At 42.0% G+C, this 72,089-nt stretch overlaps 1 protein-coding gene across 1 annotated transcript; it reads left to right on the plus strand.

The window, feature by feature from the left end:
* Positions 1-16,155: 16,155 nt before the first annotated feature.
* gdpd4a (glycerophosphodiester phosphodiesterase domain containing 4a) lies at positions 16,156-60,211 on the plus strand (the record flags this gene model as incomplete). Its single annotated transcript, XM_084064576.1, has 16 exons — positions 16,156-16,214; positions 17,016-17,121; positions 18,636-18,739; positions 19,605-19,698; positions 20,568-20,627; positions 25,893-25,991; positions 27,649-27,742; positions 32,125-32,270; positions 35,322-35,404; positions 38,068-38,218; positions 41,361-41,579; positions 42,560-42,717; positions 45,856-46,003; positions 48,687-48,769; positions 52,877-52,959; positions 57,186-60,211. Coding segments are annotated over 16 exons (1,794 nt in total), but the record flags the coding sequence as incomplete, so codon positions are not given.
* Positions 60,212-72,089: the final 11,878 nt, after the last annotated feature.

A 72,089-nucleotide genomic window follows, 5' to 3' on the forward strand; every position in this document is an offset into this window, starting at 1 on the left:
TTTTTTTTTCTTCTCCATTTTCCTCTAATCTAGCTATAAAATGTTATAAATCCTTTAAAATGCATCGTGTTTATGAGTGCATGATTTCAAAAGTGGGTTCAAAATCAAAAAATATTTTTCTAAAAAAATTTTTTTTTTTTTTTTCAAAATTTTTTTTTTCTCAAAATTATCTCACGGGCCAGATATTATTTCTGGGGGGCCAATTTCGGCCCGCGGGCCGCCTGTTGCCGACCCCTGTGTTATAGGGTTCGTTTGGTTTGGCCTCGTTTTCATAGACCTCGCTGCTTGTTTCTCTCGCGAAACCTGGCACACAACGACGCATGCGCAGTTTGATCAAGAGTCCACCCTACCACCAACCACCTACCACCAACCACCAACCACCACCGTGAGTTTACTAGAATTATAATAGGATATTATCAATAGAATCTTAGTGTTTTGCCACACACACACACACACACACACACACACACACACACACACACACACACACACACACACACACACACACACACACACACACACACACACACACACACTCAAGGGGCGGGACCAGAGCTGACCACGTGATGTCAAGACAGGGGAGGATGTCTTTCCTAGGTGTTTCGCCCAGGCGGACAGGGTTTTGATTTTGAGGTTAGGTTTAGGCATTATTTCTGTGAGGTTAGGTTTAGGCATAGTATGAGTGAAGTTAAATGTTAGGGTTTGTTGACTTTGACCGTTGGCTTTTAGACGCCAGTGAATCATCTCTTAGCAACCGTGGCTGGCATCATTTCAGAAAAAGAAGTAACTACTTATTACTTATTAAGCCCTAGTTAAAAAAAATAGGGCTTAACTGGTTAACTGCATCTTGACAAATTCTGAGCTTGTACTTGTAGATCTGATTTTTTTTCCTTTCTTCTATTTAATAAATTCAAAAAGAAACATGTTCTTTTTTTAATGTTCACCTATAATGACATGCCCAACATAGAGATGACAGGTTGAAAGTGGCTAATGAATGTATGGTTGCAGACATACAGTAGCATGTATATCGTCTCTGTTGGGTTCGCGCCCACGTTTCGAGCTTGTAGATCTGCTACTTTTGATGCTTTTTTTTGTGACGCTGTATCAAGGAGGGCATTCATTTACGAAAAAACACCAAAAGTTAGAATTTGGTGATAAGAGGTTTCTGCCCGACAGCAACGATGTCACATGTAAATGGCTGGCGTAGATTTAGATGTGCCAATCTAAAGTAAAAAAAACAAGTATGACCAAAGTCATAATAAAGCCGCATGTGGCAGGCTTTTTTGGCCCCAATCTTTTCATAGACCTGATTACTTGTTTTTTGGATTGCTTGTTTCTCTCGCCAAACCTTGCAACATTTAGCGTCGCAAATTAACGCTCTAATGTTTTTTATATAAGTGGTGGCAACATTTTGTGACACCACACGGGTCTTCCCAACAATAGCTAAGATTGAAGTCAGTGTGAACATGGGCAAATAATAACTTAATAGCCAAACTAGGTCTAATGAAGCACGCTAGCATTTAGGCTAACCCTCCTGGCTGAAGCTGTCTCCCTTTCTCTCTCTCTCTGCTGTGTAACTCCGTGCGTGCGTTGCCTTGTTGTGATTTGTGTTCGTCCATGCTGGCCCCTAATATGGTCTGCTTCCGGGTGGTTCAACCTAACTTAACAATGAGGATCGTTCTGATTGGATCCCTTCCCAACTAGTCCCTCAAAAAGAGTAATTCTGATTGGATCTCTTCTCCATTCGTCCCGCCCTAACATTTTCGTCTCGTCTAATTAGTTGACTAACGTGTCCATTACATTTCCGTCTCCCCATTGGCTTAAAAGGGGGGCTTAAAAGGGGGGAAGTGTGATGGACAGCCAATGACACTTAGGTGTCGACACTTTTCACTCAGGTGTCGACACTTTTCACTCGGGTGTCGGACTAAGACTAGTGCTGTTTATAGAGCCGCGCTGCTAGCGCATGCGGCTAAAAACACACAGGTGTAGAACATGTCTAGTGTAGTGCTGCAGTGCACAGTGGTTCTCAACCTTTTTATTTTATTTCAAAGACCCCCATTTTGATATGCATTCGCATAATGCAGGCCTCAGACCCCAAGAACCCCAATCTACACTGTCAAATCCTCAATATTATTTTAACTCTGAAAGTGAACCAAATGATTATAAATGTGTGTACACTTTTGGAGTTTTCAGACCCTTAAGTTCGGTTCACAACTATCAATCATCAAGCTGGGGACTCCCTAGAAGCCCCTTAAGGACCCCTGGGGGTCCCCGGGCCCCACATTAAGAACCTCGCTGGTGTAACATTTCAAACCAGAAACATAATATAAACCAACTTCCTCATTTCTGTTGAATGGCGTCATTTGATATCGCTGGTTTTGGCGGATCTGTCTTTTCCCCTGACTGTGGGGCAAAAGCTGTAACTGTAGATGAGTGACACATTAAAAGAGATTGTTCAACTAAGGTTCAACTTAAGGGGATAAAATGGGTCACCAGGCTATTTCTGACGGGCCTTAAACAAGAGTGAGATATGAGAGAGTAGCTGTATTTCTTAGTGGGCAAACTGTTTGCGGTGAAGTGTATGTATATGTGTGTGTTGTATGTGTAATTCAGTGTAGGAGTGCAAAAGCTATAATCGATGATAAAAAATAATCAATGAAATCATTGATTCATCAATCCCTATTTTGGGCATGCAGTAGTCTAGATGGAAAGTGGGGTCCACGCACATAGGGTGGATTGTGTTTTTCTTAATCTTTGAAGTGTGCACATTTTAAGATTTTGCCAGGTAACAGGCTTAAAAAAAAAAAAACTTTATTACACATATCCAACACATACAGAGACACAAAAAAGTCCCATACAATTTGGACCCAATGAATTCATTAAAGTGGTTATTATTAAGATTCAAGCACATCTTGACTCTATTACAGGACAAAAACAGCAACCATTCCACAATAGGACCAAACACACACACACACACACACACACACACACACACACACACACACACACACACACACACACACACAGTTGGAAAGTCACTTTAAACACTCATTTACAAACGGTAAATTAGCTAAAATATACCACCTGAATAAAAGAGGAAAAAAGACGGCTTGTAGTTTGGCTAAGGAACGGACTAAAGGCGGAAGGAGCACTTTGTTATATAGAGACCGCAGAGAAGCTGGCCTCGATAGGTAACCAATGTTGATGTAACTGTCGAAGCTACGTCACGTCCGCCATGTTAGCCAATCACAGATCGGAACAGGCCTCGATAGGTAACAAATGTTGGTGTAACTGTCGAATAACAACACTCACTCAGACAACAGAACTCACTCAGACAACAGACCGCACGGGGTCACGCATGCTCGAAACATGCCTGATGGGGTTAAATTTGAACCCTATGAATAAGGCACGAGCCAAAGAAAGATGAAAAGATGGTTTGGTACTAAGACCCCCCAATACCCGTCCAGCCAACACCCAAAGAAATGAGAGTCAGACACCTGGTACGTCCAAAATGATTAGTCTGTATTGCCCGAGTGTGCACACAGGAGACAGTACAAGTTACAGACAAGAATATCAAACACACTGACACACTGACATAAGACAACAAGCACTTCCACGCACAAACACACACTAATGCTTCAATAACAGGCAATAGTATTTATACACAGTTGGACTTCAATGACATCAGACATAGGTGCATCCTTATGATTGGCTTTAAGACCCTCAGACGTAGGATGGGAGTCGTAGGATGGACAGGCGTCTGGCTGTCTCAATAATAAGTTGTTGTTCATCTTAGGGTGTCCTTGTGTACAATTCTCGGTTCCATAAACAAGTTGTTCCTTCGATATCATAGGACATGTGCATGGTTTTATCTGTGACAGGATGACAGCTGACAAAAGGGAATTAGTGACGATGTCGGGTCAAACAGAGATATCGGTCATCGTACAGAGATACAGGTCATTAGGACATTAAACACAAAACGTTGACCAAGACATGTTTTTACTGATTGGGAACATATGGAGCCAGCACCAGATAGCAAATATGGAGCCAGCTACATGGCCTTGGTAGAGAAAGTATAGTAGAGTTACAAAAGGCATGTTTAAAAGACTGAAGTACAGGCCCAAAAAGACATCACTATATTAATTTGACTGGTTAGATCGATATTTCTAGATCATATCAATCTGGTCCACAAAATATATCTATCAGTCCCCAGTTCTTTGGGGACTAGATTGGTAGATTACATTGAAAGAAAATTTAATTAATTAATTAATTCATATAAGGAGACATGTTCAGATACATGTAGACATAAATTGCCTTTTAAATTGTATTAAAGGACTATAAGGGCAAAATCTTCAAAAGGACTATGTAATTTATTCAGATATTAATTCAAAAGGACTGTATGTAATGGTTATTTATTCAATTAGGAAGCAAAACATGGTTATATTTCATGACATTTTAAGACACCACACCAAAAAAGTTTTCCCCTTGCAACTTGCAAATAACTTTATTATAATTCAAAAAAAAAAATCTCAGCTAATGTACTGTCCCAACAAACCTTTTCAAAACATGTTTAGATTAATCAATTTTCAGCACCGTTAATGACATTGGCAGCTTAGAGATAGAGTGAGAGACAACTGGCCAGTCTGACAATTTCAAATTGAAATCTGACAAGACACCTACGTGTCCGATCCGATTCTGTGCATGTCCAGGAATAGAAAAGTTACCCTCCTCGTTTTGAAGCTGCGGTCCAGTGCTTTATTTAACAAGTTGACCTGTTGGTCCAAGTATTTGAGACTGGAACAATACACTCCTGATACCTGTATTTATTACATCACTTTACACTTTATTTAGGGAAAAACTCACGTGGAATGGTCTTAAAACTCAAGAAATACTTTCCGATTGCATCATGTAGGCATGGGGGCATCAAACATCTATCCAAGACATTAGTTGAAATCTGTAAGATAGATGGAAATCAAATTTACTGTTTGGCATGAGACCTACAGTTGACTATAGTATGAAACAGAGTTTAAAACAGTTTGGAATAAAATTAAAGTTTTAGCCCTGTATGTCACAATTAGCAGGTATTGTGACCTTATTGTTGTCCAGGAATTGGATTAATGGAGTGGCTTACATTCTCGTTCTAAAATAAAACAAAGACAAACAAAGCACATTAAACATTTAAATCAAATCATATTTAAATCAAGTATTCATCAAACTCCCCTCTATTTGACACTCATATATCTGTAATATAGTGTGTGTCAGAGGATGAATTTGTTGATGAGAAAGAAAAAAAATGAAACTGAAAATCAAAAGAAAAAAATGAAAAAAAAAAAAAATTCAATTTTTTTTATTTTTATTTTTATTTTTTTAAGTTATAATTAAAATATTTAAAATTATAATATAACAATGAAAAATAAGGAATAAACATCTTTGTTCTGAAGAGTATATTAGAGTTAGGTAAAGTACACCAAAATAAATGGAAATTATTTTTTTTCCAAAAAGAGCAGATCTACCAGCTCAAAAAAATCTTAAGTTAAAATGATAAAATATTTTCAAAACTTTTTAAAAATAATTCAAAATGACTTTATAATAAACTTAATATTATAGTTAATTTTTTTTTCCAATATTGATATTAGAACATATTGAATCGTATTAGGGTTAATTTAACTGATATGGGTTGAATGAAGTTGAACTTAATGGAGGCTAGGTCGTTGCCAAGCAACGTGGCAGTTACTAACACTTCCTGCACTTTCTCACTCACCCACACACCATAAACAACAGGCGCTCAACAGGGAGAAGAGAGAGACAGAGAGAGAGTCACTCAGTGTTCAAAGTTTTTTTTTTTTTTTTTTTTTTTTTTTAACTCTAATTTTGGAAAGAGAAATATTTTATCCTGACTTGGTTCCGTATTACTTATTAGTTTAAATTATATTAAAAATATTTAAGAGAATTTGAAATATTGAGAATAGTTTAAAATGTATTATTAAGGCATTGAAACTTATTGTTAAAGTAGTCTTCTCTGTGAGCCATTATTAACTATAGCCTACTTTGTTATGAGAACAGCTCCGACCAAGAAAATGTAAACAGATAAGAAACGGGAGAAATGAGAGGAGGCTGTATTGGATAAGGGAGTGAGAGAACCTATGAGAATTTGATTATCCAATATACTTAGTAGTGGGTAAATTGACAACGAGTATTTTAGTGTATTCTGAGAATCTAACAAAATATTTGAAGATTATTATTATTATTATTATTATTATTATTATTATTAGTATTATTATTATTATTATTATTATTTTTGAACCGACAATGAAAAATAAAATGAAGTTCCTTTTTAAGTAAATGGATAAGAATTATTATTAAAAACTGAGCAAATTGTACCAGGATTCATATTAATGTGTAAATCTTTGTTGGAGTTCCAGAGGGGCACAGGAGGCGTAATGTTAAAATGCACACCTTACCTCTGTTGTGACCCCTCTGAAATCCACTGACCTCTGATCCCAATACGGTCTTGGGTCACCCAAAAAAATCTTTACATCAGTAATTTGGATCTGAATGGATCTCGGCTGCCTTCGGGGTACCGGTGATGCTATGAGGCATAAGAGCAGAGTAGACATGGAAAAGGTGTTATAACAAATACTATAGGGTGGAATTTTAACATGAGGTCAAAAATGATGGTTGATCAAAGAAACAAAAGGTGGGATTCCGTTTATGCCAGAAACAATTTCCCCGTCGCCATAAATAGAATCCCCTCAGCTACCAAAACAAAATAAATACTAAACTATCCGCTAACGAGAAAGAAAAACATGAAACAGGTTTAACTTAAGACCAGACCATCAGAAACTGAACTAATGAATGTAAAATAGAATTAATACGTTGGTGTGCTCTGGGTGTACAGTGTATTACCTGAATGGTTCCTGGTTGGCACCTGTTGTCGGTGGGCCCCGGTCCCCCATTTATGTGCTGTTTGTGTTGTATTTAGTGACTGAATTTATAAATGAAGTCAGTGACAGCATCTCAATAAAGGTTAGCACACATGAGACCGTGTGCGTTTTCAATCATTTTTTCTACAGCCATCTGGTGGGACTCATTTCGGATCATTATAGGTATGTGAGTGTCATCATTTATCTTTACACAGAGATAGTGGAACGGGAGACCGTTCTGAGCGTTAAGAATAACTCCTCGCGAAATGTTGTGCGCCATAACGAGCGGACAACATTGGGTAATTAGATCTCGGGCCTGTTTTGCGTTGAGGTGACGCGTTTTTATCTCGGCTTTAAGAGCGGCCTGCCATGCCTCCGGCTCAGATCGAATGTCAGGCAGATTGGCTGCCGTAAGTTTAATGTCCTCGGGATACCATTTCTGGTACCCATCAGACTGTGGATAGGCAATGAATGGAGGGGTTAGTGGGTGGAGCTCTACTGGATGTTGATCAGTGTGTGGCTGTGTGTGGTGGGTTTTAGAAACCGCCTTTTTAGTGTTAACCCGACGTCCAGGTAAAATGTTTGATGTCTTACTAGTGTCAGGTAGAGGAACGTCGGATGGGGTGGGGGAAAGTCCTGAAGCGTCACCGACAGCAGGTCCAAGCAGGTCCACATCCTTAGAACGTGGAGAAAGAGCACATTTTTTTTTTATGTCGAACAAAACCTTGTCATCATCCTCACTTTCATACATTGACTTATCAAATGAAGTTGGTAGGCCTGAGTGAACGGTACCCTGCCCTTGGTTATCACTGGTGGGACCATGCCTGGGAAGCCGTTCATGCTCTTGTGATGGGGAAAGGATATTTCCCATAATGCCAATTTTCTGGTGATGATGGAAAGTGAGACATAGAATATAGGAAAAAATGAGAACAAGACACATCATGAGAGATTAATACTTGGGAAAATATAAATGTAACAGGTATCAGATTATTTCAAGATGGCCATTCATTAATACATATGAATCTCTAATTTGAATGTGACAAAAAAAAAACTACAACATCGAGTTCTGATGTAACTGGTGTACCCAATGGGCATATATTTTGTTTGCAGTCCGCGGGGTCCAGTGAATCTGATCTCCCTGGGTCTCGAATTCGGCTGCGGGGAGGGTGAAAAGATGGTGATAGTGGCTATATATGAGAGTATTAAGTAACTCTAATATCCTCCTCTGACGTGTTGTCAGTGTGCGGCTGAAATTTACCATGGGGATGTATACCAATGCGTTTGGAAATGTGGTTTGAGCTGCTCTGTACATTTCATCTAGCTGTGAACCGTTCTGCAGGGAACTTTCATTCCGATGGTTGATACCTACAGATAAGATAACAACAGTGGCGTGGTGGTCTACCGGAGTCCTCGCTAAAAGTTGAGAGAAATGTGGATATTTTGCTCCTGGATAAGCTTGTATCTGTATGTTCGACCTGGGATGAGGTTTGGGCATTCTCGCAAGGTTGGAGTCGCCGATAATCAGTATGGGGCGATTACGTTCTATTTTCCAGGACATTTTGGGGTTTTTGGGGTGCTCCCTGGGTCTTTGAACAGGTGGCTCTGGGTTTATAGCCCGGCGTGTCCCTGTATTCTGGGGTTTGAACGGGAGCTCATCGTTTAGGTTGTTACATTTTACCCGCGTATGTCCTAATTCTCCACAACTGTAACACTGGACTGCCCTATAATCTCGACGCGGAGCCTGACATTTACTGGGTGTAGAAGGCCCAGCGGTGTGTCCGGTGTTTGGAGGGTGTGTAATGTTAGCCTGATTTGTGTTGGAAACCTGTCTAGGGGGTTCAAGTGGGCTAACCGGAGGACCCGGTATGGCCATAAGTTGCTGTTCTGGCTTTTCCATGTATGAAGTAAAGGTTGTTATTAGACTGCCCATGATGTGAAGTAAAAATAATAATAATAATAAAATATACTGTATTCGCAAATCAGCAGGCTGTGGTTTATCCTAGGAGATAAGGAATAGATATTATACCAACTGTTCCGTGCTGAGGTAATGCTGTTTTAGGGGCTGATTGGATGAGATGCTGCAGCTCGTTTAGTGATACAGAGGTTGCCTGGAGAAAAGGAACACAGGAGAAGTGAAAGGAACACAGGAGACTTTAAAGGTGGCTAGTTTCTAGAAAAATGGGAATGAAATCAAAATATTAAAGTTTAAAAATGAAAAATAATTGAATGGTGTATCTGGATTATATATTATAATAATTCCCCTCTGATTGGCACATACTGAATGTATCTGTGTGTGTCAAGGTATAACTGATCTACAAAATTAAAGTAACTGTTCTAAGGGAAAAATAATACAAATGTCCGATAAGTACGGGGAATGAGCCTCGTGATAAGGTTAATGCATTGTAAACTATCCCTCCTTTTTGATTTGACACAATGCAACAGAGTGTCAATCAATCACCCAAAGTAGTAAAGTAAAGTGTAGCAGGGAGAATAATCTCGGCAGGGGAAAAAAAATAGGCCACAGTAGCTGCAGTTTACTCCAAGGTCAATTTGATAAGACCAGGGTGTTGGGTTTAGTTAGGGAGGGAGAGAGAGTTTATATGCACAGAACGGTTGTAATGGCACAATGTAACTCATAATTCAAGACAAACAAACTAAAACAAAATGTACAAGACAAACAAACAAAAAAATGTACTGACTGGGTAAGTAAAACACAAACTTCAAACGGACTCGCCGAGAACACCCAGCTGCTCAGTCATAATGATTTATACATGTACCGAAAACCAAATGACGTGTTAACGTGGCAGAGGTACACACCATAAATCCATATGCACATATACATAATCATGCAGGGCGAAACATAGCACAATTATATATATATATATATATATATATATGAACAACTGGGAATATTCACAACGACCGATGCAGAAGTTTCTGAATTACAAGGAAGGCAACCTGGCGATGCCGTATGGGTTGGAAATTGTGTTCCAGTATGCAGCTGCCTATTAATGTTTTGTACTCGCGGACCGCTATCCGATGGGTGGTACTAACATAGAAATACAACTGCATACAAATGTGTTACCTGTAGCAGGTAATATGAAGCCAGGGGAAGAGCAACACTGGAGTACCCTTGAACTCAGCTGATTTGAGACCCGATAAGGCGGACGTTTTATGCCTGTCTATCTAAGGCTAGAACAGTAGACTAGAACATTAACCCACATACAGCCGATAGGCAGTGTGTAAAGGGGTGGCAGGGGTTAATCTTAGGTCAAATATCAGTATAGAAGGGAAATTAGTACATTATGACAACTAAGACAACTGTACGGAACAGTAAACAGAAACTACAAGACAAACAAGATATAACAAGTACTATACTATAGCCTCCCGTGTGAGCAATACAGAACTTTCACATACCCAAAGTGTCTGGTTTCAGGGCGGCTGATAAGAGCTGTCTCACCACGCGTAGATGAACAGATCGGCCCTCTGGAGTGTCGACTGGAGGAGGAGGAGGTGGGGGTCCAAAAAAGGAAAAGTATCAAAAAAAAACTGAATCTGAATTCACCGCTGAATCGTCACCCAGAAGGAATGCAAAAATAAAGTAAATTTGAACGCTGATTCTAAACACACCGGTCGAGAAAAAAATTATAAAAAATGATAATCTCGGGTGGATGTTTAACCGTTTATCGAAGGACCATTGATGGGGTTAAATTTGAACCCTATGAATAAGGCACGAGCCAAAGAAAGATGAAAAGATGGTTTGGTACTAAGACCCCCCAATACCCGTCCAGCCAACACCCAAAGAAATGAGAGTCAGACACCTGGTACGTCCAAAATGATTAGTCTGTATTGCCCGAGTGTGCACACAGGAGACAGTACAAGTTACAGACAAGAATATCAAACACACTGACACACTGACATAAGACAACAAGCACTTCCACGCACAAACACACACTAATGCTTCAATAACAGGCAATAGTATTTATACACAGTTGGACTTCAATGACATCAGACATAGGTGCATCCTTATGATTGGCTTTAAGACCCTCAGACGTAGGATGGGAGTCGTAGGATGGACAGGCGTCTGGCTGTCTCAATAATAAGTTGTTGTTCATCTTAGGGTGTCCTTGTGTACAATTCTCGGTTCCATAAACAAGTTGTTCCTTCGATATCATAGGACATGTGCATGGTTTTATCTGTGACAGGATGACAGCTGACAAAAGGGAATTAGTGACGATGTCGGGTCAAACAGAGATATCGGTCATCGTACAGAGATACAGGTCATTAGGACATTAAACACAAAACGTTGACCAAGACATGTTTTTACTGATTGGGAACATATGGAGCCAGCACCAGATAGCAAATATGGAGCCAGCTACATGGCCTTGGTAGAGAAAGTATAGTAGAGTTACAAAAGGCATGTTTAAAAGACTGAAGTACAGGCCCAAAAAGACATCACTATATTAATTTGACTGGTTAGATCGATATTTCTAGATCATATCAATCTGGTCCACAAAATATATCTATCAATGCCAATTGTAATATAGGATGTTTTTTTTATTTTGCCCTTTATTTTTGCGTCTGGGGTTACCACCTCCTTTTTTGTGTAAAACAGGAACTCTGGCTTGGCTCCTCCCCTTTCTTTGTCCACTCCCTCCCAGGTGCCTCTGTGTTTATTCCTACTAACAATAACATTGTTTAAAGTCTGTGTGGTGTTGACCGATTCTGCTGTTAACCCTCTAAGACCCGGAGCTTTTTCAAGTTGTGATGATTCCTGGCTCTGTGGGGGGTATTTATATGCAAATATCCTGGCCAATGGCATTGTAAGACTAAACAATAGGACCCAATGAGGATTTAGAGGTGAAAAAAAATAAAATAACACAAAAACAAATTATTTAAACTCCTTTCTTTATAAAATATGACTGTTGCCAAAAAGCATCGCTGGGTCTTAGAGGGCAGAATCTGCCTTGAGAGATTTAGTTGGGCGTAACATGTATACATGTGTGTCATTGTGTGTGCTGTGCTCCTAAACTCAGCTGAGTCAACGTGTTATTGCCCTTGACTTGAATGGAGCCTTGTAGCTGTAATGCACTGTTACGTATGGATGAGGTGTTGGTACAGCCAGGGCCACCTGAGGATATTACATAACTTCAACACTGTATTAACCATCTGCTGACCACACACACACACACACACACACACACACACACACACACACACACACACACACATATACACATACACATACACACACACACACACACACACACACACACACACACACACACACACACACACACACACACACACACACACACACACACACAGAAACCTCATATGTCCAAAACTGTTACTGATGGAACCAAGCCATCCAGGCTCCTGGTGAATCATGACCAGAAAACCTTTGATTATGTGTGAAATATTGTGTGAATATTCAATTACATTACATTATTTTTTTGCGGTTTGATCATATTCTTTCACACAGAATCTAATGTTTTATGGTCATGATTCACCAGGAGCCTGGATGGCTTGGTTCCAGGCTTAAAGTAATTTATATGAAATATTTTTGGAAATCTCTATGGAAAGTATTAATGGGTTTTCTATCTGTGGCACCACAAAATGGCCGCCACTACTGTGCCCTATACTCTGGGAGTTGACTTAAAGGCATAGAATGTGACTTTGCCCTGTGTTTACATAACAAAAACAATAAATACACTTTTCCCCTCTGTACCAGCAGCCATCAGCCACTGTGTAGTGTGGTGGTGTTTACCTGCAGAAACACACTGGGTAGTGTGGTGGTGTTTACCTGCAGAAACACACTGGGTAGTGTCTGTGGTGGTGTTTACCTGCAGAAACACACTGTGTAGTGTGGGTTGTGTTTACCTGCAGAAACACACTGTGTAGTCTGGTGGTGTTTACCCGCAGAAACACACTGTGTAGTGTGGGTTGTGTTTACCTGCAGAAACACACTGCCCTCTTGCTGTATTTTGGTGTTTTCATTGTTTGTTTTGGTAGACGGCAATGTTTTTGGGGCTACCAAAACAAACAGTGAAAACACCAAAATACTGCGAGAGGCCAGTGTGTTTTTCTGCAGGTAAACACCACCACACTACTCCAGTGGTTGATGACTGCTGGTATTGAGGGAAATGATTGGAAAGAAAATATGTATTTGTTTTGTTATGTAAACACAAAAGGGAAAGTTATATACTATGCCGTTAACACTCAGGCTTGTTCTGTGTAACAGATTTATGTGTCAGCTCAGTGGCCTTGTGGTTATAGTTGCCGCCCTGAGATTGGGAGGTCGGAGGTTCGATCCCTGGCCGAGTCATACCAAATACTATTAAAAAAAACTGTAACTAATGCCTCCCTGCTTGGCACTCAGCATCAAGGGTTGGGTTGGGGGTGAGTCCCTGCGACATGTATATAGTAATAGCATCATGTCCAGGGGATGTAGGTGTACATCATGTGACATACTAATGTCATGTCCAGGGGATGTACTTCAAGCTGCCTCACGCTATACAGAAACAGGAGATAGACTCCTGAACTATGGGCCACATGGCTCTGGTACTGTTGGTTCCCAAGACTACTTATTTACTTAAAGACCTCCTTAGCTCTAATACAGTACAGCTGCTAATGGCCACTGGAGACAAAGGGTTAGGCCGATGTATTATACTTTAATGACATTGGCTATATCACCCTGTCAATATGGCTCTTCTGTACAGCGTCTAGTGGGAAATGCTGAATCATGCTGGTAGGGGTTTTATTTTGGCATGAAAATAACGGTTACAAAATCTTGGTTTCACAATGTTGGCCATCGATCGGTATTGGAAAACACTTATTTTTGACCCCTATTGGAGACTGAAAACCACAGATACATTGAGCGTGGATGTTTCAGAACTTTTGCAAGTACTATGTCGTCTCTGTCGGGTGGAAACCTCATATGTCCAAAACTGTTTACTTTTCAGGATTCAAATTCAAAAAGTAATTCAAAAACGTACAATATGGAGATAAGAGGGTTTCATTCCCGACAGCAACGATGTGCAATTTGGAAATGGATTATTCCCACTGATTCCCCAACCCCTATCGATGTGTGAGTCGCACAGCGCCGGGTGCTTTGGCGCTCCTCACAGGGCTCAAGCCCGCTTCTGTCTGCCTTGTTTGGAACGTGATTGGATTAGTCCTCCTAACACCAGGACACTTGGCTCATTATTTGGATTGGATTACTCCTAAGTCCTAACACCAGGACACTTGGCTCATTATTTATTCGTAATTCTTCCCCTGGAAAAACCTTTTGCGTATAAGGGACGCCAGAGAGGTCAGCGGTCATTCTTAATGAGACGGGTCTGGATGGAATGATGGATTAGAATGGACATACATACATGTACACGTACATGAATAGAACGCATGGACATGTCTCTTGGGCTGGTCTAACCGGGTCAGTACAACCAGAGCTCCAGTGAAACGCACATACACACGCACGCGCGCACACCAGGCAGCAAGGAAGCTCCGCTGGATTTGAGGCCAAATAGGGAGTCATTATCAGCATGCAGTTCTAATTAATGGTCCCAGCAGATGTCGCTATATCCCCTCCTGATGGCTGCAAAAGCAGTTTTACTCCATTCAAGTGAATGAGGTTTTGGCCGGACTTTACACTTGATTTTATTACCGTAGTAAACATTTTCATAAATACTTTGTTTTCAAAAAAAGTATTTTTTCAATTATCATGATTTTTTAAATTATGGTGCCATTAATTTAAACATTTTCTAGGGCTTCTACTTGTTCTACCGAGTGAAGACCCGTCCCTTGCTGCGGTTGCAGGCAATAGCAGTCGTTTCTGGTTGCTTTTCGGGACCGGAAGTTCCAAGATGGTGGATTTGAGAGATTTGCTGAAAAAGTGGCTTCAAAACGGGTCGTAGAAACCAATGGGTCAACGGTTCCCTTCTTCCATATTTTTACCAGCTTGCAGAGCTGGTCTATATTCAGTCGCTGCAACTACTCGTTACTTTCTCGTTACTTTTTAACTTTTTCCTCATTGGCTGTCCTTTAGGCCAATGGGGAGTTCGCAATGTCTTCCCATACTCTGAACGGTGGTATTGTGTCATCACTGGGTGACTGCATCAGTCAGCGCAACACGTTCGCCCGAACGTCCTCTCAGGCTATGGCATCACAGATGCCAGCGGCCGTTCTCTCTTCTCAAAGAAGTTAAATATGTTATTTAAAACTGCAGTTTTTATTACAAGCCTAGTAGTTATTTTGGTTTATGTTTAGTAGGGATGTCCGATATTATCGGCCTCCCGATATTATCGGCCGATATTAGCATAAAAATTGATATCGGGAAAATATCGGTATCGGTTTTTGAAAAAAAAAATTTTTTTTACATTTTTTTTTGCTTTATAAATAAGTTACAGGAGTTCTTACTGTATATGGTGTGTGTGATATGAAATTTGAGCTTACCCTAATCACAATAATCCCCGCATATATCGGTATCGGTTGATATCGGTATCGGTAATTAAGAGTTGGACAATATCGGTATATCGGTTATCGGTAAAAAAGCCAATATCGGACAACCCTAATGTTTAGCCTACAGTTTAATATATATATTTTTGGTAATGTTTAGTAAGAGTCATCATGAGTTGACAGTACTTTTCAAGGGGTTTAGCTTGCCGCAAGCTGGTATAATATGACTGTGTCATTTCTTGTTTACAGTTTATGACGCACACGCGCGCGCGCACACACACACACACACACACACACACACACACACACACACACACACACACACACACACACACACACACACACACACACACACACACACACACACACACACACACACACACACATACATACAGAGAGGAAGGGACTCTGCTGAGTTCAGAATGTCTTTATATTCAGTATAAATCCATACAAATGTCTCTCTCGCTCTCTCTCTCTCTTCTCCCATCTGTTTAGGTGCCGAAACTGCCAGCAGTCTTTGCTCGCCCTTTTTATCTCTCTCTCTCTCTTTCCCCCTTCTCGCTTTCATCCTTTCCCTCCTTCCACTGTCCTTCATCTCAATCTGTTTACGTAACCCCCCCCCCTTCCCTTTTCTCCCCTATCCCTCCATCTTGTCCCTGTCTCTTTCCCCTTCATCTGGTCTCAGACTTTCTTCTCTCTCTCTCTCTCTCCCTCTCTCTCTCCCTGCCCGTCTGTGATGTGTGGCTGTGGGTGAGTTGTTTGACCCCCCCCCCACCCCGTGACCAGACTGAAACTGGGGAAGTTAAAGGTGGTGCGGCGGCAGCTGCTGCAGAGGTACAGTAGACAAACAAGACTCCCTCTTAACCCATTAAGACCTGAGGCCGATTAAAACAATTTCTTCTAAATCCTATCAGTTTTCTAAAAAACCTATGTTGCTATATCAATGGTGCTCAAACTTTTTCATATCAAGGACCCCCAAAATGATATGTAGACACTGGATGTAATTATCCAGATGAATATCAAACATGTTTGAGAGTAATGGACGGTCCTGATCGTCTGTGAGCAGATCGAGAGGTTTAATATTAGATTTTTTAAACACCTCACATTACAGGATGATCCGGGCAGATTACTACTACCAATCGTCAGGAGGGAGGGGTGGGCGTTTCTGACCCCAAATCTCCCTGATTCTCCTGTAGAGTGAGCTAGGCTTAAGGGTTAATCGATACACCAAAGACTCCCTCGAAGGGTTAATCTGTACTTCTAAGATGCCCTCTAAGGGTTTATCTATACATCTACAGTGGTACAGTAGATATTATATATTTTTTAAAAAGCATATTTTGACATTTGTAGACACCACCATACCTACTACTGGTTGCACAATGTCTTCCTCATGAATTAAAACACATTTATTGACAGGATAATTGACCATTGATAATCAACCGTATCAGGGATAACAGAATTGATCATTTGCTGCACAATGATCATGATGAGCTGCATTATGGCTTAGATCATTCATTATTGAGGGCTGTTATTGGGTATAGATTTGTTTATTGATAACGATGAAAAGTGAAAACAGCCTGATTCTGAAATGAGTATATAGTTCATTGAAGATAGACTTGATTGATCGATTGACAGGTATGAACACCAGCCGTTTGTGTCCTGCCTGGCGGGCCTCTACGGTTGCCAATGGAGACGCTATCAACGAGCCAGAGCACAGCCGGGAGAGTGCTGCTGCAGCAAGGTACATGCACGGCCGCACGCACATGCACCACACACATACACATACACATACACATTTTTTTCCATTTAGACATTGGCTATTCAGAAATAGCACAATGTACAAGCTCACAGGCTTGTACATCTGCTTTTTTTGGACATTAAAAAAAAAATGTTTAGAACATTTTTAATAATTTATATATTTTTCTTTTTATATAAATCTTCTCTTCTGGGGGGCCCTGGCACAAAACCTTTTCAGATCATGGGGGCCCATGGCCAAATATATATAATTTTGGGGGTCCCTGGCACGAAGAAGTTAGAGAATTACTGCTTTATGCATATACTGTGTACACACACATTTTCACAAGGGGTGCAACCGTAATGGATTTGATAGATTTATACAAAAAAATGCTTTTCATAAATCGTTGCTCTCGGGCAGAAACCTCATCTCCATATTCCAACCGAGCTTGTAGATCTGCTACTTTTGCTGTTTTTGAATTTGAATCCTGAAAAGTCACAGTTGTAGACATATGAGGTTTCCACCCGACAGAGAGGAAATAGTGAAAAATAGCCAATCTACAAGCTCACAATACACCCCGATGCGACGCGTTGGATAACACCGTTGTGCGACAAACTATAAACCACTTTCTTAAGTGGTTAATGTGGCTAATTGATTTAGTGGATTATAAAAAAAAAGTCAATTATTTTTGAAGTCAATTTGTCTATATATATATTATTATAATCCCAAAATACACATCTCGATTACATGATTAATTGAAAAAGAAATGGATAGTTGCCGCCCTAATTTGCACAACAAATGCACACAAACTACAGATAAAGAAGCATGCCTTCAGTGTGCTGCGTTCATTTACACTCCTCTGTGCTAGCATCTCTCTCTCTTTCTCTCTCTGTCTCTCTCTCTCTCTCTCTCTTTCTCTCTCTCTGTCCGCACACTGACACTACCTCGTGTGAAGCGGTGCGTTTGGTCTGGAGCTAAGCTTATCATTTATGCCAAAAACAGCAGACCTACAAGCTCACAACGTGTGACATCCGTGACTCATCGTGAGCTTGTACGTCTGCTATTTTCGACGCCGCCGACACCATTCGTACGACGAAGTATATGAACCCGGGCTTTTAAGTTTGCTGATAGTGCAGAGTGGGCTGGCTTATCGATTCCCCAGCCTGTCTGTCTGTCTGTCTGTATCTGAGTGTTTCCTGCTGACTCCAGTGGACAGGGCCTGGCCTGGCCTAGCGGGCCAGCGGTACTGGAGCTGCTTCATAACCAGGAACAAAATAACAGCAACAACATTCTACACGGTCAGCTATAGCGTAAAAAAAATGTGCAGAGACAGTCACACTGGATCACTCCACTGTTTGGACGCCTCTGTCTGCTGCACTGGCATAATAGTTTTGAGGTATCATCAAGTCCACGCTTGTACACCGTGTGTGTGTGTGTGTGTGTGTGTGTGTGTGTGTGTGTGTGTGTGTGTGTGTGTGTGTGTGTGTGTGTGTGTGCGTGTGCGTGTGTGTGGGTCGCAGGTGGAGTGTATCAGTTTTGGCCTCCTGATCATCACCTTCTTCCTGAGTTTTGTGTTCCTGTACTTCTGCACCGAAGCTCAGAACGACTACATCATCTTTGACTGGTGGGTGATACAGACACACACACACACAACTATGCCTAAACCTAACCTTAACCCCCAACCTCAGTAGAACCAGGGACGTGCACAGATAGACTCTAGGTGGTGCTTGAGCACCTGCCCTTTGCCCTCTTGACCAGAAGTGCCTTTTGAAAAAAGGGCACAGCAGGGGTCTTCAACCTAGGGGGGTCCTCAGAGTTACTACAGGGGGTCCGCCAAATCTTTATGTGATATGATTTTTCTTTTTACCATAACCACTCGAAACCTAGCATCCCTTTTCTGAGGAGAACTTTAGCCAAAAATAGCAGATCTACAAGCCCACAACGCCTCGCGCTGCGAGGCGTTGTGGGCTTGTAGATCGGCTATTTTTGGCAAAGAGGTATAAGTGTAGAGGGAAAAAAGAGCAGACCAAGTAAACAAAAAAAAGTATAATTTACTTGAGCACCTGCCCCTCAAAATGTCTGTGCACGCCACTGAGTAGAACTATGCCTGCCAGGAAGCCAATCAGACACAGGTAAGGCGGGTCTATCCTATAACGTTGGTGGAATCCATACTAACGCGTCCTTTCCCAGGTAATAATCATATCGTCGCTGTCGGGCAGAAACCTCTTATCTCCATATTCTTTTCGTATTTTTCGCAAATGAACACCGTACTTGATCATACTGTACAGTACTACAGCGTCACACAAAAGCATCGAACGTAGCAGATCTGCATTTTGAGCTTGTGGATCTGCTACTTTTTATGCTTTTGAATTTTAATCCTGAAAAGTGACAGTTTTGGACAGTTTTTGAGGTTTCCACCCGCCAGAGACCTTTATTTAATGTGATCATCTTTTGAATGGTAGTCATTCATGTTGTTTGTTATTATGCAGGCTGAACTTTGGGACTCTGGGGTTCTGGTTCCCCTGGTCTCTGGTGCTGCTGGTGCTCGCTGCAGCTCTCTTCACATACATCACTCTACTGCTGGTGAGAACACACAGCTACAGTACTACATGCACACACACACACACACACACACACACACACACACACACACACACACACACACACACACACACACACACACACACACACACACACACACACACACACACACACACACACACACACACACACACACACACACACACACACACACACACACACACACACACACACACACAAAGATAGGCCTATGTCTATTGAGAGACTAGCCATGACGTCCTGCACAAATTATCGAGTCATTTAAAAAATAAAAAAAAGTAAACATTTTACAACTCAAATCTTTGCTTCTGGGGGGTCCCTGGAACAAAACATTTTGAGATGGGGTTCCACGGCCAAATGCATATCAGGCTGGGTGGCCTCTAAGTGGAGAGGACAAGAAATTGGCTCCCAAAGTGGGGTCTGGGGACTTCCTTGGGGGGTTTCCAGAGGGTCCCTAGCTATTATTTAGGACACTTCTCTTCTCTTCTCTTCTCTTCTCTTCTCTTCTCTTCTCTTCTCTTCTCTTCTCTTCTCTTCTCTTCTCTTCTCTTCTCTTCTCTTCTCTTCTCTTCTCTTCTCTTCTCTTCTCTTCTCTTCTCTTCTCTTCCCTTCCCTTCCCTTCCCTTCCCTTCCCTTCCCTTCCCTTCTCTTCTCTTCTCTTCTCTTCCCTCCTCTCCTCTCCTCTCCTCTCCTCTCCTCTCCTCTCCTCTCTTCTCTTCTCTTCTCTTCTCTTCTCTTCTCTTCTCTTCTCTTCTCTTCTCTTCTCTTCTCTTCTCTTCTCTTCTCTTCTAAACCCAACGTTATTAATAGTACAGCTGCTAGAGCCATAGGAAACTGATGTATTGATATGCATATGTAAATGTGTTGTACAGGTTGTGGCGGTGTATCTACTGGCTGAGGGACAGAGGCTGTACCTTCACTGGAGCCACAAGGTACACACATACGCACGCACGCACATGCGCGCACACACACACACACACACACACACACACACACACACACACACACACACACACACACACACACACACACACACACACACACACACACACACACACACACACACACACACACACACACACACACACACACGCACACACACACTAGACAGGGTACATTTTCAGAGAAGCATAACCCCGAAGGCATTTCGTGTTTATTTTTGGTATACAACATTTCTAGGGGTATTAAGGGGTGCTGAATCCAAATCTGCTGTATACCCAGCGCAAAAATGTCAATTAAGGCCTCAAAATTGAGAAATTCAACATGGCCGCCAGCGCCAGGACCTCTTTCCAAAAAAACAGGTGCTAAACCCACATTCTTTATTCTACTGACATGAAACTTTGCACAGAACATCTGCACTTATGGGGGAAGAAAGTAGGAATATAGCTGGGGTGCAACCATGAGAGTAACAGGGTGTTTTTGACTGTCTAACTGTAATCTTTGTATAGGCGAGGATACAAAAATGACATTTCTTCAGTGTTTGCAGGAATACTACAGCAATTTGGTAATAACTGTACAGTGTTGGACACCAACATTGGAATCCCCCAAGTCTTAGCTTTCTTCAGGTACCAAGTTTATGCCAGTAGCCCTTATAAGTCTGGATATATAAGCATTTTAGTGTAAGCATGCTGTTTTATAGTAGGGTCCGAAAGTGAGGTTCTGTGACCATCCTTTGGCAAGTATGTTTTTACGATTGATTTGACCTCTATGGACCCTTTAGAAAAGATTTAGCCCCCAGGTCCCTCCCAAAAATACCGGCATTTTTTGCTAGACAGCCAAATTCAAAATGGCCCCCGGCGCCATCTCTAAAAATTTACTTTTGATCTGGATGACCTAGAATCATGTATGAAGGCACTTTTCCATACAAGTCAACCATGAGGATTCCAAATCTGACACAATTTTAATTGTCAGACCTCGTTTTGACTCCGAAATTCAAGATGGCCGACATCCAGTACAGTAAAAACTTATACCCAGGGGGCAAAGAACCAGATGGGCTAGAAATAAAAACTTGGTGTCTATTTCATGGTTTCAGAGCATGAGAAACTCAATGGAATACTTATCTTTATGATTGGGTGTGTCTGGACCTTTAATTTGCATATTTCCAAGATGGACGCCACGCAAAAATGAGTTTTACTTTGACTTTTACAGTGACAGCTGACTGTTATGGCAAAAAGTCTGCTTTTTAAGTAATATGAACACATTTGGTCAGTTTGAGCTTTAATTTATATGTTGTCAATATGGCAGACCCACACCATGAGTCTGGTCAGAGTCGTGTAATCCGGGATGCAGAGATGGTAGTCAAGGCAGCAGTGGAGACTAACCCATTTACAGTGAGCACATCATCCATGATCAACATATCTACAGGACAGTGTGCTGATTCCACATCCACAGTCAAGGACGACTTGATGAGTGTGAAAGAACTGGGTCTGAAGGCACTGTGTGAGTCACTGTCCAGTGAACAGAAGAAGACAAGAATAATGAAGCTTAACACTTTCTACACTCAAAACACAAAATCTAAACAATCTAAGGGGAAAACCTCAGCACCTGGCAAGAGCAATGAAATTACTGCCCTCCTTCGCATGACCCTAATCATAGCCAGTGGTGGAGAACTCAACCTTGTTGACTTTATAGGCAACCACGAGTGCAGTGACTTCCCCCCTTCCCTCTTCCAGGAAGATGGCAGGATGAGAACAGGTACCAAGGCAAGCCTTGTGAAGGTCCTGAAAGAGGAGACCAAAGTTGCATGTATCCCTGACCTGCCTACAGACCTGCCTACAGAAGACAGAAAAACAGCAGTAGTTATTGATGCCATGTATGCCATGCGCCATTGGTCGTTCCTGAAAGGTGAAGCATTTGGAACAATCGCTGAACGATACCAACGTCTGCTGTTGAATGATGTGCCTGCTGGCACAGAGATCATTCACTTCTGTTTTGACCGGTACTGTGGACCTAGTCTTAAGACAGCTGAGCAAGAACACAGATATGCTTGACCAAAACCTACCAAAGAATATGAAGTCAGTATGCATTACACAGCTCCAGATCCTCAGGAGTTTTTTGCTGTGTCAGCTAACAAGGCAAACCTATTGAGTTTCCTCTGTGACGAATGGTGTGAAAATGAGAAACTTAAGTCGGCCCTTGGTCCAACACATCTTTACCTGGGTGGGGGGTTTAAAGAAGAGACAAGGAGTGTGGTGATCAAGGAGGGGTCTATTGAAGATGTCCCTGCACTAGAATCCACACAACAGGAGGCTGATACAAGAATAATACTCCACACCCTGTACAGTGTCCAGAATGACAAAGTTGACAGAGTTGTCAGAATCAGAATCAGAAGACTTTATTGCCATGACATGTGAACATGTTAGGAATTTCATTTGGTACAGCGGAGCACAGTTTACAACAGACAGAAACAACACTCCCCAACACCACAGCAGCCATGGGCGGCGCTGTCATCCATGCCAATGACACAGACATCATCATCATGTGCCTTTACTATGCAGCAACCCATCTCCGATGCCTTCCAGAGCTGTGGGTGAGAACAGAGCAAAATTCATACCTTCCTATCCATCAAATGGTATCAGCACTGGGTCTCGCACAGTGTCGTGCCCTGCCCTTTATCCATAGTTTAAGTGGCAGAGATACTGTACCACCAGCTATCCCTTCTTCACTGGGAAGAAGGCATGGTTCAAGGCCATCATGCGTCTGGATCTCTGCACTTGAGGAGTTTGGTGAAAACTCTTATGATTCCCTCTCAGATGACGTCCATCAATCAGGCACGAGACCTCACAATTGCTGTATATACATCCAAAGCGGACCACCAGGAGGATTTTGACCTGAGTAAGCTTAGAGTGTACAAGTTCCTCAATAATAGATCAACCCTCTTAAAGCTGCTGCCCCCGACAGATAATTCCTTTGACCTGCACCTGAGAAGAGCTGTTCTAGCAACCATAATAGATAAATGTGCACATATCGCCAAGCCGGATATTCCTTCTTTCACAGAGTATGGATGTTCTCTCAGTGCTAGCAATGCAGTCCCCCTTGCATCTACCGAGCCAGCCTGGCCTGTGTCAATGAACAAGGCAATATCATGCAGCTGTATCAAAGGCTGCCAGAAAAACTGTTCCCGTGCAAAGAAGGCAATTCCATTCTACTTAGGATGCCGTTGCCAGGGACTGGAGACACGATGCAGCAGGATCAGTGCAACATGACAACAGTGACAGTGAATAGCATTGTACCATAGTATCATTGGCTTTAGAAGCAGGCAAGACTGAACCATAGAGGTCAAAATGAACCTTTTGTAGGCAACCTCAACTCCGCTTTTACTCTATTTGTCACTAAGTAGTCTATCTTTTGTTATGTTACTTGAATGCATACCACTATGTTAATTTGTATAGCCCTAAAGTTGAAGTTTTTGGCAAGTCTTGGAGTGTGCATGTGTCTGTTTATATTGTATTTAGTTTATTAAAATGATACATAAGGTACATTGTGGGCTTTTTCTCCGATTTTTCTCTGCAATCATCCCCACAACTATAGATCTATAAATCAATAAATGGAAAATGTAATACCATACATTATTTATGACTGCAGCCATATTGACAACATATAAATTAAAGCGCAAACTGACCAAATGTGTTCATATTGCTTAAAAAGCAGACTTTTTGCCATAACAGTAAGCTGTCACTGTAAAAGTCATAGTAAAACTCATTTTCGCGTGGCGTCCATCTTGGAAATATGCAAATTAAAGGTCCAGACACACCCAATCATAAAGATAAGTATTCCATTGAGTTTCTCATGCTCTGAAACCATGAAATAGACACCAAGTTTTTATTTCTAGCCCATCTGGTTCTTTGCCCCCTGGGTATAAGTTTTTACTGTACTGGATGTCGGCCATCTTGAATTTCGGAGTCAAAACGAGGTCTGACAATTAAAATTGTGTCAGATTTGGAATCCTCATGGTTGACTTGTATGGAAAAGTGCCTTCATACATGATTCTAGGTCATCCAGATCAAAAGTAAATTTTTAGAGATGGCGCCGGGGGCCATTTTGAATTTGGCTGTCTAGCAAAAAATGCCGGTATTTTTGGGAGGGACCTGGGGGCTAAATCTTTTCTAAAGGGTCCATAGAGGTCAAATCAATCGTAAAAACATACTTGCCAAAGGATGGTCACAGAACCTCACTTTCGGACCCTACTATAAAACAGCATGCTTACACTAAAATGCTTATATATCCAGACTTATAAGGGCTACTGGCATAAACTTGGTACCTGAAGAAAGCTAAGACTTGGGGGATTCCAATGTTGGTGTCCAACACTGTACAGTTATTACCAAATTGCTGTAGTATTCCTGCAAACACTGAAGAAATGTCATTTTTGTATCCTCGCCTATACAAAGATTACAGTTAGACAGTCAAAAACACCCTGTTACTCTCATGGTTGCACCCCAGCTATATTCCTACTTTCTTCCCCCATAAGTGCAGATGTTCTGCGCAAAGTTTCATGTCAGTAGAATAAAGAATGTGGGTTTAGCACCTGTTTTTTTGGAAAGAGGTCCTGGCGCTGGCGGCCATGTTGAATTTCTCAATTTTGAGGCCTTAATTGACATTTTTGCGCTGGGTATACAGCAGATTTGGATTCAGCACCCCTTAATACCCCTAGAAATGTTGTATACCAAAAATAAACACGAAATGCCTTCAGCATTTTATACAAGCACATTTTCTGAAATTCTGCCTAGTCTACACTGGCATGTGAGTGCACAGTGTTGTTTCAACGTTTTCAGGCCAAGGACCCCCTAGCTGAGAGAGAGATGAAGCAGGGACCCCCTACTCTATATTGTATAAAATTGTGTTTCAGATTTTTTTTACTTAGTCTGCTATTTTTTCCCTCAACACCTTGCCAAAAATAGCCGATCTACAAGCTCTCAACGCCTCACGCTGCGAGGCGTTGACCCCCTGTAGCTCTGTAGCTCTTGACCCCCTATAGAAGCTCTAAGGACCCCCTAGGGGTCCCGGACCCCCTGTTGAAGAACCCTGTAATAGACCATGTACAAAAATAACAAGAAAAGAGCTGTCACTGTGTGTATCAGATTGGTAGCGTGGTGACTTTCCTCTTTGTTATTGTGTGTATCATGGTGACGTTGTTCATCGGTGTTACTGTGTGTGTGTGTGTGTGTGTGTGTGTGTGTGTGTGTTACTGTGTGTATCAGATTGGTATCGTGGTGGCGCTGGTGTTCACCGTGTCGGCCACCGCTTTCCTCTCAGACCTCTGGAGCAAAGAATGGAAGACCATCCTCCTCTCCCTCCAGGTTGGCTGACACACACACGGTTTAATTAATGAAAGTATTTAAATGTCTTTAATCCTACTCTCTAGACCTGGTTCTCAGCCTGTGGGTCGGGACCCCCAGCTCAACCTCAACTCCTACAATTCCAGTGCTTGTCAGGGTGGGGGGGGGGGTCCCCAGTTCAAATATGATTATTTTGGGGGTTCCCCAGATCAAATGTGATTATTTTGGGGGATCCCCAGATCAAATGTGATTATTTTGGGGGTTCCCCAGATCAAATGTGATTATTTTGAGGGTTCCCCAGATCAAATATGATTATTTTGGGGGTTCCCCAGATCAAATGTGATTATTTTGAGGGTTCCCCAGATCAAATATGATTATTTTGGGGGTTCCCCAGATCAAATGTGATTATTTTGGGGGTTCCCCAGATCAAATGTGATTATTTCAAATGTGATTATTTTGGGGGATCCCCAGATCAAATATGATTATTTTGGGAGGTCCCCGGTTTAAATGTGATTATTTTGGGGGTCCCCAGATCAAATATGATTATTTTGGGAGGTCCCCGGTTTAAATGTGATTATTTTGGGGGGTCCCCGGTTTAAATATGATTATTTTGAGGGGTCACGGCCTGAAAACCACTGCTCTAGACCCAAATTGATTTGGCTAAGGACCCCCCCCCCCTCTGAAAGGGTTTTGTGGCAGGGACCCCCAGAAGAGAAGATTTATGTAAAATAAATAAATACAAAAATGTTCAAACATAGCAGATGCACTATTTTTTGAATGTCCAACATATAAAGCATGGACAAAGACAAAGTGGTTAAAATGATTGTGATGATGTATTACACATTTAGCTGGGGACCCCCTGCTAGGGGTCCTTGGGTACCCCACTTTGAGAAACAATGCTCTAGACGTATAGATTCCACATTTTATAATATGGACTTTTAATTTCATATTAATAACTTAACACATTGGCTGCCATCTTTTTTTTTTTTCCTACAGTAGACTGCCAGACTTTTTCAATGAGAAAAAAAAAGCACTTAGGAGCCGACATACAGAATTTTTAAGTTTTAAGCTACAAGGAAGTGGATGGGAGTCTAAATCTTCGGAAAATCATATCTCCTTGGTCTTTGGGTCAATTAAAAAAAAAACAAAAAAAAAAAACTTTTATTTTGAATCTGCCATTGACGCAGATCTGCGTCAATGGCAGCGTGCGGGCTTTTGCGCAAATGAACGCAGATCTGCGTCCATGGCAGCCAATGTGTTAATTACACACGTTCTACCAATAAGCATGTGTTAACTCATTGGCTGCCAGCTTTTTGAATTTTTACCTACAGCTGGCTGCCAGACTTTTTCAATGAGAAAAAAAAAGCACTTAGGAGCCGAGATACATAATTTTTAAGTTTTCAGTTATAAGGAAGTGTCTGGGAGCAAAACTCTTCGGAAAATCATATCTCCTTGGTCTTTGGTTTTTTTTGAAAAATTAAAAAAAAAAAAAAAAAAAAAAAAAAAAAACTTTTATTTTGAAATTTTTTTTTTTTTGAAAGAACGCAGATCTGCGTCAATGGCAGCCAACGGGCTTTTGCGCAAATGAACGCAGATCTGCGTCAATGGCAGCCAATGTGTTAACTGACACTTTACATGTCTCATTGTCTCTACTTCCTTCCATCCTGATTGGCTACAGGTCACAGCCCCCTTCCTCCACTTGGGCGCGGTCTCGCTAATGACCCTCCTATCCTGGCCAATAGCGATGCACTTCTTCCGCATGAACAAGAGAGGTAAGCAAAACGATTGGCCTGTAAATTGGCATTTACATAAACGTTGACCAATCCTATTCCCGAAGTCACAGAATAAGACTCGGTTCTTTTGTCTTTGTGATGAAATGAATTCAAAAAAAGTTAATTATAGATTTATTTAGTCGTTTAGTTTACTCGCCACGAGATGTCTTTGTATAATATTCCTTTACGAATCCCAAAAAATAAGAAAATACTTGATGAATTCAAGTTAAACGGAGGCCCAGATTATTTGATTAACAACTGCAAAACTGTAAAAAAAAAAGATCTGTTTCCTAGAACAACGCTCACTGTGTGATCGGTATGTTGACCTTTCCAAAATATAGCCAGAAAAGAAGACAAATGATTAATAGTTATAGTTAGCAAGAGTTTGCTGTCAGATGCTATAAGAAGGAAAATAGACATTAAGAGGGGAGAGAAAGTGATAGACATTACATTGTCTCTGTCGGGTCCAAAACAGCTACTTTTCAGGATGCAAATTCAAAAGCATAAAAAGTAGCAGATCTACAAGCTCAAAACGCGTCGCTTCGCGCCGCGTTTCGAGCTTGTAGATCTGCTACTTTTGACGCTTTCGTGTGACGCTGTAGTGTGATCAAGTAGGGCGTTCATTTACGACAAACACAAGAAGAACAGCATTCTGCCCGACAGCGACGATATAATGTGTGTAGAGAGAAAGAACACGATAGAAATAGAAAGATAGGCAGACACAGGAATACCAAACAGATGGAGAAATATGAGAGAGGTGCAGAAAGAGTGGGAGCCAGACTGTGGCGAGGACATTATGAGAACTGCAGGGGCTAAATGAGAGGACGTACAGTATTGAATGATGGATGTGGGGCCCCCGAGGGCCCCGGAGAGCTTCAGATGTAGTTATTGACCTGTTTCCACCCACAGGAGCCACACACACACCCCTCAATGACATGATGCTTATTAAATATAACACACCTCCTCAATGACTTACTGTATGTAACACTCAACCTCTTACTGTCTCTCTCTCTCTCTTTCTCTGTCTCTCTGTCTCTCTCTGTATCTCTTCCACTCTCGCTCCTCTTACTGTATATTGTTGCTGTCGGGGCAGAAACCTCTTACCTCCATATTCTTTTTTTTTTTTGCTGCATTTTTTTTATCCCACGATTTTGTAACCCTTTTTCACCTGGTGCCAATTTTCTAAGTGATCCTGGGCGCTACACTCCCCCCCACAGCCTAGGGAGCCCAGGGCCGAGCTCATGCCTCCTTCAATGCATGAGAGCCAACTGACCTTCTTGTCACCTGACAGGGGAGAGTTTCCCTGGTTGGACGTAGCGCGTGGAAGGAACACGTTATTCCAACCAGTTCCCTTCCCCTCCATCAGGCGCCCCGGCTGTCATGGGGGAGGCGGTATAGCGACCAGGATTACTACATGTTTTTTGTGAGGGTATTAACTACCCTAGGAGACACGGGGAGAACATGCAAACTCCACACAGAGTAGGCCCTTTCACCAACCCCATCCAGGGTATCTCCATATTCTAACCTTTTGTGTTTTTTTGGGGCGGTGTAACCGCCCCCTATAAGTGAGGTTTGGACACTGACCAATCCTGCACCGTGATTGGCCAATAGTCTACAACGCAGTCTACAACCCTAACTCTTCCACAGTCAATGCAAATCTATAATTTTGCAAAGTCAGCCAATCACATTACAGCTAGTGTCATCACCACTAGCTGTACAGTAATGTGATTGGCTGACTTTGCAAATTCAGGACTGTGATTGGCTAGCGAGACACATGACACATGTGCAGCCCTATGAATAGCAGTATGGACTTAAAAAAAACACTTCTATGTTTAAAGGAGACACACCATGAATTTAAAGAAAATATTTGATATTTAATATCATATGGTGTATGTCCCTCAAACCATTTTCAAAAGGTTTGAGCCTAAATCAACACTCAGATATACTCATCCCAAGTCAATTCTCTCAGGCTTATAAAGCACTTTCAGCTGCAATACCAAAACGTCCTGTTGGGCAGAGGGGTGCTGTACTGCGGTACTGAGCAATTCTGTCTGTCAAAATACATGGGCAGAAAGTTTGGTGATGTAAGCAAACTTGCCATTCTGAGATGGCCTGTTCAGACACGCCCATTCTGAAAATCTCTGAAATGAGAATGAATGACTGAATGTTAAAAAACAATATTTTTTGGGGTACAAGAGACACTGGGGAGCCCAAAAAAAAATATAAAAATAAAAAAAAGTGAAATTCATGGTGTGTCTCCTTTAAAAAAAAAAAACACTTCTATGTTTTTTTTAAGTGAGTCATGTTGTGATGACCACACACCGCCCACTTCACACTGGGTGTGATTTTTTGTAAATTAACGCCCCTACCTGATCATCCTACAGCGTCACACAAAAGCATAAAAAATTGCAGATCTGCAAGCTTGAAACGCGCTTTGAGCTTGTAGATCTGCCATTTTTGAATTTTAATCCTGAAAAGAAACACCCTTTGACCCCAGGCTACAACACTGATGATACGTCCCAGGTGCATCCATGTGATGTATTCTTTATAGTCTCTTTGTCTGTTCTAATTTCTCCTCGCCTTCTGTCCACTCAAAATCTTTTCTCCTCGCCTTCTGTCCACTCAAAATCTTTTCTCCTTGCCTTCTGTCCACTCAAAATCTTTTCTCCTCGCCTTCTGTCCACTCAAAATCTTTTCTCCTCGTCTTCTCTCCACTCAAAATCTTTTCTCCCCGTCTTCTCTCCACTCAAAATCTTTTCTCCTCGCCTTCTGTCCACTCAAAATCTTTTCTCCTCGCCTTCTGTCCACTCAAAATATTAATATTTCCCCCATTTTTCTATTATTTTATTTTCTCAGTTACTGTACCTGTTGGGTGACCCCCCCCCCCCCCCCTCTCTCTCTCTCTCTCTCTCTCTCTCTCTCTCTCTCTCTCATTGCCTCTTGTTTCTCTGTCTCCCTCCATGGCCACCGTATCTCTGGTTGCCATGGTGATGCAGTGGATGGTACTGAGTCATGTCTGGCTGTCTCCTGTCTGGGAAATCGCAATCGACACACAGAGAGAGAGAGAGAGAGAGAGAGAGAGAGAGAGAGAGAGAGAGAGAGAGAGAGAGAGAGAGAGAGAGAGAGAGAGAGAGAGAGAGAGAGAGAGAGAGAGAGAGAGAGAGAGAGAGAGAGAGAGAGAGAGAGAGAGAGAGAGAGAGAGAGAGAACTATGATAATGAAGGAGAGAGAGAGAGAGAGAGAGAGAGGGGGGGAGAGTGGTACAAGCAGATATAACAAGAAAGGGAGTTAATGGCAGAGAGAAAGAAAGAACAGAGAGCGGAGAAAAAGAAAGTGTTGGTCCCTGGAGGCAGGCAGAAATAAAGAAGTCACGTACATCCCACTGTCTAATACAACGTGTACTGGTGTGAATCTTACGGCTCTAAGGCAGTGGTTCTCAACCTTTTCAGGCCGTGGCCCCCCAAAATAATCATATTTGAACTGGGGACCCCCCCATCCTGATATGACTTGGAATGTAGGCGTTGAGGCATTACATTTAGTTTGACTCGGTTCCACAGATAAATTATGAAAATTGCAGATCTATTTTAACAATTGCCTCTTTCTTATAATATTTGACAATTTGGCCAATGTTTGTTTTTATATTATAGTTTGTTACTATAATACTTTGGATGCAGTAATGGTCTTTTTCTTTTCTTTTTTGAGGTATTAAAAAGGTTTTAAAAGTCCTCAAATTGTCACTGGGGTAGAGCACCAACACAACACCAGTATGGTCCATGATTATCATTCTGTAGAGCACCAATACAAAAACATCCTGTCTGTCTGCTCTCTCTCTCTCCCTGCACCACAAGATCATTAAACTTTCCAAGCAGAGCGTGCACTTTCATCTCATCTGACACACATTCAGAAGTGTGTGTGTGTGTGTGTGTGTGTGTGTGTGTGTGTGTGTGTGTGTGTGTGTGTGTGTGTGTGTGTGTGTGTGTGTGTGTGTGTGTGTGTGTGTGTGTGTGTGTGTGTGAGTGAGTGAGTGAGTGAGTGAGTGAGTGAGTGAGTGAGTGAGTGAGTGAGTGAGTGAGTGAGTGAGTGAGTGAGTGAGTGTGTGTGTGCGCGCGATTGTTATGTTTGCAAGTATAACTAATTACTATTCATGCAAGCATACTTGATTGTTAATGACTGTCTCCTCTCCACTTTTCCCCTCTCTTCTCTTTTGCTCTTCTCTCATCTCCTTTTCCCGTCTCGTCTCGTCTTGTCTCCTCTCGTCACGTCTCCTCTCCTCTCCTCTCCTCTCCTCTCCTCTCCTTTCCTCTCCTCTCCTCTCCTCTCCTCTCCTCTCCTCTCCTCTCCTCTCCTCTCCTCTCCTCTCCTCCTCTCCTGTGCCTCCCGCAGTGCGTCAGGTGGCTATCTTAGGCGTGTACCTGGCTGTGTTGTTCACTCTCCACCTGGTTCCGTTGGGGATGTATTCTCCATGTATCAAAGAGGCTGGCACCCTGGGCCCCGCCCCCGCACTCATCGGACACAGAGGAGCACCAATGGTAAGACTGGGTGGGGGCGGGGCTTATTTAACAGAAAGAAAACAAACGGAAAACAACAATATGAATTTGGACTAGAAAAAGGTATAGGAATATCTCTCCGAGATACATGCACACTGAGGGTTTTATTGTGTACTAATAGTACTTTGTAATTTTTTTGAAAAAGGCATGCACATCCAAACGCTAAAATCCCAGATGCTGGACAGCAGATCATGTTAAACACACACTGGATGTTGCTCCCATAGTTCATTTATTTTGTCAACTTAACCACCAAATGTGATGTTTTTTTCGAACGACTATCCTCTTCCTCAGATGTTGAAGAGCTAGATCTGTGTTAGCAGAGGAAGAGCTACGCACTCGAAAATATTGTTGGTAACATGATACATTAACTATGGGAGCTCAAGTGCAGTAAAAAAAAAACTTGTTGTCTCACAGATTTTGATGCTCTATTAACACATTGTGATGGGGACCCCCTGGAACCCCCTCGAGGATCCCTGGGGGTCCACAGAAACCCACTTTGAGAACCACTGATCTATGGTTTCTGTGGAGTTCAGGTCAAGTACTGTAGATTAAAATAAACCAGCTAGATCAGCCAACATACTACAGAACAGGTCCCCCCCCCGACATTTCGCTACTTGAGAAATAAAAACCCTACTTAATTCTTGGAAAAAGAACAGGGAACTGGCTGACAGCAAGAATTTGATTTTCTTCCATTCACGGAGCGGAGCAGGAATTGTGGGGGAGAGAGCAGCAGTGGAAATCGTTGCTGTGGGGCAGAAGCATCTTGTCTCCATGTTCTCACCTTTTTGTGTTTTTCACTTTTTCCGTAAATGAACCCATTAAGGCCCGAGACAGATTTTACAAATGTCTTCTAAATCCTAACAGTTTTCTGAAAATACCTATGTTTCTATATCAGTGGTGCTCAAACTTTTTCATGTCAAGGACCCCCAAAATGGGGGCCGCCGACCCCTATCTCAAAATGTTTTGTTCCAGGGACCCCCCCCCCAGAAGCAAACAATAGAGTTAAAAATGTTCGCTTTAAACAATATATATTCAAAGATTTGCACACATTTTCACGATTTTTCAAAAATAGCAGATCTACAAGCTCGTAGCGCGGCACTCTGTGCCGCGCTACGAGCTTGTATATCTGCTATTTTTTAATAGCCAAAGTGTAAAATAATGCTTTTTTTTTAGCTCAAATCAAAAAGTGACACAGATGCGTTCCAGGTCTTAATGGGTCAATGCCCTACTTGATCATACTGCAGCGTCACAGAAAAGTATAAAAAAAAGTAGCAGATATACAAGTGACGCATTTTGAGCTTGTAGATCTGCTACCTTTTGCTATTTTTGAATTTGAATCCCGAAAAGTAGCAATTTTTGGACATCTGAGGTTTCCCACCCGACAGAGACGAACTGTTGAAACAAATGCATGTTGATTGACGCTTCACCGCATCATTGGAGCAGCTGGGAAAAAGTCGAAGCCCCTGATCAACGTTGATTTGTAGCTCGTCACTCTCCCGTCACGCAGAGACAGCTTTCAGGCATCCGTTTTGTAGCTCCATGTCACAGGCTTCCACTGAAGATGACTTGCAGCCTGTCACTTTGTGTCACTGCCGGTGTGTGAACACAGCATGGCACTTTATTTCGTGACACAATATTATCGTGCAAAGAAGTATGAAATCGTCTCTGTCGGGTTTAAACCTCATATGTCCAATACTGTCAGTGGTGTAAAGTAACTAAGTACATTTACTTAAGTACTGTACTTAAGTAAGAATTTGAGGTATTTGTACTTTACTTGAGTATTTCCAATTTCCAATACTTTACTTTCCATTACTTCTACTCCACTACATCTCAGAGGCAAATATTGTATTTTTACTCCACTACAATTATATGAAAACTTTAGTTACTAGTTACTTTTCAGGTATAAATTATAAAACATACATTAACCACTTTAGCCCTATTTTATACCTATCTATGCTATTTGAAAATAGCAGATCTACAAGCTCACAGCGCGTCGCATCGCGACGCGTTGTGAGCTTGTAGATGGGCTATTTTCAAATATGTTGGTACTTTTACTTTTGGTACTTTAAGTATATTTTGATGCCAATACTTTTGTACTTTTACTCAAGTACATTTTGAATTCTGGACTTTTACTTGTAACAGAGTATTCTATATTGCAGTATTGGTACTTTTACTTAAGTAAAACATCTGAGTACTTTTTCCACCACTGAATACTGTTAACTTTTCAGGATCAAGTTCAAAAGTAGCAGATCTGCAAGCTCAAAACGTGTCGCTTCTCGCCGCGTTTCGAGCCGTGTTTCGAGCTTGTGGATCTGCTATTTTTTCATGTTTTTGTGTGACGCTGTAGTATGATCAAGTAGGGTATTCATTTAGGAAAAAAAACTAAAAGGTTAGAATCTGGAGATGGGAGGTTTCGGCCCGACAGCAACAAAATAGTCTCAAGTAGTGAACCCCCCCCGAGCACACATGTACCAATTAGAGAGCATTTGAGCTTTACTAGACAGATGATCTGTAAGGCAGCCGTGTTGAGTTTTACCAGACTGTGTGCTGATTTAGTCTGGGCAGATAGAGAGACTATTGGAGAGAGAGTGAGAGAGAGAGAGATCCATGATTTAAAACCTGGCAATGGAAGTGACTGCTTGGCTCCATGCATAGATGATACTGATGACATGATTATTGTCTCATTCTCTCTCTGTGTGTGTGTGTGTGCGTGTGTGTGTGTGTGTGTGTGTGTGTGTGTGTGTGTGTGTGTGTGTGTGTGTGTGTGTGTGTGTGTGTGTGTGTGTGTGTGTGTGTGTGTGTCTGTCTGTCTGTCTGTCTGTCTGTCTGTCTGTCTGTCTGTCTGTCTGTCTGTCTGTCTGTCTGTCTGTCTGTCTGTCTGTCTGTCTGTCTGTCTGTCTGTCTGTCTGTCTGTCTGTCTGTCTGTCTGTCTGTCTGTCTGTCTGTCTGTGTGTGTGTGTGTGTGTGTGTGTGTGTGTGTGTGTGTGTGTGTGCGCGCGTGTGTGTGTGCGCGTGTGCGTGCGTGCACTGTAGCTGGCTCCAGAGAACACGTTGATGTCGTTCGAGAGCACTGTGGAGGTTGGTGCAGCGGGACTGGAAACGGATGTCAGCATTAGGTAAAGACACTAATACTGTGTGGGTTTGTGGAGCGTGCGTATACGTGTATGTTAGTGTGTGAGCGTATGAATGTCATGTTGGCATAGCTCCTCAATATATATATGTATATTATATTATATTATATTATATATATTATACATTTGCAACACTGAAGAACAGCTGGATATGTTGATATAAATGTATGTACTGTATGATATCGTGTCTGTCGGGTGGAAACCTCATCTGTCCAAAACTGTCACTTTTCAGGATTCAAATTCCAAAATAGCTGAAGTATCAGATTTACAAGCTTGAATACTTTTGATGCTTTTATGTGACACTGTAGTGCCCTCCTGCAGATCGGTCTGCAGGAGGGCAACAAAAGCGCTACAAGGACCACATGAATTGGTGCTACTCAAGAACTGCAACATTACCAGCAGATCGAGACACCTGGCGTTCTTCCTGCCTCTCGGGCGTCTCCCACCTGGAGGAGAAGACATCCCTAAGACGCGCAGAGACGCACTGTCAGCGGCATGAACGCGCTGCAAGGACTATGCAACCAGGTTCAACACACACCTGCCCCGCGTGTGGAAAAGTGTGTGGGTCAGCAATCGGTCTACACCAGTGGCTTTCAACCTTTTTCATGCCAAGGATTGATATGCATTTGGCCGCGGACCCCCAAATCAAAACATTTTGTGCCAGGGACCCCCAGAAGAGAAGAAATCAAAATTCTACAATTTTTTTGGAAAATGTTCAAAAATAGCAGATATAAAAGCTCACAGCTGTGAGCTTGTATATCTGCTATTTTGGAATAGCCAACGTATACAATATGGATAAAGGGGTGAAAATGTATTAACACCTTTTGCTGGGGATCCCCTGGAACCCCCCCAAGGACCACTGGTGGTCCCTGGACCACTGGGTGAGAACCACTGGTCTACACAGCCACATGAGGTGGCATGAGCGCACCAAGCGCTGAAAACCCCCCTCCCCCCCGGGAGATATGAACTGCCATAAGCACAGTGCACAGCTCGAAAATGAACACGCACACACACACGCACGCGCGCGCGCACGCACGCACGCACGCACACACACACACACACACATGCGAGAGAGAAAGAGAGATACAGCACCATGGAGACTCTGTGGTGGCACAGACAGTGTCTCTGCTGGACACACTGCATGACAGTAGGTTATTAAATAGATTCATTATGCACATATCTGTCAGAAACTGTGTTATGAAATGACGTTCTCTTCTGAGTGTAGCCATGAGATTCATATCAAGCTAACGTAAAGCATTTCCTGAGAAGTAATGGTTTAGATAATCGTCTTTGTCGTGTAGAAACCTCATGTCCAAAACTGTTACTTTCGTGGCTCAATACTTTTGTGTGATGCTGTAGTATGATCAAGCAGGGCATTCACTTACGAATCTTTGCTTCTGGGGATTTCACAAATGTCTTCTAAATCCTAACAGTTTTTTTTTATTTTTTATTTTTATTTTGTTGCTATATATTCAATGGTTTTCAAACTTTTTTCATGTCAAGGACCCCCAAAATAGTATGTATTTGTCCGCGGACCCCCTCCCATCTAAAAAATATTTTGTTCCAGGGACCCCCAGAAGCAAAGATTTGAGTTAAAAATGATTTGCACAAATTTTCAAGATTTTTCTAAAAAATAGCAGATCTACAAGCTCATAGCGCGGCACCGAGTGCTTGTATATCTGCTATTTTTGAATAGCCAAACAAATCTTAAAATGACACACATGCGTTCCCTTCCCGGCCTTAAAGGGTTAAAGAGAGGACCAAAGACTTGTAGACATAAGCTCATAAGGCATGAACCAGTGTTCACCCTATGGTCTGTCTTACTGATGAATCCCTGTCTCCGAATGGTCAATGGCCAACGTGTTGCATTGTGAGCTTGTAGATCCGCTATTGTCATCGAATGTTTGTTCCACAATAGGGACGCTAGGGTTCATGTGGTTGGTGGGTTTTATGTAAAGCCGGTGGGAGCCTTTTATGTGTCGGGGGGAGTTTCAATCTTGGACCTTTTGGATTTAGTGCTTAAGAAGGCTGAAAGTGTGCTACTGAACTCTCTGTATGGTCAGGCTAAGCTGGCCATTTGGCTGACCCAGCAGGAATAAGATGAGTGGTGTCAGTCCTACAGATCCTCTGTGGAGACGGATGATCTCTGTGCATGCATGTATTTCTCTCTGAGGCTTGTTATTGTTGCAATGTTGCATTTAAGAATGTTGGGGGTCTGAGGAACGCTAAGTATGTACTGTGTGGGTTGAGGGACTTGATTATTATTTGTGCTTTCGCTGGCTTTGCTGCTATTGTAGTTCATTGTTTTCTTTTTAACTGTTTGGTGGTCATGTGGGGAGCCCCCTGGGGGTGCCGACCCACAGGTTGAGAACCACTAAGGCTACAGCATGTTCAGACTGGCAGCCCCAAATATGATTTTTTTGGCTTGTCCAGATTGGAATCAGATTGTTTTTCGTTGTTTTTGAAGTCTGAACTTCACTTCACTGTCATCTGGGGACCGCCCCAAGGGACCCCCCCCCAAAATCACTGAGAACCACTGCTTTAAACCTTTATTATTTACTATCTGGTATGATGTCATGTTTAAAAATGATGTCATGATTTATTAGAAAATAAACGCTGTCTCTCTCTCTCTCTCTCTCTCTCTGTAGTTATGATGGAGTGCCGTTCCTGATGCATGACGTCAGTCTGTCCAGGACCACCAACGTAGCGCAGGTGTTCCCCAACCGCACACACACCGACGCCTCTCACTTCACCTGGGCTGAGCTGCAGCAGCTCAACGCCGGGGACTGGTTCCTATCGGTGAGACGCACGCGCACGCGCACGCGCACACACACACACACACACACACACACACACACACACACACACACACACACACACGTTTGTATTACTATACTTGTGAGGACATCAAAATTTTAGGAAGCCGATTTTATGATTGATTTATGATTTATTTGGGGCATTTTTAACCTCAAGTCTAAAGCCGAAAAATAGCAGATCTACAAGCTCACAACGTGTCACAGCGCGACACGTTGTGAGCTTGTAGATCGGCTATTTTACGGTGTGCGCCATCGCCGCAAAACTGAGTATAAAATGGGAAAAATCGACAACCCGAGCCCTAAACCTAACCTCTAAATGTCTAATCCTAATCCTAAACCCAACCTCAATCTTTTTCTAATTGTGAACATATCTCTCTAAAAAAATCAACCATAAAACAACCATTTTTCTTGTGAGGACCAGGAAAATGATCCTCACAACATCTATTCCTCAAATTCTACTATACTTTGACACACACACACACACACACACACACACACACACACACACACACACACACACACACACACACACACACACACACACACACACACACACACACACACCCACACCCCCCCCCCCCACACACACACACACACACACACACACACACACACACACACACACACACACACACACACACACACACACACACACACCAGGTGGGAGGATGGATGGATCTCGAGTCGACTGATACATCAGAGCAAGGTCTTTTCCCTGTTACATAATCAGAGAGAAAAGTCTGTTTTTCTCAGCGTTGTTTAAGTCCACACTTCACAAGAGCTACAGTAGCTCAAAGCTCATTTCACACAGATTAAAATGAACCAGTTTCACATTCATAGTTCACTAATATGAATTGTGAACTACATTCCCAGTCCCCCGAAAAATGTACGAGTTGATGTTAATTTCCTCCACTGCTCCAAGCTATTAGTTTACAACAGAACATCCTCCTACCCATCCATCCACCCCCCCCCCCCCCCCTCAGCACCAGGGCATTGCCACTTCCCACACTAAATGAGATACTGTGTCTTACTATAGAATCACAGATTTATTTTTAAAGTGTATCGTCTCTGTCGGGTGGAAACCTGACCTCGCGTTTCGAGCTTGTGGATCTGCTACTTTTTACGCTTTTGGGTGACGCTGTAGTATGATCAAGTAGGGCGTTAATTTACGAAAGAACACAAAATGTTAGAATATGGAGTTTCTGCCCGACAGCAACTAAATTATGTTTTATCACTTATAAACCAGTGGTCTTTTAAAAACGGCCCACGTAATAACTTTATTTATATAGCGCCTTTCAAAAACAAGTTACAAAGTGCTTTACAATAATAACAGTTCAATTTTACAGATGTACAAATCCGACATTAAAACGTAGGCCAAAACCCATCCCTGTTGCAATAATATCTGCATTCCTCTTTAAATGCCCAGTTTTCACTGTCAGTGTTCCTCTTTAGGCTTTTGGTCAGTGCCATTTTCTCTTATTTTTGCCAACAGGTTTTAGCGAACTCTAGCTGGCTGCACACATAGCTCCCCAGCTGCAACCAATCAGTCCATTAATGCCGAATACAGCCAATCTACAAGCTCACAATGTGCCGTGTCCGCATCGCGCTGTGAGCTTGTAGGTCTGTAATACAGACCACTAATGTGTTGTATGTCTGGGAGGAGCTGGGTTAGTAATTATGAGAATGAAAGTAGCCTTATAAGTCAAATCATTATTATTAGAATGCGCTCATGGTCATGGCACATGGTCATGAATTCATTATTCACAATAATGGAAAAAACAGCTTGTTTACAGTTTATTATGCCACCACAGCTCGTTTATCTTTGATCCATTCTCTTCATCACAAATGTCTATTTAACTATCAAATTCTCAAATTAAACTTTTAATTATATGTTCTGGCCCTTTATCTAATGCCAATCTTATTTGCCGACTTGCTGACTTAAACAATGTGTCACATAATGCCAAAAGTGGAGAAAAAAAGAAGAGTTGCAGACAGCAAATGTCTACTGTAGCTGGAATGGAAATTTTATTGAGCCTTTTTCCACACTAACACTGTTTATTAAACACCCACGTGATATTAAGAAATGTTCTCTGAGTTACTAATTCTTAATTTATCGTCTCTGTCGGGTGGAAACCTCATACGTCCAAAATTGCTGCTTTTCAGGATTAAAATCCAAAAATATCAAAAGTAGCAGATCTACAAGCTTTCGAGCTTGTGGATCTGCTACTTTTGATGCTTTTATGTGATGTTGTAGTACAGTATGATCAAATGAAAAAAACACTTTTATAGAAGGATTTCCGCGCGACGTCATCACAGAGCAGAATGCGCAATCTGCGCATGCTCGGGGGAAACGAATTGTTGCGCCGTTCACTCTGTTGTTATGTTCGGGAGTTAGATAATTCTGCTATTATAGGCATAATAGGCATAATGCTGCTATTATATACAAACAGATCCAACTTCCGACAAATCATTTTTATTGAGTAAACAAGGTATTACAAACTGCATAATTTAATCTACTTTCATTAAACCCGGTGAAGATCATTTCTTTTTTGAATGGACATTTGACCAGAGCTGCTGCGGGTAATGGCGCCCTCTATAGGCTTCCCCCTCCTCTGCGCGGTCATATCCTCTCATGTTTACTAACAGGAAACCTGTCTATATACAGGGCCGTAGGAACGGGGGGGGGACGGGGGGGATTCGTCCCCCGTGGGCGGCCTCGCGTGGGCCGCGAACCGGTATTTGGGCCGCGAGGCCACGGGGAAAAAGAGGAGGAAAAAAAAGCCTCAAATGAGCTGTGTGAGCTGCTTTAAGGTGGAAGAGCGGCCCCACCCCCCTCTACATTTTTTGGTACAGAATTAACCGAATTAAAGTAATAAAAAACTGAAATAAAAGGGGAATAACCGCGAAACAAATCGCGCGCGTGTGGTGCTCGTGCATGTGGGCCGGTACAAATATATCCCCCCCAACTGGGAATGGCTTCCTACGGCGCTGTTTATATATTTCTCAATGTTTTGTGTTACTTACATTCTTTTACCTATTTCTGTGAAGCACATTGAACTGCACTTGGTGTATGAAATGTGCTATATAAATAAACTTTGATTGATTGATTGATCATGTGCTCCCAGAGGGATCCGTTCGGTACGGTGTCGTCCATGTCGGAGGCGGTGCGCCTCAGGGCTCAGAACCAGAGCGTTCCCTCCCTGGCCCAGTTCCTGGAGGTGGCCGCCCGCAGCAACAAGCTGGTGCTGTTTGACCTCCGCAGGCCACCGTCTGGACACCCTTACAGTGACAGCTACATCAACACCACCCTGCGCGTGGTGCGAGCACATGTCAACTCCTCACAGGTGTGTGTGTGTGTGTGTGTGTGTGTGTGTGTGCGTGTGTGCGTGTCAGTGTTGATTTTGACAGCACATTTTGATTTAGTTTTAGTCATAGTCTTTTGAATCAAATTCTGTTTAGTTTTAGTCATATTTTAGTCATCTGCGATGTTTTACTGTTAGTCTAGTTTTAGTCGACTAAATATCATAATATTATAGTCGACTAAATCTACAGTTCATTTGGCTGACTAAAAATGCTTTTGGCGGTGCCTTGATGCCGTCGTAATGGCTGATTTTACACTAGGCTGCACTCTGAAAATAGCCGATCTACAAGCTCACAACGCGTCGCGCTGCGACGCGTTGTGAGCTTGTAGATCTGCTATTTTCAATGCGCAACACCTGAACGCAACCAAACGTAAAATGACTTGTCTTTTAGTTCTACTGGATCTCTTCTCCACTAGTCCCTCTCTGACATTTTAGTCTAGTTTTTATTTGTTGACGAAATTGTCAGTACATTTAGTCATAGTTTTAGTCATCATAGCTTAGTTTTTATTTAGTTTTCGTCAGTGAAAAAAGGTAGTCGACGAACATTTTTCGTCATTGTTTTAGTCGACGAAATCAACACTAGTGCGTGTGTGCGTGTGTGCGTGTGTGTGCGTGTGTGCGTGTGTGCGTGTGTGTGTGTGTGTGTGTGTGTGTGTGTGTGTGTGTGTGTGTGTGTGTGTGTGTGTGTGTCTTTTCAAGTGGACCCTAGTGTATAGACATGACATCTGACCTTTTCACTTTTCCTGAAAAGCCCTTTCCCCCCCTTTGTAATTGTGCCTGATATGCCTAGTGTGAAAAGAGGCCAATTCACACCTGGCACCATTTCACGCTTGGCAAATCCCCCCCTTTGTCCGTGAGTCCCGTGACAAAGCTTGGTCAATTCACTGATGTTTCACTGAAGTGCCAATGGCAGGGTCTCTGAAACTTTGGAATGTCACATCTTGTGTGTGTTATGTGTGTAGGTGCTGTGGCTGCCCTCTGAGGACAGAGACCTGGTCCAGGCTGTAGACCCAGACCTCCAGCAGACCTCCGGGGAGACGGCCTCCATACAGGAGCTGACAGACAGCCACATCACCAGACTCAACCTGCACTACAGCTCCATGTCACAGCAGCAGATCAGGTGTGTTTTACTCTGTCTCTCTGCCTGTGACGGAGTCTAGTGTTTATCAGATGATCTGGGATCTCTGGCTATAGCAGGGGTCTTCAACGTTTTTCAGCTCAAGGACCCCTTAGCTGAGAGAGACATGAAGCAGGGACCCCCCCCCCCCACTAAATATTGTAGAAATTGTGTTGCAGATTAAACTTTTTAATACATTTCATAGTTGGCTTCATACCTCTTTGATGAAAATAGCAGATCTACAAGCTCACAACCCCTCGCGCTGCGCTATTTTTGGCTTAAAGGGGCTACACCATGAATTTCATTTTTTTTTAGGTTTTTAGTATTTTTTGGGCTCCCCAGTGTCTCTTGTACCCAAACATTCAGTCATTCATGCTCATTTCATGGATTTCTTGAATGGGCGTGTCTGAACAGGCCATTTCAGAATGGCTGTGCAAGTGATGTCACTTGCACTGATTTTGCATTGACGATGGCCAGACAGAATTGCTCAGTAGCTCCCCCCTGCCCAATAGGACGTTTTGGTATTGCAGCTGAAAAAGCTTGGAATGACAGACAGTCAGATTGTGAGAAAAAAATATCTGGATGTTTTTTAGGCTTACAACCTGTTTAAAACGTATTAGGGGGCAATATTTATATATAATATTTTTTTTTTGAATTCATGGTGTAGCCCCTTTAAGTTCTCCTCAGAATAGGGATGCTAGGGTTCAAGTGGTTAATGTAAAAAAAAAAAGATCCTATCACAAAAAGAGTTGGCGCCCCCCCCCCCCCCGGCAGTATCTCTGAGGACCCCCTAGGGGTCCCGGACCCCCTGTTGAAGACCCCTGGCGATATGTCTGGTGGCGTCAACTACGTTGTCACATCACTAGTTTTCAGGTGTAAAGAAGTGGGTGAAATTGGTAAGCGTCATCATTTTATAGTTTTCCAGAAAGGGAGAAGAAAGGAAGGAGGGGACAGGGAGAAACATTAAATGAGCATGTCAAAGAGAACATAGAAAGATCAAGATATCTACATATCGTTGCTGTCGAGCAACGGTATTTTGACCTTTTGTGTTTTTTGGTAAATTGATGCCCTACTTGATCATACTGCAGCATCACACAAAAGCATCAAAATGTTAATCCTAAAAAGTCACTTTTGGACATAATGTGGTTTCCACCCGACAGAGACGATATATACTGTGTACTAGGGGTGTGCCGATATATCGTCCCGCGATATATTGCGTTTTTGTGACGATATGTATCGTTAAAAAAACTTTCTTTTAACCCTTCTTTTTTTTGCAATAATGATAATGCAAAAACAGAAGTATTTGTTTGCATTTGCTTCCCCCCCCCATATATTTTCATAACTCCCCCCCCCCCCCCATATATATTGAAAAAGTGCCATATATCGTATCGTATCGATATCGTGAGCTCAATATCGTGTATCGTATCGTGAAATTTGTGTATCGGCACACCCCTACTGTGTACACATAGCGTAAAACCAGCAGATACAGTACAGTAGGTTAAACATAAGGTGCGAAAGTGGTAACATATCAGTAAGTCTACATAGTGGCAGGTATGTGCATGAGATTAGACATAAGATGCAACAAAAAAAGTGTAGTCAGATGACCTGAGATCTCTGCCTAGTGATATGACTGGTGACAGCTAAGTTTAATTGTGTTTGGCTAGAACTGGGTGGAAACAATTGGAATATTTAAAAAGCAATGGGTGTACAATACATTAAGTCTGTTAGCGCTGGTTTTCTCCGCTGTTCTCACACCTACATTGAATTTAGATTTCCCCAAACCAGAGGCGTACCGTCATTGGGGCCAAAGAGGCGGCCCGGTCTGTAAACCCTGCTTGCCCCTGTGTAGGGGCAAGATCCGCCAGGGGAAAAAAACTAAAAATCAACATAACAACATTAGCAGCCCCTCACCCTATTCTGTTGTAGCCAACCACAGAAAGTCGCCTTTGTTTTCAAATGGGGCTCATTTGCATTCGGCCGAATTGTTAATGAGTGGCCATTAGAAAACCGGTTTCCCCGTCAAACCGGTTCTCCTGCCAGGTACACAGTATAAAGAGGGCCCAAGAAATAGCTTCACATGTACATTATTGTAAAATACACTTTTGAGAATAAAAAAACATACATTGATTATACTTGCATATTGTGTTTTATTCACGTTTCTCTCTCTTGCATTAACGTTGCAAATTTGCAATGGTAATTCTCAATAGACTTATCAGCCATTGTTGCGACCCCCCGCAACAAGGGGGGGGGTTAAGATTCTGGCCCGGTCAACGTTAGAATTCACCATACGCCACTGCCCCAGACGTGTCGGTTAGACAGAAATCTCCAGTTTTCCTGCCGCACCAGCCAGGCTAACACACTATTATGGCCCCACCAGCTAAAACCTTACGTTATTTATTCTGTTGTCCGATGTGTCTCTTGCCAATAATAACAGATTTTCAGGCCTAAACCTTGACGTAATGCTTAATTTATTTCGCCGGAACATATGTTATTTTTGACGAGTAACACCATCACGACAAAGTAAATTAGGCATTATGCTGAGAGAGAGAGAGAGAGAGAGAGAGAGAGGTGGAAAGGAGGAGCAGAGAATCCACAGATGAAAGGGTGACTCAGAGGTATAACACAGTTACACTCTTCCCTCTCTTGAAACATAGAGGATATTTCACCGCAAGAGATTAGACTATTTTTGAAATGAACCATGACATGTGAATCATCCATCTCATCCAACTTTCAGTTTTTCTGTCTGTCTACTTATCTGTCAGTCAATCTGTCTCTGTTTTTCTGGATTGTCTGCCTGTGTCATGATCATTAGACTTTCAAAGGCTGAAACTTGCTTTCATCTCAAGTCACAAACACTCAGCTGTGTGCGTGTGTGCGTGTGTGTGTGTGTGTGTGTGTGTGTGTGTGTGTGTGTGTGTGTGTGTGTGTGTGTGTGTGTGTGGGGTGGGGTTTGCGTGTGCATGTACGCTTGTGTGTATTCACTTGTGGTATGTTGGATGTTGTTTTTTTAAAAAGATCGCTAATTATCCATGCGTACCCCCCTCCTTTTCAACCTCCTTTTCTCTCTCTCTCTCTCTCTCTCTCTCTCTCTCTCTCTCTCTCTCTCTCTCTCTCTCTCTCTCTCTCTCTCTCTCCCTTCAGTAAATACAAGTCGGTGAACATCAGCACCAACCTGTTTGTGATCAGTCAGACGTGGCTGTACTCCCTGGCCTGGTGTGCAGGAGTTCAGTCTGTCACCACCAACTCTGTCCACCTGCTGGCTCACATGCACAAGCCTCTGTTCCTCATGGTGAGTGAGTTGAGTTCAGCCTCCATGCATTCATTATCATTACACTGGCTCCATAGTGAGTTCACCTCTATGCATTCATTATCATTACACTGGCTCCATAGTGAGTTCACCTCTATGCATTCATTATCATTACACTGGCTCCATAGTGAGTTCACCTCTATGCATTCATTATCATTACACTGGCTCCATAGTGAGTTCACCTCTATGCATTCATTATCATTACACTGGCTCCATAGTGAGTTCACCTCTATGCATTCATTATCATTACACTGGCTTCATAGTGAGTTCACCTCTATGCATTCATTATCATTACACTGGCTTCATAGTGAGTTCACCTCTATCTCTCTCAGTCGTCCTCAGACGAGCTTCCATCGGAGTCTCCAATCTTTCCGATTCTCCATACACCCGGCCAGCTCCGAAGAGCTTTCAGCTCCCACATCCTTCTTCAGGACGTCCACATACATTACGTTAGCGCGGAACGTCCTCGCGATCGATGCCCGCGCTTTGGTTCCCACAGGACCAGCCTGCTGGCCGGGAGCTCCCAATGTCTGTGGCAGTGGCCGGCCAGTCTCATCCTCCTGACTGCTACCTTCTTGCTGAGCCTCGGCAGTTGCCCGTACAGGTCCTTGTTGGTAATGTGGATGTTCTGGTCCACATTCAGAACAGTTCGTAGCATTCTGGTGTAGCACCCATCCAGGGACTTCTGCAGGGTGGGTGTCAGGGTCCAGCTTTTGCAGCCATACAGGAGGACAGACTCCACGGTGGCGTGGAATAGGCTTAGCTTTATGAGTCGAGGGAGATTCGAGCACCATACTCTTGACATACCGTTCAGGGTACCTCCACGCTAGTGCCTTCCTGACCTTAACATCCTGTTCTGTGGAGTTCACCCAGGAACCCAGGTATTTGAAGTCATTGACCTCTCGCAGAGCTTTGCCATCTGATGTTGTAATCGGCGGATGGTCCATGTTGATGTTATAGGTGATTACCTCAGTCTTCTTTGCATTCAGTCTGAGGCCAACCTTAGCACATTCCACCTCCACTCTGTTCAGGAGTTCCTGTGCCTGCTCCACGCGGTCAGACACCAGGCAGATGTCATCTGCGTAGTCTAGGTCTGCCAGGGCTATAGCAGGGTTTCTTCTAGACTTCCTTGGTGTAATTGTGAAGCCAAGCTCCTGCTCCCGCCCGTTGATGGCTTTCCTGAGCGCGTAGTCCAGAGCTATGACAAAGAGGAAGGGGGCAAGAGTGTCTCCCTGCTGCACCCCTGCTACGATTTGGAACTCCTCGCTGATGCCATCTGGGGTTACCACCTTAGCTCTTGTTCCCTTGTACATGGCCTCTATGGCCCGGAGTAGATTCGGGGGGACCCCGTAAGCCTTGAGGATTTTCAGCATTATGCCTCTGTCTATTGAATCAAAAGCCTTTTTGAAGTCAATAAAACACAGCACTGCTGTCAAGTTGTTCTTCTTCACCTCCTCGATGATCCTCCTTAAGGCCAGGATCTGGCCTACGGTGGTCCTTCCCTTTCTGAAGCCATTTTGGTTGTCCCTCAGGTGTGGGTCAATGGCGTCCCTAATCCGGTTTAGTGTCATGCGGTTGTACGTCTTTGCTATGACACAGGTCAGGCTAATGCCACGATAATTGTCTGGCTTAGACAGATCTCCAGATTTTGGAACCGGGATGATGTTAGAGAGGGAGCATATGTCGGGCTTGATGTTATCTATCAGAGCCCGGTTGCAGATCTCCAGTATGATGTTGTCGAGATCACAGTTTTTAGGGACTTCTGGGGGGATACCGTCCGGCCCGGGACTTTTTCCTTTTCCTCTATGCATTCATTATCATTACAGTGGCTCAATAGTGTGTTCACCTCTATGCATTAATTACCATTAAACTGGCTTCATGGTCACTGGCTGTTATTTTTAGGTAACCCTTTAAGTGAGGAAGTAGGGAGGAGATATTAGTATTAGTATAGTATTAGTATTGTTGGTATCAGCCTGAGCGCGGGAGCCTATCCCCGTTCCGCAGCGCGCTACCGCTTAATTATGCATTAATGACAGGAAATGATAAAGTTAATGCAGATACACAAGCATGTAATCTGTTATAAGCTGCAACCAGTTCTCGGTTTGCAATTGACGCTTTGGACAGACAGACAGACAGACCGATCAACTGTTTGATTGATTGATTTGGGTACTTTATTAGTCAGAAATGTAAAACAGCGTGTGGTACAGTAAGACATTAAAGCTAAAAGGATAACACAAAAAAGTCCTGGGGACTTGTTTCCATTGTGGTCCTACATTATGTATTCAATTCATCAACATAGCATACACAATAACACATGTTATTGACCAATAAAAACATTGTACAGTATGTACATAAGAGAGGGGAATTTACATTTACCTTCCCTTTTGGTCTCCCGATAGATGTTTTTTCAGGACAATTTGAAAGAAACCAGTGTTACTCATCTTTTTTGGTGGCAGAGCAGTAGAATGAGAACTTTCCCATGTTTGTTCTAAATTTGGGTGGTTCTCCCTCTCTCTCTCTCTCTCTCTCTCTCTCTCTCTCTGTCTTTCTCTCTGTTTCTCTTTGGACGAGCTTCGGCTTATAATCCATTGTGACGCTTTTAATTGGTGATATTTTGGTTTTAATTGTTGCCAATAAAATATTATTTTCTATTCTCTCTGTGTAGACTCCAGAGGACTACAGCATGATGTGGATTCTGACTGATGTGGTGTCAGCAGTTCTCATCACTGCTGTCTTCATATTCCATTGGTGGGTGAACACGCGCACGCACGCACACCTATGCACACATGCACGCACTTACACATACACGCACCTACGCACGCACGCACACACACACTCTCACACACAACATCAATCAATCAATTTGCCAAATTATGGTCACACTTGCAGAAACGTCAAACACGCTGAGGGACATAATAATTATGTTAGCCTTATTTGTTATATTTGAACACTTATTTGAATTAGCTTTAATTGAACATTTCCTCTTTGAGAGAATGAAGATAGTTGATACAAATATGCATTTTAGAAGATGTATTCAATACAAAAGATGGCAATACTATGACAATAATGAATGATTATAATGTAATATAATAATGAGGGGAAAAAAAGAGAAATATAATAATGAGAAAATAAGAGTAACGAATAGAAAGGAAAAAGGAAACGGGATGGAAGGAGATGGAAGAAGGAAAGGTGGACAGTCTGACACCGATCTGGATGTTGGGGCAGCTTCTACAACTGGATACATACACATCGTTAGGATAATTCTGAGGACTGACATTCCTTCTGTCTGACCAAAAGATTTGTTCTCAGCACTTGAGTATGGAAGGCCAATTCTGCCTGCCAATTCTGCCTGACCATTCTCATCGACTGAGAATGGAAGGCCCACTGCTATATGCCGAGGCCATAGTCACTGCCCTAGCCAGAATACTGACGCCTGATACGAGAAACATTCTCCTTGCGTTCATAAAACCTTATAACTTGTCGTCTTGCTGAAGTAAGAATGAATATTACATTTATAATAAATCAATAATCGATAAATCAATTGCCATATAGAAATATAAATTGTATTTCCGTTACAGCCTCAGTCCACTTATGCATCCTCACTTCAAAAACAACAACAAACAACAACAGACATTATTTTAGTTTGATTTTAAATATGTTTTTAGGTAATTGGCAATATTGGAATTGATTCTGCATGAAGAATACAGCATTCTAATAACACGAACAAATCGCTGTAGGAATAACACACTTTAGTATAAAATCAGAGTGTACCTCCATGCTTTGTGACAGAGGCCCAGTGTCTTCATGTACAGTAAGACAGTCATCTAGGGGCTCACAGGTGCTGCCGTAGAGCGATGGTTCTCAAAGTGGGGTCCTGGACACCTAGGGGTCCTTGAGGGGGTTCCAGGGGTTCCCCAGCAAAATGTGTTTTGGTGGCTATTTAAAAATAGCAGATATACAAGCTTGTACATCTGCTATTTTTTACATTTTTAACATTTTTGGAAAAATCTTGAAAGTGTTTGAAAAATCTAGCTTTTTTTTTTACACAAATCTTCTCTTCTGGAGGTCCCTGGCGCGAAACATTTTCAGATGGGGGGTCCACGGCCAAATATAATATCAATTTGGGGGTCCTTGGCACAAAAAAGTTTGAGAACCACTGGCATAGAGAGAAAGAGGCCGTTGGGAACCAGAAGGTCACCGGTTTGACCCCTCAGCTACCTCAGTCAAAGTGTCCCCGAGCAAAGACACTTAACCCCCCCCCCCCCCCCCCCAAACCAATTTGAGAGTGTACTAAATGAACATTGAAGATTTGACGGTGTTGTGTTGTGTTGTGCTGAGTCCTGTGTGAGTCATAGCTTGTATAACACGGACTGACACGTTGTGTAATGGATGTTCAGGCTGGGAGGCTGACCCCTGTTGACATGACTGATGTGTTCTTCACAGCTTCACAGAGAGAAATGTTCCCGTGCTTAAAGAGGCAACGTGTGTGTGTGTGTGTGTGTGTGTGTGTGTGTGTGTGTGTGTGTGTGTGTGTGTGTGTGTGTGTGTGTGTGTGTGTGTGTGTGTGTGTGTGTGTGTGTGTGTGTGTGTGTGTGTGTGTGTGTGTGTGTGTGTGTGTGTGTGTGTGTGTGTGTGTGTGTGCGTGCGCGTGCGTGTGTGTGTGAGGAGAGATAGGCTGAAAGAGAGAGAGAGAGGCTGAACATTTGAGAAAACCAATGTGAATTTAACTCAAATCGCTGTTGTCGGGCAGAAACCCATGTCCATATTCTAACTTTTTGTGTTTTTCCGTAAGTTAACACCCTACCTGATCATACTACAGCGTCCACTCAAAAGTAGCATATCAGCCACGTTTAGAACTTGTAAACATGATCTGCTACTTTTGCTACTTTTGAATATGAATCCTGTAAAGTAACAGTTTTGGACATGAGGTTTCCGCCCGACTGAGACAAAAAGGATAAATGAACACAGTATTCTACTGTGTAGGAGATCCTATCACAGTGTAAATAAGAGACAGATGCAGGTCAGGTAGAATAGGTCATTGAAAGAGAGAAATAGAATAGAATAGAGACTGAGAAACAAACTGTGTTTCTATTCAACTCAACTCAATGTTTTTGTCAAATGACAGGTTTACAGGTGTAACAGTAAAGTGTGTGATACAATTATTTAAAAACTTAAGTTGCTAGTTACTTTGTAGATTTTGATTATTATTACAAAACATACATTACCCACTTCAGCCCTATAGAGCGTGCCAACGCGCCGACACCACGGGGGGGGGGGGGGGGGGGCGCATAGTAGCGCAGACATGTTTGTTTTGGGCAGGATATTTGGCACGCTATATACATTTCAGCCATTTGAAAATAGCTGATTTACAGGCTCACAATGCGTCCCGTCGAGATTGTAGATCTGCTATTTTCAAAAGATTTGAATACATTTGAAAACTTTCATTCTGCATAATGAGTACTTTCTACTTAAGGTACTTTTTTTGATACCAATACTTGTGTACTTTTACTCAAGTAAACTTTGAATTCCAGACTTTTACTTGTACATTGCAGTATTGATACTTTTACTTAAGTAAAACATGTGAATACTTTTTCCACCACTGGTTAAAAATAGCACCGAGATGAGGTCATTAAAATAGCAGCAGACGTAATAACAGAACTGTACAGTACATGATGCATGGTTTAATGAAAATGTCAATATCATAATTAGGCAGTTAAAAAGCAGCAGATATAATAACAATAACAACCGTGTCATATTGTCATTCTTATATTAGCCTGTGTGTTGTGTTTTTGTAAGAGACTGTATGTCCCCCCCCCCCCCCTCCCCCTCTGTCTGCCTCTGAGCCTAAAAGCCCAGTTATGTTTAGTTGCGTGCCGGCGCTGCGCATCTAAAATAGCAGATCTATAAGCTCTCAACACGTCACACTGCAACGGGCTGTGAGCTTGTAGATCAGCTATTTTAGGTGCGTGACACAGCGCGCAACCAAGAATAAATCGCGCGTTACACAACCTGGGGGTACATAGTTAACCTTTTCTTTTCTTTGCCTCGTGACCATTTCCCCTATCTTTTTTTTAAAGAGATCTTCCTTTGTTTTCAATCTGTTTGTTAACCTTTCCATGTCTTGAATATTGTCTATGATGGTCCGCCACTGTTTATAGTCTGGTATATCAGTCTGTTTATAGTCTGGTATATCAGTCTGTTTATAGTCTGGTATATCAGTCTGTTTATAGTCTGGTATATCAGTCTGTTTATAGTCTGGTATATCAGTCTGTTTATAGTCTGGTATATCAGTCTGTTTATAGTCTGGTATATCAGTCTGTTTATAGTCTGGTATATCAGTCTGTTTATAGTCTGGTATATCAGTATGTTTATAGTCTGGTATATCAGTCTGTTTATAGTCTGGTATATCAGTCTGTTTATAGTCTGGTATATCAGTCTGTTTATAGTCTGGTATATCAGTCTGTTTATAGTCTGGTATATCAGTCTGTTTATAGTCTGGTATATCAGTCTGTTTATAGTCTGGTATATCAGTCTGGAGCCAGTTCTTGGTGAGAGCCTTCTTTCCAGCAGACAGAAGGATCTTGATCAAGTATTGGAGCCATGGTTGCCAGATCTGCTTATTATAATTTCCCCGCAAGATTCTATTTGAAAATAGCCGATCCACAAGCTCACAACGCGTTGTGAGCTTGTAGATCGTCTATTTTCAAATAGCTGATGTATATGTTAAAGTGCTCATGTGGCCCATTTCCTAGACCTGGTTGCTTGTTTCTCTCACAGAATCTGGCAACACTGATTGGAGCAATGCTTTTTTTTTTTAAATAATGTGTGTTTGTGTTGTTTTGTTGTGTGTCCCAGGTGGAGAGAGAGGGGACTGCTGCCTTTCTGGTCGGGCAGCCGGCAGCCCCACGAGAACGGACCGTACAGCAAGTTCAGAACAGGTACAGTAGGACACAATGCTCTCCCACAGGTCCCTGTCACCCTCCTCTGTGTCCCTGTCACCCTCCTCCGTGTCCCTGTCACCCTCCTCCTCCTCTGCATGTGCATTTTCCTCTGTGTCCCTCTGTGCATCAGCTTACTATGTGTGTGTGCGTCTGCATGGAACTGTATTGGATAGAAGGCACAACTTCCTGATGTATCACAGTTAAGATACATTTATGCTTCTCGTGACACGACGCGTGAGACTATGCTTCTCGTGGCGTTTTGAGTATTGAGCACTCATACCGTCTGCCACTTGCCAACAGCATTACGACACAATGTAATGTGATGTGATGCGCTGCGCTGCGATGCGCTGCGCTGTGGTGCGCTACGATGCGATGCGATGCGATGCGATGCGATGCGATGCGATGCGATGCGATGCGAGAGTGCGGTCTAGCCAACACCAACTAGGGACTCCTGAATCGCTGCACTCCACACCCTCCTGTCTAGCATCAGGCTCTTGAACTCGGCAGTGTTGTTGGCTCCGCTGTCGCGCCGCAGTCCATCTGCGTAGGCGGTGCGCCTCTTTCCTCCCCTGGCTGTGCCCTGGGTTGGCTCCCACAGTGGCCTCATCCTTCTCTTTCCTTGTTTACACAACGTAAACAAGGAAAGAGTAGTCTCGTACTGTACGTCTCCATGGTAATGGAGTTTAATTCATGATTTACTTTGTGATTGCCGTAGCTGCGCGGTTCATTGTATCTACTTAGCGGCGCGAGCTAAGCTGTGATTGGTCTGCTTTAGTGGACACAGAGATATAGAGATAGATTCAGAGATAGACACAGACAGACACACCCTGTTCTAGACAGCTAGGCCCCTTTGGTGCCACCATGATCATTTTATTGCACAATACTAATCGTGGTAAGGGATTTGAAGTGTTAATTTTGTTCCGTTGGAAAAATAAATGTAATTTAGCAAAAATAGAAATCGACAAGTCGACAAACATTGAATGCTGTGTTGTGAAGGAAGGCCTGTCTATCCATTGGAGTTCCATGATTATTGTCGGTGCAGGTTATAACCGCCAGGTTTTCTGTGTCTGTCTTTCTATGTGTGTCTTTCTGCATGTGTGTGTGTGTGTGTGTGTGTGTGTGTGGGTGTGTGTGGGTCAGACTCTTCCGAGGTGATCTGTGTGCGGTGGAACTCCCTGCACAGTGAATCCCCTACAGGGAGCGTCATCTCCCTCCCCGCGGTCAACCCCTGAACCCCAGCATGTCCGCCCTGCCTGCCAACCACCTGTCACACCCTGTACGAACACCTCACTGTTCAGTCACCCTGTCACCAGTGTTGCCAGATTCTGTGAGAGAGACAAGCAAACAGGTCTAGGAAAACCAGCCCAAAAGAAGCGACCATGGGCCCACATGAGCGCTTTAACATATACATCAGCTATTTGAAAATAGCAGATCTACAAGCTCACAACGCGTCGCGATGCGACGCGTTGTGAGCTTGTAGATCGGCTATTTTCAAATGAAATATTGCGGGGAAATTATAATAAGCAGATCTGGCAACCCTGTCATGTCACCCTGTACGAACCACCTCACCGTCATATCACCCTGTCACCCTGTATGAACCACCTCACTGTCATATCACCCTGTCACCCTGTATGAACCACCTCACTGTCATATCACCCTGTCACCCTGTATGAACCACCTCACCGTCATATCACCCTGTCACCCTGTACGAACCACCTCACCGTCATATCACCCTGTCACCCTGTATGAACCACCTCACCGTCATATCACCCTGTCACCCTGTACGAACCACCTCACTGTCATATCACCCTGTCACCCTGTATGAACCACCTCACTGTCATATCACCCTGTCACCCTGTATGAACCACCTCGCCGTCATATCACCCTGTCACCCTGTACGAACCACCTCACCGTCATATCACCCTGTCACCCTGTACGAACCACCTCACCGTCATATCACCCTGTCACCCTGTACGAACCACCTCACCGTCATATCACCCTGTCACCCTGTATGAACCACCTCACCGTCATATCACCCTGTCACCCTGTATGAACCACCTCACCGTCATATCACCCTGTCACCCTGTATGAACCACCTCACTGTCATATCACCCTGTCACCCTGTATGAACCACCTCACCGTCATATCACCCTGTCACCCTGTATGAACCACCTCACCGTCATATCACCCTGTCACCCTGTATGAACCACCTCACTGTCATATCACCATGTCACCCTGTACGAACCACCTCACCGTCATATCACCCTGTCACCCTGTACGAACCACCTCACCGTCATATCACCCTGTCACCCTGTATGAACCACCTCACCGTCATATCACCCTGTCACCCTGTACGAACCACCTCACCGTCATATCACCCTGTCACCCTGTACGAACCACCTCACCGTCATATCACCCTGTCACCCTGTATGAACCACTGTATGAAGCACCAGTTGCTCCGTTCTCCGCTCAGACCCGTCTGCTCAGCAGCCAAAAAACAAAAAGGAAATTTCATTTCATGTCCGAAACACTTTCTCTTTTAGCACAAATGCGTCCCCGTTAGTGTAAAGAGCCTAGGTGGACAGCAACTATGTTGCAAAAGACGCCATCAAGTTTTCCTTTTATTTAGGCATTGTCTTTTTTAATAAGACGGACACAATGTGAATTCCTGTGGGTTAATGATTAATCACCAGATTTCGAGAGAGGGGACTCACAAAGCGAGTGTGGTTCGTTCAGCCAAAACCTGTCACTCCGCGTTTCAAATCGTATCCTTTGATTGGCTCAGGCTAGCGGTGGTGGGAAAAGTACTAAGATTCTTTACTTAAGTAAAAGCACCAATACTGCAATATAAAAAATACTCTGTTACAAGTAAAAGTCCAGAATAAAAAATTTACTTGAGTAAAAGTACGAAAGTATTGGCATCAAAATGTACTTAAAGTCCCAAAAGTAAAAGTACTAAATATTTGAAAATAGCAGATCTACAAGCTCACAACGCGTCGCGATGCGACGCGTTGTGAGCTTGTAGATCGGCTATTTTCAAATAGCCTAGGTATAAAATAGGGTTAAAGTGGTTAATGTATGTTTCATTATATCTTAATTTATATCTGAAAAGTAACTAGTAACTAAAGTTTTGAAATAATTGTAGTGGAGTAAAAGTACAATATTTGCCTCTGAGATGTAGTGGAGTAGAAGTAAAAGTATTGGAAATTGGAAATACTCAAGTAAAGTACAAATACCTCAAAATTGTACTTAAGTAAATGTACTTAGTTACTTTCCACCACTGCAGGCTAGTGATATAACATAACTGACTCAAGGAATTTATAAACAAACTTGTGTGGATTATGGAGAAATCTGAAGGAAATCTTGATCAGGGACGTGCGCTGTGCACTTCTGTTGTTGAGGATTTCTTTGTGTCTGTCCGTGGGCGTGCTCAAACATGTGGTGTGCGGCCCCCCGACCGGAGCGGCTTGGAGCGGCAGAATGTCCTCGCTCTGAGTTCGCTCCTAGCTTTTAATAAACCCGCTCCCCGCCACATTAATATTGTCCCACGCCGCTCACATGCTCTGTAACGAACCACCTCACTGTTCAATCTACCTTTCGCCCTGTACGAACCACCAACATTGTATTTTTTATAGTCATAGTGTTCAGTGTGAACGGCCCTTTGCTGCGCCTGTTGTTGTATGTGGTCTCGCAGCAAAATCCTCAGAGTTTACATTAAATGAATCTCTCAAGACAGATTCAGCTAACAAAAACAAAGGGGGAAAAAACAACCTTTACCGAATGGGTTCCCAGATTCACATTAAATTAAGTCTTTTAGGATTTTACTGTGTACTCTGTAAATGAATGATGCCTTCAATGTCTGTCTATGTCTGGCTACCTCTTTATGAGTTTGTGTATTGTCTTTGACCGTATCCGTAGCTTGTGTCCAGAAATGGGTAGAGTTTTAATGAGCCACGTAGGAAGAAAGCACATTTCAACTCTTGACGTGGGCGAGCTCGTGCCCGCCCACGTCAAGAGTTGAAACAGGCTTTTTTTCATGGGGCCGCGGCTGCTTGTCGTTACGCCTGTGACCCCCTATACTTGAATGCTCGCCTCTCACTGAAAATTAATTACTAGGCGTGTCAGTCGCTTCCCCGTGTGGCAAAGCACTTATGATGTTGATGCCTACAACACAGATGATGAACCTTGGCCCCTGTACCCCCCCCCCCCCCCTCCTCCTGCAGAGCTGAGCGACGTGTGGTCCATCTCCAGTCTGAGCGCACGGACAGACCTACGGAGCACTCCCAGTTCACCCATAACACCCCACCTGCCCACCATCACAGAGGAGTGACTGGGAGACGATGGAGAGAGAGAGATAGGCAAAGGAAGAACCGGATTCAGCCAGGGGGATGTTTGTGTGTTCGAAAGAGAAACAGAGCATGTTGAAAGAGAGAGAGGAGAGGGGAAGTATGCCTAATTTATGCTGTCGCCCGACGAAAATAAGCAAACCTACCAAGCTCACAACCTGTCACCAGGGCCGGTTCTGGGCTGATCAGCGCCCTAGGCGAGATTCCTCTGATGCGCCCCTGCACTCGCGCTTGCGGGGGTCCCTTTTTTTTCCAGGTTTTGGGCGGATAATGATACGTTTTTGGCTACTTTATTTTCCGTTTTAGGGTTAGGTTAGGGTTAATTAATTATTTATTTAATTTAGTTATTTAATTCTTATTTTTGCCTGATATTACCGATTTATTATAAAAAAAAAATCCCGACTTTTTTTGCCGCCTCTCCAAACTGCCGCTCTAGGCGGCCGCCTAGGTCGCCTGTATGGACGCGCCGGCCCTGCCTGTCACGGATGTGATCATGTAACGCATTGTGAGCTTATAGATTGGCTATTTTGGTCCACGATGTCCCTAACTCATACGATTAAGTATGAATCAGGCTTAAACCTGACACTTCAAAAGAAGCAAGAGAAAAAAATAAATTCTCTGCGGACGAAATTGTTTTAAACTTGATGCAACGGCGCTTTGAGTGGTGAATGTTAGAAGCCGTCCACTGTACACAGTGCAGGAACTGTGATTTTGCCACCTGGGTCTGATAGTGGAAATAAAACAAACAAACAAATCATGAGCACCGTGATGAATTTCTGACCAGTTACACACAACATTCGCATTGTCGTCTCCTGCGGTGATGTTTGGCTAGTTAGAAAATCTCGGAGGTGCAAGAAGTGCCGAAAATAACTTTCGGCGAAGGAAGGGATGACCTTGCTGGACTTTGTTTCCACAAGACAGATGCTGCTGAGAGATAAGATTGAGTGTAAAGAAGGAGACTAAGAAACATGTGAAAGGTATCGACATAGACGGGTAAGAAAGAGTTAAAAGTTGAGGACTAGAAACATAGAAAAACAGGGAAGCGTACATGCAGAGATGTGTCAGCTGATATGCACAGCAGCAGGTGTGGTGTTTGTAGTGGTAAATGGACAAAATGGACTCCATCTCTTGTTTTTGACGCAAGGCTGATTGTTTTAAAAAAGGAACTGAACTGCCAAAGCGAGCCTCATTCACTGATCTCACAGAGAACGGCTCATAGTCTCCAGACCTGCTAGTGTTAGCCTGCATCCTCCTCCACAAAAACACCAGGTTCAACCTCTGGCTAGTGAGGGCAAGAAAACGAAATCGTGTTGCCACACTGGGCTAGCCAAATAGCTGGCTAGTGAACTGCCCGTGCCTGGGTATAGCATTACCATCTAAGCTCAAAGAGAATATGTAGGAGAAAAAAAGAACTGATGGACACTCTTAACTAGAGATTTAAGGATTCTTTTTTAACACATTTATATTCTTACCATTCCCCCATTTGTCCTGTTTTTTTTTAATGTTCTGATCATAGCTTTGAAGAGGTAGTTTTTTTTTTTTTTTTTTTAAAGCTGTGTGAACCATTGCTGGTTGGATCTGCATCTACGTCTGTGCGCGCGCGCACACACACACACACACACACACACACACACACACACACACACACACACACACACACACACACACACACACACACACACACACACACACACACACACACACACACACACACACACACACACTGTACATTATATTGCACACAGTCAGATCTATGTTTTTGTTCATCATCACTTGTATAAAATCAGCTGCAAATCTTGAAAATAATATTTCAAGATATGTTATTTTATGTTCATTATACAGTACATGCGTACGTATGTACCTATATTTTACGTACTGTATGTGGGTGTTTCTGTGAATTGTGATGTATATGGCCTGTGCTGTACACTGGCTGACTGGATGAATGTAGACCTGAGGACTTGAGAAAAGGTTTTAACTGATGCTACTTCATGTGTGTATTTCAGTGAATGTATTGAACAAATGCAGGGCTGGGTTTCTTAAAAGCATTTTTTGTTTGCATTTAGTTATGTCCGATGCGCTTCTTTAAACGGCTGTCTTTTCCCTTGTTGTCAGTTGGAAAATATGCGCTTTTCTGCATGAAATGCAGAGGTTGAATGTTGATGAATAGTAGGGCAGAGATCAGAAATAGTTTTACAAGAGTTGCTGTCAACTTCACAGCCAAGTGGTTCAGTGGTTCTCAAAAGGGGTCATTGAGGGGGTTCCAGGGGTCCCCCAGCAAAATATGGAACATTTTAACCTTATTTGATACTTTTGAAAAATCTTTAAAAAATAATTGTGAAAAGTGTGGAATCATTTTGAAACGTTTTCACAACAAAAATCTCCTTATGGAAGTCCCTGGCACAACATATCTTCAGTCCGCAGCCAAATTCATATACATTTGGGGGTCCTTCACATGTTTGAGAACCACTGATTTAGCTGACAAGTCTTGTCTACAGCAAAGCAGAGGAGAAAGGGGTTCAGCATCATCCATACAGGACACAAATGGCTGATTTAATCTATGAGCTATAGATTATTGCTGCAGATCCGTAAACTTAGATGAAGTATTTATTCATTCATAAATGCAAGTTAAAAAACAAACAGATGAATGATATGCTGAAACACTTTTTAAGAAACATCTGGAACATGGTTTTTGCATGGCAGTGAATAAAACATCTGCTTTTGCTGCAACTCATGCACGCTCCACTTCTAACTATTGTACTACTGTATACCCTGTCTGGAAATATGAGTTGAGGTTTGACATCCAGATATAAATTATGTTGTCTTATTTGAAACAGATTTTGGTTTGAATGAAATCTAGAATTATTAGTGTCATAGTTTTTCTGCGGTGTTGAGAGGTGAATAAAAAGTGCCATTAAAAGAGAACCGTTGGCTTTCGTTCCATGTGTCATAATTGAGATCACTTTAATATAGTTATTCTTCTCTCTATGGCTACTCCGGGACTCCAGACTTTTACCAATATATGAATTCAAACAAATGTTGGTGGTGCTCAGGAAAATCCTGGGATTTTATTTCATTCTGAGAGTACAAATGAACCAAATGTACCATACAGAGAGAGACTGAAAGAGTGGGATATAAAGCAAAGCAAAATGTATTAAAAATATGTATATAGATACTGTAAGTATCATGGTCATTATCATGTAAGTCAGTATCGTGTACAGGTAAGACTCCAGACGGTAGACTGGTCCATGACAGGTTTAAACAGAGATACTGACCATGATACTGACCATAATATTGACATGTCAGTATCATGGTCAGTAGTGTAATAGACCAAAACGTGAAGCAGCCTGTTAAAGCTTGACCATCAAGCCGATTTGATAGATTTGGGCCAGAGGCTCCACCTGGGACTACTGTATGCCTGCAAAGTTTCACAATATCAGCTTATCATTTTATTCATTAAATAAGTTCTGGATTGCAGCTTTAAATTGCATTCATGCTAAGAATTCAGAGTTACTGTACATTAGAGTTAAAGGTATAGCCAATGGAAATACATGTGTGTGTGTACACGTGTGTGTGTGTGTGTGTGTGTGTGTGTGTGTGTGTGTGTGTGTGTGTGTGTGTGTGTGTGTGTGTGTGTGTGTGTGTGTGTGTGTGTGTGTGTGTGTGTGTGTGCGTGTGTGCGTGTGTGCGTGTGTGTGTGCGTGTGTGCGTGTGTGTGTGTGTGTATGTGTGTGTGTACGCACGTGTGAGAATCGTGATCACACGTGTGCCCACACATGCCTGTATGATATCCACAGTGAAGGAATACCACTGTACATAACATCATGTAGATTAGAGTTAAGAAAGGTACTGTATTGTCGATGCGGCAATGGACATTTAAAGGCAGGCTTACAACTACATACTTACGCCTAGTAACCTCATTCATACTTTAAAATGTTCATCTTACTGTGGACATGTTTGCCTGAAAAGGAATCTTTGAAATGTTGCATAGTTTTAGAATTGTACTCCTTTAAAAGTTCAGAGATTTAGAATGGAGGGGGATGGAAGGTTTTGGGACCTTAAAAAACACTTTCACCTAAAACTCCATTCACAGTTGAAAAATTCCACCTTACTGTGGACATGCATGCTTGAGATTTTTTCTTTGAAATCATTTATAGTTTGGGAGATATTTAACTTTAAGCGCCCCATGTATTGTCGATGCGGCAATGGACATTTAAAAGCAGGCTTACAACTAAATACTTACGCCTAGTAACCTCATTCATACTTTAAAATGTTCATCTTACTGTGGACATGTTTGCCTGAAAAGGAATCTTTGAAATGTTGCATAGTTTTAGAATTGTACTCCTTTTAAAGTTCAGAGATTTAGAATGGAGGCGGATGGAAGGTTTTGGGACCTTAAAAAACACTTTCACCTAGATTAGAAACTCCATTCACAGTTCAAAAATTCCACCTTACTGTGGACATGCATGCTTGAGAAACTTTTTTTTAAAATCATTGGTAGTTATGGAGATATTTAACTTTAAGCGCCCCATGTATTCGTCAACAGCATTTTTTGTCATTTTTCGTCACCAGCATTATTTCGTCATTTTTCGTCACCAGCATTTTTTCGTCACCAGCATTTTTTTCGTCACTAGCATTTTTCGTCATTTTTCGTCACCAGCATTTTTTCATCACCAGCATTTTTCGTCATTTTTCGTCACCAGCATTTTTTGTCATTTTTCGTCACCAGCATTTTTTCGTCACCAGCATTTTTCGTCATTTTTCGTCACCAGCATTTTTCGTCATTTTTCGTCACCAGCATTTTTTCGTCACCAGCATTGTTTTTCGTCACCAGCATTTTTCGTCATTTTTCGTCATTTTTCGTCACCAGCATTTTTTCGTCACCAGCATTTTTTCGTCAACAGCATTTTTTGTCATTTTTCGTCACCAGCATTATTTCGTCATTTTTCGTCACCAGCATTTTTTCGTCACCATCATTTTTTTCGTCACTAGCATTTTTCGTCATTTTTCGTCACCAGCATTTTTTCGTCACCAGCATTTTTCGTCATTTTTCGTCACCAGCATTTTTTGTCATTTTTCGTCACCAGCATTTTTCGTCATTTTTCGTCAACAGCATTTTTCGTCATTTTTCGTCACCAGCATTTTTTCGTCACCAGAATTTTTTTCGTCAACAGCATTTTTCGTCATTTTTCGTCACCAGCATTTTTTCGTCACCAGAATTTTTTTCGTCACCAGCATTTTTCGTCATTTTTCGTCACCAGCATTTTTCGTCATTTTTCGTCACCAGCATTTTTTCGTCACCAGCATTTTTCGTCGCCAGCATTTTTTCGTCACCAGCATTTTTTGTCACCAGCATTTTTTCGTCACCAGCATTTTTGTCATTTTTCGTCACCAGCATTTTTTCGTCACCAGCATTTTTTGTCATTTTTCGTCACCAGCATTTTTTCGTCACCAGCATTTTTCGTCATTTCGTCACCAGCATTTTTTGTCATTTTTCGTCACCAGCATTTTTTCGTCACCAGCATTTTTCGTCACCAGCATTTTTCGTCACCAGCATTTTTTCGTCACCAGCATTTTTTTGTCACCAGCATTTTTCGTCATTTTTTGTCACCAGCATTTTTCGTCATTTTTCGTCACCAGCATTTTTTCGTCACCAGCATTTTTCGTCATTTTTCGTGACCAGCATTTTTTCGTCACCAGCATTTTTCGTCATTTTTCGTCACCAGCATTTTTTCGTCACCAGCATTTTTCGTCATTTTTGGTCACCAGCATTTTTTCGTCACCAGCATTTTTCGTCATTTTTCGTCACCAGCATTTTTCGTCACCAGCATTTTTTCGTCACCAGCATTTTTCGTCATTTTTCGTCACCAGCATTTTTCGTCACCAGCATTTTTTCGTCAACAGCATTTTTTGTCATTTTTCGTCACCAGCATTATTTCGTCATTTTTCGTCACCAGCATTTTTTCGTCACCAGCATTTTTTTCGTCACTAGCATTTTTCGTCATTTTTCGTCACCAGCATTTTTTCGTCACCAGAATTTTTCGTCATTTTTCGTCACCAGCAATTTTTGTCATTTTTCGTCACCAGCATTTTTTCGTCACCAGCATTTTTCGTCATTTTTCGCCACCAGCATTTTTCGTCATTTTTCGTCACCAGCATTTTTTCGTCACCAGCATTTTTTTCGTCACCAGCATTTTTCGTCATTTTTCGTCACCAGCATTTTTCGTCACCAGCATTTTTTCGTCACCAGCATTTTTTCGTCAACAGCATTTTTTGTCATTTTTCGTCACCAGCATTATTTCGTCATTTTTCGTCACCAGCATTTTTTCGTCACCAGCATTTTTTTCGTCACTAGCATTTTTCGTCATTTTTCGTCACCAGCATTTTTTCGTCACCAGCATTTTTCGTCATTTTTCGTCACCAGCATTTTTTGTCATTTTTCGTCACCAGCATTTTTTCGTCACCAGCATTTTTCGTCATTTTTCGTCACCAGCATTTTTCGTCATTTTTCGTCACCAGCATTTTTTCGTCACCAGCATTTTTTTCGTCACCAGCATTTTTCGTCATTTTTCGTCACCAGCATTTTTCGTCATTTTTCGTCACCAGCATTTTTCGTCACCAGCATTTTTTGTCATTTTTCGTCACCAGCATTTTTTCGTCACCAGCATTTTTCGTCACCAGCATTTTTTCGTCACCAGCATTTTTGTCATTTTTCGTCACCAGCATTTTTTCGTCACCAGCATTTTTTGTCATTTTTCGTCACCAGCATTTTTTGTCATTTTTGTCAAAAATGTTCCCCCAAAAACCTGTTAGGGGTACGTTTCAGGCATTTTAAAGTTGATTGGTAGTGACTTTTTTTTTGGTCCCTAACATTCATCGAGCTCTTTTTCGTCACCAGCATTTTTCGTCATTCTTCGTCACCAGCATTTTTTCGTCATTTTTCGTCACCAGCATTTTTTCGTCACCAGCATTTTTCGTCATTTTTCGTCACCAGCATGTTTTCGTCACCAGCATTTTTCGTCATTTTTCGTCACCAGCATTTTTTCGTCACCAGCATTTTTCGTCATTTTTCGTCACCAGCATTTTTCGTCACCAGCATTTTTTCGTCACCAGCATTTTTCGTCATTTTTCGTCACCAGCATTTTTCGTCACCAGCATTTTTTCGTCACCAGCATTTTTTCGTCACCAGCATTTTTTGTCATTTTTCGTCACCAGCATTTTTTCTTCATTTTTCGTCACCAGCATTTTTTCGTCACCAGCATTTTTTTCGTCACCAGCATTTTTCGTCATTTTTCGTCACCAGCATTTTTTCGTCACCAGCATTTTTCGTCATTTTTCGTCACCAGCATTTTTTGTCATTTTTCGTCACCAGCATTTTTTCGTCACCAGCATTTTTCGTCATTTTTCGTCACCAGCATTTTTCGTCATTTTTCGTCACCAGCATTTTTTCGTCACCAGCATTTTTTTCGTCACCAGCATTTTTCGTCATTTTTCGTCACCAGCATTTTTCGTCATTTTTCGTCACCAGCATTTTTTCGTCACCAGCATTTTTCGTCATTTTTCGTCACCAGCATTTTTTCGTCATTTTTTTTCCGTTTCGGTAGTGACACTACCGAAACGAAAAAAAAAATGTTCCCCCAAAAACCTGTTAGGAGTACGTTTCAGGCAATTTAAAGTTGATTGGTAGTGACTTTTTTTTTGGTCCCTAACATTCATCGAGCTCTGGACTTAGTAATTTTTTTTTCGTTTCGGTAGTGACACCATTGTGTCACTACCGAAACGAAAAAAAAATTGTTCCCCCAAAAACCTGTTAGGAGTACGTTTCAGGCAATTTAAAGTTGATTGGTAGTGACTTTTTTTTTGGTCCCTAACATTCATCGAGCTCTGGACATTTTTCGTCACCAGCATTTTTCGTCATTTTTCGCCAGCATTTTTTCGTCACCAGCATTTTTTCGTCACCAGCATTTTTCGTCACCAGCATTTTTCGTCATCTTTCGTCACCAGCATTTTTTCGTCATTTTTCGTCACCAGCATTTTTTCGTCACCAGCATTTTTCGTCATTTTTCGTCACCAGCATTTTTTCGTCACCAGCATTTTTCGTCATTTTTCGTCACCAGCATTTTTTCGTCACCAGCATTTTTCGTCATTTTTCGTCACCAGCATTTTTCGTCACCAGCATTTTTTCGTCACCAGCATTTTTCGTCATTTTTCGTCACCAGCATTTTTCGTCACCAGCATTTTTTCGTCACCAGCATTTTTTCGTCACCAGCATTTTTTGTCATTTTTCGTCACCAGCATTATTTCGTCATTTTTCGTCACCAGCATTTTTTCGTCACCAGCATTTTTTTCATCACCAGCATTTTTCGTCATTTTTCGTCACCAGCATATTTTGTCATTTTTCGTCACCAGCATTTTTTCGTCACCAGCATTTTTCGTCATTTTTCGTCACCAGCATTTTTCGTCATTTTTCGTCACCAGCATTTTTTCGTCACCAGCATTTTTTTCGTCACCAACATTTTTCGTCATTTTTCGTCACCAGCATTTTTCGTCATATTTCGTCACCAGCATTTTTTCGTCACCAGCATTTTTCGTCATTTTTCGTCACCAGCATTTTTCGTCATTTTTCGTCTCCAGCATTTTTTCGTCACCAGCATTTTTCGTCATTTTTCGTCACCAGCATTGTTCGTCACCAGCATTTTTTGTCATTTTTCGTCACCAGCATTTTTTGTCATTTTTGTCAAAAATGTTCCCCCAAAAACCTGTTAGGAGTACGTTTCAGGCAATTTAAAGTTGATTGGTAGTGACTTTTTTTTTGGTCCCTAACATTCATCGAGCTCTGGACTTAGTATTTTTTTATCCGTTTCGGTAGTGACACTACCGAAACGAAAAAAAAAATGTTCCCCCAAAAACCTGTTAGGAGTACGTTTCAGGCAATTTAAAGTTGATTGGTAGTGACTTTTTTTTTGGTCCCGAACATTCATCGAGCTCTGGACATTTTTCGTCATTTTTCGTCACCATCATTTTTCGTCATTTTTCGTCACCAGCATTTTTTCGTCACCAGCATTTTTTCGTCACCAGCATTTTTTCGTCACCAGCATTTTTCGTCAGTTTTCGTCACCAGCATTTTTCGTCATTTTTCGTCACCAGCATTTTTTCGTCATTTTTCGTCACCAGCATTTTTTCGTCACCAGCATTTTTCGTCATTTTTCGTCACCAGCATTTTTTCGTCACCAGCATTTTTCGTCATTTTTCGTCACCAGCATTTTTCGTCACCAGCATTTTTTCGTCACCAGCATTTTTCGTCATTTTTCGTCACCAGCATGTTTCGTCACCAGCATTTTTTCGTCAACAGCATTTTTTGTCATTTTTCGTCACCAGCATTATTTCGTCATTTTTCGTCACCAGCATTTTTTCGTCACCAGCATTTTTTTCGTCACTAGCATTTTTCGTCATTTTTCGTCACCAGCATTTTTTCGTCACCAGCATTTTTCGTCATTTTTTGTCACCAGCATTTTTTGTCATTTTTCGTCACCAGCATTTTTTCGTCACCAGCATGTTTCGTCATTTTTCGTCACCAGCATTTTTCGTCATTTTTCGTCACCAGCATTTTTTCGTCACCAGCATTTTTTTCGTCACCAGCATTTTTCGTCATTTTTCGTCACCAGCATTTTTTCGTCACCAGCATTTTTTTCGTCACTAGCATTTTTCGTCATTTTTCGTCACCAGCATTTTTTCATCACCAGCATTTTTCGTCATTTTTCGTCACCAACATTTTTTGTCATTTTTCGTCACCAGCATTTTTTCGTCACCAGCATTTTTCGTCATTTTTCGTCACCAGCATTTTTCGTCATTTTTCGTCACCAGCATTTTTTCGTCACCAGCATTTTTTTCGTCACCAGCATTTTTCGTCATTTTTCGTCACCAGCATTTTTTCGTCACCAGTATTTTTCGTCATTTTTCGTCACCAGCATTTTTTCGTCACCAGCATTTTTCGTCATTTTTCGTCACCAGCATTTTTCGTCACCAGCATTTTTTTCGTCACCAGCATTTTTCGTCATTTTTCGTCACCAGCATTTTTTCGTCACCAGTATTTTTCGTCATTTTTCGTCACCAGCATTTTTTCGTCACCAGCATTTTTCGTCATTTTTCGTCACCAGCATTTTTCGTCACCAGCATTTTTTCGTCACCAGCATTTTTCGTCACCAGCATTTTTCGTCACCAGCATTTTTTCGTCACCAGCATTTTTTCGTCACCAGCATTTTTTGTCATTTTTCGTCACCAGCATTTTTTCGTCATTTTTCGTCACCAGCATTTTTCGGCATTTTTCGTCACCAGCATTTTTTCGTCACCAGCATTTTTTGTCATTTTTCGTCACCAGCATTTTTTCGTCATTTTTCGTCACCAGTATTTTTTCGTCACCAGCATTTTTTTCGTCACCAGCATTTTTCGTCATTTTTCGTCACCAGCATTTTTTCGTCACCAGCATTTTTTGTCATTTTTCGTCACCAGCATTTTTTCGTCACCAGCATTTTTTCGTCACCAGCATTTTTCGTCATTTCGTCACCAGCATTTTTTGTCATTTTTCGTCACCAGCATTTTTTCGTCACCAGCATTTTTCGTCACCAGCATTTTTCGTCACCAGCATTTTTTCGTCACCAGCATTTTTTTGTCACCAGCATTTTTCGTCATTTTTCGTCACCAGCATTTTTCGTCATTTTTCGTCACCAGCATTTTTTCGTCACCAGCATTTTTCGTCATTTTTCGTGACCAGCATTTTTTCGTCACCAGCATTTTTCGTCATTTTTCGTCACCAGCATTTTTTCGTCACCAGCATTTTTCGTCATTTTTGGTCACCAGCATTTTTTCGTCACCAGCATTTTTCGTCATTTTTCGTCACCAGCATTTTTCGTCACCAGTATTTTTTCGTCACCAGCATTTTTCGTCATTTTTCGTCACCAGCATTTTTCGTCACCAGCATTTTTTCTTCAACAGCATTTTTTGTCATTTTTCGTCACCAGCATTATTTCGTCATTTTTCGTCACCAGCATTTTTTCGTCACCAGCATTTTTTTCGTCACTAGCATTTTTCGTCATTTTTCGTCACCAGAATTTTTCGTCATTTTTCGTCACCAGCAATTTTTGTCATTTTTCGTCACCAGCATTTTTTCGTCACCAGCATTTTTCGTCATTTTTCGCCACCAGCATTTTTCGTCATTTTTCGTCACCAGCATTTTTTCGTCACCAGCATTTTTTTCGTCACCAGCATTTTTCGTCATTTTTCGTCACCAGCATTTTTCGTCACCAGCATTTTTTCGTCACCAGCATTTTTTCGTCAACAGCATTTTTTGTCATTTTTCGTTACCAGCATTATTTCGTCATTTTTCGTCACCAGCATTTTTTCGTCACCAGCATTTTTTTCGTCACTAGCATTTTACGTCATTTTTCGTCACCAGCATTTTTTCGTCACCAGCATTTTTCGTCATTTTTCGTCACCAGCATTTTTTGTCATTTTTCGTCACCAGCATTTTTTCGTCACCAGCATTTTTCGTCATTTTTCGTCACCAGCATTTTTTTCGTCACCAGCATTTTTCGTCATTTTTCGTCACCAGCATTTTTCGTCATTTTTCGTCACCAGCATTTTTCGTCACCAGCATTTTTTGTCATTTTTCGTCACCAGCATTTTTTCGTCACCAGCATTTTTCGTCATTTTTCGTCACCAGCATTTTTTCGTCACCAGCATTTTTGTCATTTTTCGTCACCAGCATTTTTTCGTCACCAGCATTTTTTGGCATTTTTCGTCACCAGCATTTTTTGTCATTTTTGTCAAAAATGTTCCCCCAAAAACCTGTTAGGGGTACGTTTCAGGCAATTTAAAGTTGATTGGTAGTGACTTTTTTTTTGGTCCCTAACATTCATCGAGCTCTTTTTCGTCACCAGCATTTTTCGTCATTCTTCGTCACCAGCATTTTTTCGTCATTTTTCGTCACCAGCATTTTTTCGTCACCAGCATTTTTTTCGTCACTAGCATTTTTCGTCATTTTTCGTCACCAGCATTTTTTCGTCACCAGCATTTTTCGTCATTTTTCGTCACCAGCATTTTTTGTCATTTTTCGTCACCAGCATTTTTTCGTCACCAGCATTTTTCGTCATTTTTCGTCACCAGCATTTTTTTCGTCACCAGCATTTTTCGTCATTTTTCGTCACCAGCATTTTTCGTCATTTTTCGTCACCAGCATTTTTCGTCACCAGCATTTTTTGTCATTTTTCGTCACCAGCATTTTTTCGTCACCAGCATTTTTCGTCATTTTTCGTCACCAGCATTTTTTCGTCACCAGCATTTTTGTCATTTTTCGTCACCAGCATTTTTTCGTCACCAGCATTTTTTGGCATTTTTCGTCACCAGCATTTTTTGTCATTTTTGTCAAAAATGTTCCCCCAAAAACCTGTTAGGGGTACGTTTCAGGCAATTTAAAGTTGATTGGTAGTGACTTTTTTTTTGGTCCCTAACATTCATCGAGCTCTTTTTCGTCACCAGCATTTTTCGTCATTCTTCGTCACCAGCATTTTTTCGTCATTTTTCGTCACCAGCATTTTTTCGTCACCAGCATTTTTCGTCATTTTTCGTCACCAGCATGTTTTCGTCACCAGCATTTTTCGTCATTTTTCGTCACCAGCATTTTTTCGTCACCAGCATTTTTCGTCATTTTTCGTCACCAGCATTTTTCGTCACCAGCATTTTTTCGTCACCAGCATTTTTCGTAATTTTTCGTCACCAGCATTTTTCGTCACCAGCATTTTTTCGTCACCAGCATTTTTTCGTCACCAGCATTTTTTGTCATTTTTCGTCACCAGCATTTTTTCTTCATTTTTCGTCACCAGCATTTTTTCGTCACCAGCATTTTTTTCGTCACCAGCATTTTTCGTCATTTTTCGTCACCAGCATTTTTTCGTCACCAGCATTTTTCGTCATTTTTCGTCACCAGCATTTTTTGTCATTTTTCGTCACCAGCATTTTTTCGTCACCAGCATTTTTCGTCATTTTTCGTCACCAGCATTTTTCGTCATTTTTCGTCACCAGCATTTTTTCGTCACCAGCATTTTTTTCGTCACCAGCATTTTTCGTCATTTTTCGTCACCAGCATTTTTCGTCACCAGCATTTTTTCGTCACCAGCATTTTTCGTCATTTTTCGTCACCAGCATTTTTTCGTCATTTTTTTTCCGTTTCGGTAGTGACACTACCGAAACGAAAAAAAAAATGTTCCCCCAAAAACCTGTTAGGAGTACGTTTCAGGCAATTTAAAGTTGATTGGTAGTGACTTTTTTTTTGGTCCCTAACATTCATCGAGCTCTGGACTTAGTAATTTTTTTTTCGTTTCGGTAGTGACACCATTGTGTCACTACCGAAACGAAAAAAAAATTGTTCCCCCAAAAACCTGTTAGGAGTACGTTTCAGGCAATTTAAAGTTGATTGGTAGTGACTTTTTTTTTGGTCCCTAACATTCATCGAGCTCTGGACATTTTTCGTCACCAGCATTTTTCGTCATTTTTCGCCAGCATTTTTTCGTCACCAGCATTTTTTCGTCACCAGCATTTTTCGTCATTTTTCGTCACCAGCATTTTTCGTCATTTTTCGTCACCAGCATTTTTTCGTCATTTTTCGTCACCAGCATTTTTTCGTCACCAGTATTTTTCGTCATTTTTCGTCACCAGCATTTTTTCGTCACCAGCATTTTTCGTCATTTTTCGTCACCAGCATTTTTTCGTCACCAGCATTTTTCGTCATTTTTCGTCACCAGCATTTTTCGTCACCAGCATTTTTTCGTCAGCAGCATTTTTCGTCATTTTTCGTCACCAGCATTTTTCGTCACCAGCATTTTTTCGTCACCAGCATTTTTTCGTCACCAGCATTTTTTGTCATTTTTCGTCACCAGCATTATTTCGTCATTTTTCGTCACCAGCATTTTTTCGTCACCAGCATTTTTTTCATCACCAGCATTTTTCATCACAAGCATTTTTCGTCACCAGCATTTTTTCGTCACCAGCATTTTTCGTCATTTTTCGTCACCAGCATATTTTGTCATTTTTCGTCACCAGCATTTTTTCGTCACCAGCATTTTTCGTCATTTTTCGTCACCAGCATTTTTCGTCATTTTTCGTCACCAGCATTTTTTCGTCACCAGCATTTTTTTCGTCACCAACATTTTTCGTCATTTTTCGTCACCAGCATTTTTCGTCATATTTCGTCACCAGCATTTTTTCGTCACCAGCATTTTTCGTCATTTTTCGTCACCAGCATTTTTCGTCATTTTTCGTCTCCAGCATTTTTTCGTCACCAGCATTTTTCGTCATTTTTCGTCACCAGCATTGTTCGTCACCAGCATTTTTTGTCATTTTTCGTCACCAGCATTTTTTGTCATTTTTGTCAAAAATGTTCCCCCAAAAACCTGTTAGGAGTACGTTTCAGGCAATTTAAAGTTGATTGGTAGTGACTTTTTTTTTGGTCCCTAACATTCATCGAGCTCTGGACTTAGTAATTTTTTTTCCGTTTCGGTAGTGACACTACCGAAACGAAAAAAAAAAAATTCCCTCAAAAACCTGTTAGGAGTACGTTTCAGGCAATTTAAAGTTGATTGGTAGTCACTTTTTTTTGGTCCCTAACATTCATCGAGCTCTGGACTTAGTAATTTTTTTTCCGTTTCGGTAGTGACACAATGGTGTCACTACCGAAATGAAAAAAAAAGAAGTTCCCCCAAAAACCTGTTAGGAGTACGTTTCAGGCAATTT

Source organism: Gymnoscopelus microlampas (genome assembly GCF_963454915.1).
Source record: "Gymnoscopelus microlampas genome assembly, chromosome: 8".
NCBI classification, from domain to species: domain Eukaryota; kingdom Metazoa; phylum Chordata; class Actinopteri; order Myctophiformes; family Myctophidae; genus Gymnoscopelus; species Gymnoscopelus microlampas.